Source organism: Amborella trichopoda, chromosome 9, assembly GCF_054954075.1.
Source record: "Amborella trichopoda isolate Santa Cruz 75 chromosome 9, AtrichopodaSantaCruz75HAP2 v2.0, whole genome shotgun sequence".
NCBI classification, from domain to species: domain Eukaryota; kingdom Viridiplantae; phylum Streptophyta; class Magnoliopsida; order Amborellales; family Amborellaceae; genus Amborella; species Amborella trichopoda.
The window spans coordinates 2,784,505-2,856,273 of NC_142344.1; the positions used below are offsets into that span (position 1 = coordinate 2,784,505).

At 35.1% G+C, this 71,769-nt stretch overlaps 5 protein-coding genes across 9 annotated transcripts in view; 4 read left to right on the forward strand and 1 right to left on the reverse strand.

Moving 5' to 3' along the window:
- Nucleotides 1–9,193: 9,193 nt before the first annotated feature.
- On the forward strand, nucleotides 9,194–29,833 carry PEX22 (peroxin 22). Of its 2 annotated transcripts, none has more exons than XM_011626375.3 (8): nucleotides 9,194–9,544; nucleotides 10,620–10,874; nucleotides 10,974–11,021; nucleotides 27,297–27,353; nucleotides 27,433–27,534; nucleotides 28,239–28,304; nucleotides 28,674–28,775; nucleotides 29,331–29,833. In XM_011626375.3, exons 1-8 carry the CDS (start codon nucleotides 9,440–9,442, stop codon nucleotides 29,442–29,444), a joined length of 849 nt encoding a protein of 282 aa, XP_011624677.1. In that variant the 5' UTR covers nucleotides 9,194–9,439; the 3' UTR covers nucleotides 29,445–29,833. The 2 variants fall into 2 exon arrangements, with proteins under 2 accessions (XP_011624677.1, XP_006847943.1); XM_006847880.4 differs by having other exon boundaries at nucleotides 10,638–10,874.
- Nucleotides 29,834–35,877: 6,044 nt separating this feature from the next.
- Nucleotides 35,878–40,734, forward strand: LOC110007601 (transcription elongation factor 1 homolog). Its single transcript, XM_020669621.2, has 5 exons — nucleotides 35,878–36,127; nucleotides 37,904–38,036; nucleotides 38,513–38,583; nucleotides 38,836–38,857; nucleotides 40,267–40,734. Exons 2-5 carry the CDS (start codon nucleotides 37,927–37,929, stop codon nucleotides 40,316–40,318), a joined length of 255 nt encoding a protein of 84 aa, XP_020525280.1. The 5' UTR covers nucleotides 35,878–36,127; nucleotides 37,904–37,926; the 3' UTR covers nucleotides 40,319–40,734.
- An 8,781-nt stretch (nucleotides 40,735–49,515) lies between these two features.
- Nucleotides 49,516–54,361, forward strand: LOC110007603 (transcription elongation factor 1 homolog). Its single transcript, XM_020669692.2, has 5 exons — nucleotides 49,516–50,344; nucleotides 52,145–52,277; nucleotides 52,755–52,825; nucleotides 53,077–53,098; nucleotides 53,955–54,361. The coding sequence occupies exons 2-5, from the start codon at nucleotides 52,168–52,170 to the stop codon at nucleotides 54,004–54,006; spliced, it is 255 nt and encodes an 84-aa protein (XP_020525351.1). The 5' UTR covers nucleotides 49,516–50,344; nucleotides 52,145–52,167; the 3' UTR covers nucleotides 54,007–54,361.
- Nucleotides 54,362–56,005: 1,644 nt separating this feature from the next.
- On the reverse strand, nucleotides 56,006–61,712 carry LOC18437681 (nuclear localized protein). Of its 3 annotated transcripts, none has more exons than XM_011626376.3 (7): nucleotides 60,926–61,712; nucleotides 59,951–60,024; nucleotides 59,750–59,812; nucleotides 59,523–59,624; nucleotides 57,718–57,783; nucleotides 56,599–56,671; nucleotides 56,006–56,440 (listed from the first exon to the last, which is right to left on the reverse strand). In XM_011626376.3, exons 1-7 carry the CDS (start codon nucleotides 61,662–61,664, stop codon nucleotides 56,037–56,039), a joined length of 1,521 nt encoding a protein of 506 aa, XP_011624678.1. In that variant the 5' UTR covers nucleotides 61,665–61,712; the 3' UTR covers nucleotides 56,006–56,036. The 3 variants fall into 3 exon arrangements, with proteins under 3 accessions (XP_011624678.1, XP_006847947.1, XP_088703253.1); XM_006847884.4 differs by having other exon boundaries at nucleotides 56,006–56,449; XM_088847127.1 differs by having other exon boundaries at nucleotides 56,006–56,477.
- Nucleotides 61,713–69,208: 7,496 nt separating this feature from the next.
- LOC18437682 (autophagy-related protein 18f) overlaps nucleotides 69,209–71,769 on the forward strand; it is a 9,339-nt gene continuing 6,778 nt past the window's right edge. The window contains exons 1-2 of one of the 2 annotated variants that reach the window (XM_011626378.3): nucleotides 69,216–69,627; nucleotides 69,910–70,270. In XM_011626378.3, the coding sequence (XP_011624680.2) occupies nucleotides 70,064–70,270 (207 nt within the window). In that variant the 5' untranslated portion in view covers nucleotides 69,216–69,627; nucleotides 69,910–70,063. Of the gene's footprint in view, nucleotides 70,271–71,769 lie in introns of both variants that reach the window. The other variant, XR_016041017.1, reaches the window with a different exon arrangement.

Below are 71,769 nucleotides of genomic sequence, written 5' to 3' on the forward strand. Positions count from 1 at the left end.
AGCAGATCTATAAAACTTTAAAATATTGAAAATTGACGGTCAAAAAATGCGTTACAAGATGCACTATTTTCGAAACTTGAAATCCATTTTTTTTTATATCCATGTATATCGATGTCGAGATGATCAATTTGATGATATCTGGGCATCAAAACAACCTCTTCTAATGAAAGTTTTGATGTAAGCTCTAATTTGATTTTTTAGACTTTAGGGCCTAGGCTATATATAAACTTTTTCCTTTGTTAAAGGATCTATATGGTCCTAGCCACATCTATGCGTGATGAATTTATCACCGTCCACTCAATTGGTTGGATGGAGATGTGGGAGATTGGAGCTTTCCAATTAAGGTGTGGTTTGAATAAAGTTGATGCCGTAAACAATCAACGTATGGCACACCTTCAACTGGTGTCAAAAGATATTGTTTCAATACCGAAAATCTTTATGATGGCTTAAATTTTTTTTTTTCATATCTAATTATAAAATTTAAAGCTTCAAAATAGTGTAGATCAAGTAGATCTATGAACACTTTAAACTTGACATTCTAGATAATGCATTACAAGATGCACTTTTTTCATGACTTAAAGTTCTTTTTTTTTTTTTTGGGGAAAATATCTCTATACACCCGATTTTTAAGTTTCATTTCACAATAGATCCAAGGTTTTAAAATATATCTTGGGGCATAAAATTGTAAATTTTTTTTATTCTAACCCCCTGAACTAATTTAAACTTGTTTTTTTAGACCAAACAAATCTAAAAAGACATGCTTTTTTTAAAAGTCATCATTCCAAACTTCTAAAAAGAGAAGGTTTTCGTGGAGGAGAGAGGTTATCGGGAGGAGAGAGATGTTTAGAGAAATACGGGAGGAGAGAGAGGTGTTTGGATAAACAATGGAGGAGAAAGAGTGAGTGAGACACATGAAGAGAGAGAAAGAGATAAGTTTGGAGTATATGAGTGAAGATTATAAAGGATTGAGTTTAGAAATAGCATATATTTCTCACATTTGTTTAAGTTAAAAAATAGGTTTAAAGTGATCAGGGGGTTAAAAGATATCTTGTAAGTCCTTAGGTTTATCAATAAATGAAACCTTAAAGTAGGAGATATAGAGATTTTTTCTTTTTCTTTTTTTATGTCCATGTATCTCAAGAATGAGAGTATCGTATTCGAGGATTTTTCAACATCAAAACAACTTCTTTTAGTGAACTTTTTAAGTGAGCATTAGTTTAATTGTTTAGGGGGTAAACCTTATGTAAAAAATTTCCTTACAATTAGGGATATATTTGTGGTAGAAAATTAGAATATGGCGATCTAAATCAAGAATCACCAATGTTAATTGATTTTTGGAAGGTAGTTTATATTTTATAAATTTCTCAACCAAAATTTCACCTTTCACCTAATGTAGATTGCTGTTCTGGTGGGTGCAATACATTTCCCGATTTGAAGGTTTAAAACCAATGTTCACAAAATCAAACCGGAACAATTAACCGAACATGGGTCTAGAAGTGGTTTAGCCGGCCTACCCGGTAAACCGGCCGATTCAACTACTCTAACCGGGCAAGTCCTGAGCAGTCAAAAAAGTGTTAAAAAAAAATACAAAAAAATATATACTAAAATATGAAAAACATGTAAATAATGATTAAAACAAAACACATTTAAATGAAGTTGAAAATTAATGAAACAAATGGATTTTAAACCATTTTATATTTTTCAAGTGCTATTTTAATTTTTTCTAAAAAAGATGAAAAAATATAAAAGTGAGTATTAATGACCAAAACAATTTTTAATCTTTAACAATATGTAAAGAATATTTAAAAATACATTACAAGTCAAATTCCTTATTTTTTAGAATTTATATACATTTTTTTTAAAAAAAATACCAGTTGATCACCTTAACCGCCCAAAACCGGAACCGGCTACTGGTCCGTTCCGATCTAACCAAACAGTTAGCAGATCGAGCGATTTTGCGAACAATGTTTAAAACACTGTTTTGTATTTAAAAGCAAAACATTAAAATTATTTAATTTTTCAGCTTGTACGGGAACACTGTTGTAACTTGTTCGTCTTCTCAATTTTATGAACTTCATCAACTTGTCTTCTTAACATCGGGTTACATAATAAATGAGAATATTAAAAACTATCAACTATTCGAACTCACTCAAGTAATGAAGGCTTATGCACAGCCTAAAAAGATTGATTGATTTGGAGGTCAATGGTATAGATGATAAAAACGAAGGTTCGGGCAATCATAAAGGGCTAGAAAAATAATGCAAAATTAAAGTTGGGAAACACAAAGTTCTACATGGCTTAATGTAGCCACCTCATTCTGGCTGATAAAAGTATAGGAAACCAAAGACCCTGGGACTATAAAAACTTTGACACCACTATTTCCCTAAGCCATAAGCGTTAGGACTACCTAGTACCTCATAAGCCAACCCATGTGCAGACCTGACAGCTAAAACCCTAAATACCGACACTCGAAAGTTCAAGTCATGTAGACCCTTATGTTGGGTTTATGTGGTCTTTAAAGGTATTATGAGAGCTTGTATAAGTATTTTAAATAGTGAAATATAAACTCAATAGGAGTGTAGTCATCGTGTAGACCATATTAAGTAAATATAATTTGCCGATCCTGAAACTAGACTCGACGTACTAGGCCATCCGACTTGGAAAAGCCCAAGGTACCTGGGCAGGATAGATGAAATCGAGATGGGTTTAGTGGCTTAGCTCTTGATGAAGTCAAAATATGCCCGGATTAGAGTTGAGGGATTGTGTGACCCTTATTTGATGAATGGTCTTTAGAGACAGGGCTCAAACATTATCGTTATATCATAACATGACATGTACATAAATAGCCATATCGAGATAGTGGTCTACCATTGAAGGTAAAGCATGTACATGTGCGATATATTACTTATATTTACCATTGAGTCGTGGTTGCATCATGGTATGGGGGACCATGATTTTTGTCTCTAAGGGAGAACCCCATAGACTGGGATTGTGTCCCCTAGTATATTGGATGACTTTGGTGGTCCAATCTTGAGCCCCTGTAGTGGACTGTGGGTCATAGGAGCCACTGGGTTAGTTTGATAAAGCTAGGCGAATCGTGGTCCGTAGTTGAAGGTGGAGTGCTTCAATGTATTAATAAATTGTTCTCATCAAAATTAATTAATTTTATATTGTATGTTTTTTAGAATGTTTATTTGAATTTTATTGAATCTGCTGATATTTAATTTTTGTCATTTGAATTTATAAATTAATATAAAATCATTTGCCAATGTTTTAAATAAATTACGATAATTAAAATTTTAAATTCAAAATAAAATATTTTTAAAAATTAAATGGGACCTTCAATAAAATATGGAAGCCCACTTAATACATGTGGTATTTGGATAGGGCCTATGAGAGGCCATCAAATGGTGACATGCCTCACCTATAGGGGATTATTCAAAGTAGCCTGATGTGGTGATGACTATCCCATGCAAGTTGGCTATCTACTTTTAGATGAAACCAACTTGCATAATAAAATCAAAAATTGAAATGTTATAAAGTCATGTGTATCAAGATTGATTGATTCAATAAATAACATGGATATATACTAAATGATAAATAATTTTCTTATTTAAAAATTTAATGGGAATAAGTTTAGGAAGTGGAGGATAATATTTTAGCACTTTTCGTCGAATATTGATGGTAGATCAAATGAATTGAGGACTCACATCTCTCACCACATAAGTCTCATTAGATTGACGATCAATATTTGTTCTTACTAAAAATGTCAAACCCTAAGGTAAAAAAATATATATAAAAAGAGACTTGCCCTCGTTACCCAAATCTCTACACTTCTTATCTCTTCTCTCTATGAGAATTATCTTTTTCTCTCGAGTCTCAAGAAGGGCACGGCCCAACCTAGGAAGCCATCTCTCTCCAAGTCTCTAAGAGGGCCACGCCCAACCAAGGCATCTATCTCTATTCAATTATCTAAAAAGGGAACTACGCCCAAGTCATCCCTCCCATTTGTGAGTTCTATGTGGCACACCCAAATCTAGGGTTGGTGGTTTTGATTGTGAGTAGCAAATGGGATGACCCCTTTGCTAGTAGATATCTCACTCTCTTTGATTTCTATTTCTTATTTATCTAAATATAAAGCTAAGGGGTTTGAGCAAGACTAAGGCATTGATGCCTTAGGTAGTTCGTTCTAAATCGAGATCCACATACCATTGAAAGGGTTTTTGCTACAAGTAAGAGAATCAAGAGACCGATCATATATCCTAAGCACCATCAGTAGGATGAGACTAAGCTTAGGGTGTTTTAAGCCAGGTTGAAGTGATATCCAACAATTTTACTTTTATAATTTCTTTTTTATTAAGCTCTTATATTATCATAAAGCAATGAGTTAAGGTTTTGATTTAATGAATTGTATCAAATAGTTGTAGCAAGTGAGAACCGTATTTATTTTATTTTATTTTATTTATTTGTTTCAATAGTTATTTGTTTGTAATTGGATATTGTGAGTGATATTGTTATTTGTTGGGATCTTACTCCTAGCGCCAAGGGCGTCCTTACCAAGGTATCAACGTCAGCAACAGTGTCCCAAAATCATTGGCTTGAACCACACATGAAGATTTGTTGGAAAACATGCCTCGAAGCCTCAAAAGCTTCAGTACCCAGGGAAGCAACGCCGTAAGCTGCAGTGCCCCAAATTAATTGGCTTGAATCACTGACCCGCAAAAACCATCAAAAAATAGGGACCGAAGCATCATTAGACATATTACGTTTCACGTGGGTGTTGCCAATGCCAACGTCAATGGTCGGTAGCTGGCAGACAAACAACCCCCACACATATAGAACAATGATTTCATTAAAAGAGGATGGGCCAATTATTGGAAAACAGATAATTGGGGCCAGCGTGGGTAGCCCGTGCCAACGTCAATGGTAGCAACGCCGACAAAGAGAGCCCGATATGATTGAGGGCCAAGGGACTGACATCGGTGGTGGTTATGCCAGCGTCAACGCTTGCAATCAGTGACTCTGATCATGTCACTCCTCGAAACAATGTTTTCATTAATAAGAGGAAGCGTGTCATGCACGCTATAATAATTCACCATCAGTATTATACATTATTGATATGACTTTGAAATGATTAAATGGCGCTAAGTTCGGGAATGACCCGTACCAACTTCAACATGGGCACCAGTGTCACTACCAATAGACAGCCCCAATTAAATCGAAACTTCATGACATTGTTGAAGGGATTTTTGCCTATAAATAGAGGCCCTGGCCCCCGATTTTGGTACTGAATTTTTGAACCAGAGCCGAAACTCTGTTGCACCTAGCACTTAACCTGAGCCCTTAAAACCTTAGACCCAAATCCTAAACCTCGTATCCTTGAACCCTTTGCCTAACGTCCTTTAGATCCTAAACTTCTCCTGATACCAATCATATCCTTGCACACGCGGACTTGGAAGGACCAGCAAAATTTGGCGACCCGAGCACGATCCTAAACCAGCCACTAACGCCAAGTGTCGGGCTCCCAGGCATGGCTTGTGGTTAGCCTTCCTGTCTCTAGCTTTTTACCGCTTTCGGTATATTTCTATTACTCCTTTTAAATCTCCCCCTCTTTCAATCGAAAAACCCTCTTTCTATCTTTCCAAATTCTCTAGCAGATTTTCGGTTGATGCTCCTCACAAGTTTAGCACCGTTAGGAATCCATACGAGGCAGTGTAATCCATACGAGAATGAATGGTATGACGGCCAGTCCTTCCTTTGGGTTACCATTCTATCGGACTCTTATTCTCTACCACCGATCAACGGCTTCGTATAGAAAAACAAGGCGGATATTATATTTGCTCAACCAAATTTTTTGCGTATAAACATTTAGTAATTTATCAGCTTATTTTGATTTAATATCAATAGAAATACATTGAAGCGTAAGTTTTTCTCTTGAAAATTTAATACTTTGTTAACATGTTAGGTATTTTAACAAATCTTCTTAAATGGCTTATTTGTGGAACCATTTTATGATATTTACCCAAAAAATTGTACGCTCTCTCTAGAATACCATGATGATGGCTTTGATGCTCTCGACGAATAACCTAACCACGACCGAAATATTAAATCAAAACATGGAACCCAGCCACGACCGAAATATTAAATCAAAATATGGAACCCAGCCACGACCGAAAGATTAAATCAAACAATGGAACATAGGGCTCCGCAATTGACGGCGTGGATCTTCCACAACCACTTAGCAACACGGATATTGGCCGTCCATCTCGGTGTAGCACCATGCCAGTGGGTCTACCCTATGGTGAAATTTTCTGAAATACCCTCGCTCCCACCAAATGATTTGCAATATCCTCCTTGTCCTTGAAGTACCAAATTCCTGTCTTGCCAAAATACTACCAATGCCTATGCACCCCATTATAGGGCTGACCATGGGCCAGTTGGCAGGGCCCCGGCCCAGCTGGCCTGACTTGGTCACCGCGGCCCTAGAAAACCAGGGCATGGACAAAAAATGTGGTCCGAAGGCTAGGATGGAACCCCTTGGGCTAGGCAACCACACCTAAAGGATAGGGTTGGGCCAATGTGGTAAAGTCTACGATCGTTCAACTTGACTGGGCCTAGGCTAGAGCCTCTCTGGCCCATCTAGGGCTGGGTCAGGCTCAGCTATCCCCGTAAGGACTAGGGCCCGGTTAGGATGCAGGCTAGCTCGGTATATTTGCCACCCCTACACCGAGAAGACGGTAGTCATTGGTACATAGGGAAGAAGGTGATTTCTACTTTCTCAATTGTAAAATCTAAATCTAAATGGACAATTGGAACATCTTTACTTCTTTAGTATTAGTGTTACAAGTTAGTATCTGTCTGATACTGACAAGAGTATTTTAGTTTTAATTTTTATTTTAAAAGTGGTTTAACATAAAGTTTGAGCATCCCCACTCACGTGCACCTAATAAATATAAGAAAAAATTTATTTGATAAATAAAATTTAACCAATGGCCCATTCAACAAGTTACGACGATTTATATAAACTATTAATAAAACAAAGGTAAGTGTGACATTGTGATTAAGTTTACCACAAGTGCCTAATCAAAGATGGAAAAGGTTAAAATAAGGCATAGTCCTCATGGAAAAAGAGAAGCTGCGCCTCAAATCTCATTGAAAATCACAGTTCTAATGTTGAAAACCTCTAAAGTTGATCATCTTGACTTTGACTATTATAGATGTGCAAAAAAAAAAGAAAAAAAAAAAAGAGAATTCAAGCCCTAAAAATCGATATATAACATGGTATTTAGACAGTCCATTTTTAAGAATTCACAAATCCGCTAGATCTTACAATTATATTGAGCTACAAAATTCATAACTAGTCGTGGAAATTGGTTTTAGAGCTATCACAAAGATCTCCCATGCCCAAAGTATTTTCTAAACGAGGTTTTAAATGGAGAATTTACTTATTGTCATGAGGCTTACCTTATAAAAATACTTATATTTGAAATGTTAAAGCTATCAACTGTCCATTTAAATCGGGGGCGACTTGTGTTTTTATACACAAGTGGCGCTGCATGTAGAAAATTCCCATGTGTATGAACCAGCGTTTTAAAAAACGCCGAGTCGAACCGGACTCGCCCGGTTCGACTCGGAAATAGTGAAAAAGGAACCGGATCGCCCGAAAATCGGAAATCGTCCGGTTCTAGAGAGAACCGGACGATTCTGTACAGTGAATCGCCGATTCACTGTACGGAATCGGCGAGTCCGAACAGTGAATCGGCGATTCCGTACGGAATTTTTTTTTTTTTTTTTTTTTTTTTTTTTTTTTTTTTTTTTTTGGTAATCCATGATAGATTTTTTTTGTAATCCATGATCGAATTTTTTGGTTTTTTGTAACCCATAATAGAATTTTTTGTAATCCATGATCGAAATGTTTGTTTTCTTTTCTTGTAATCCATGATCGATTTTTTTGTTTTTTTTTTTTTTTTTGTAACCCATGATAGAATTTTTTGTAATCCATGATCGAATGTTTTGTAATATATGATCGAAATGTTTGTTTTTTTTTTGTAATCCATGATTGAAATGTTTGTTTGTTTTTTTTTAATCCATGATTGAATTTTTTGTTTTTTGCTTTTTTTGTAACCCATGATAGAGTTTTTTGTAATCCATGATTGAATTTTTTGTAATCCATGATCGAACTATTTTTTTCTTTTTTTGTAATCCACGATTGAATTTTTTGTTTTTTTTGTTTGTTTTTTTTTGTAATCCATGATCGAATTTTATGTAATCCATGATCGAATTTTATGTAATCCATGATCGAATTTTATGTAATCCATGATTGAATTTTTTGAAAATTTGTGATTTTTTTTGTTTAATCCATGATCGAATTTTTTTTTGTAATCCATGATAGAATTTTTTGAAAATTTGTGATTTTTTTTTTAATCCATGATAGATTTTTTTGAAAATTTGTTTTTTTTTTTTTTTTAATCCATATTATTCAAAGAGAAAACGAGAGAGATGATGATTCTGAGGCCACCCTATCCCAACCATATTATTCACATATCGAGTCCCAACAGCAACAGTGTAGGGATGAGCACGAAATACTGTAAATTAAATGCTGAATGGCGGTTCATGCAGGGAAAGAACATATCAATATTTGCATATTCATTCAAAAACATGAAAATTCTTAATGGAGTACCCTCATTTTTTATTGAATTCCTAAAAACCAATATTTATAATGAATTTTAATAATTTTTTCGGATTTTTTTGAAGCTTTATTCTGACCGATTCACCCGATTTCGATCCGGATCGCCGATTCGCCGATCCGGATCGCCGATTCGCCGATCCGGATCGGCTTTTGAAAAGCCCGATCCGGATCACCGATCCGGTTTTTAAACCATTGGTATGAACAATGATAGAGATAGAGGGGGCCTCACCATTTGCTCCGAGCATTGCACTCTCTCATCATCATTCATCTTTCTTTTGAACGGCGATAGAACTTACATAAGTTTCTAATGGTCAATGGATTCACAGACTGTACTCTCTCGTGACTAGATTATCAGAGGATCTAGCCAAGCATGTAAAATGACCTACATACCCTTGCCAGGAAAATACGGATTCCATGAAATGACTAATATACCCTCTCAACATCATTAAAAGACAACCCCAGTTTCTTCCTTTCCGTGGAAAATCTCCGTCTTCCTCCCCCTTTGAGCCGACCCTCGACAAAATCATCGTCCCCTCTCTCTCTCTCTCTCTCTCTCTAAAATTAGGGTTTTTTCTGTTACTGTCTACGAGAAGAAACCTAGAAAGCATAGGGCTTTTCTCAACATTCTTTAACTAAAGGTAGAGGCGTGAAATTAGGGTTTTTCGCCTCCTCGGTGGGCTTTGACACGTAGATGGTGTGAGTTTACAAGCCTCTCCAAGGAGAAGCTTTCAATTCGGTGGGTTTTCTTTAATGGCGGATTCCTTAACAGCCGAGCTGGTTCTGCTGTTAAAGAGAGTCAGCACGCACTTGACTGTGAAAATCTCGAATCTATTGATGCTTCTAAGCAATCACAAGGTATTTTCTTGTTTTTATTTCCCTTATAGTTGAGGGTTCTCGGCATTTATGTGCTCATGTGAAGCTATTTAGTGGGATCTAAGAGATTGGGTAATAATTTGTTTAAAGGTTTTCTGTGTTTGGAGAAAGATAAATATTGTGATGGATTACTTGTTTGATTGATGTGTTAAAATGCTATCTTGTGAGGATTGTTATTTGTTTCTAGCAAATGGTTTGCTCTGTTTGGGTTTAATCTTTTCAGCCTTAATTGATGGTTTTGTTCTTGCAAGAATTAAAACATATAAAGATTTCAACTCTAATGATGTTTCCTCCAGTGTCTGTATTGTAAGGGGAATGTGTATGTAATGGTATTCACTTTTTTTTAAATAGTTACTGGTTTTTATTTTTGTCCTTTTTCTTGTGATTAGTCACACCTTGTGTTACGCAGAAACCCTCTATCAATATAATGATAGCGCTTTACTTGACCAGCAGCTGAATGACTTGAGGCGGCCCTAAATCAAAACAAAGAGACCGCCCATGTCACAATGCCCTAGAGCTCTTGAAGTAACATCGTGGAGAATGTTTAATAAGAACTGATGATCTGGAAAGGATAAACAGTCACAACGTCTCTCCTTTATTCCATACTCCCATCTCCCCCAAAATTATCCAAAAACTCCTTATCAACATGACGATTAACTTTCTCCATATTTGTGTTGACCACTAGCTTAGGTCATGATTTCATTGCATTTGGAATCTAATAATTGTAAAGCTTTATCCACAATCTGTTGTAAACATCATCAAGAATCCGTATGCTCCTCTGAGAGGCACCCTAAGGATCTCCATTGCCTTGCTTACTAATCAACGTTTGCAGTTTGCACCTTCAAAAATGTCAATTGTGATGCTTTGTTGTATTTCTGGAGAATTTTGTTGGATACTTGAATTGCAATGTGTTGTTGTTTATTTTTATCAGCGTAATATTCATGTGATTTTGCATCAGTTGATGTTTGTGTTTGTGTTTGATATGGACTTCATTGCTATGGAAAGGCTTCATGGAGCAGTTTTTTTTAATGCCTAAGCAATATATTTAAAATGCTAGAGCATGGATAATTTTCAGAATGCCGGTTCGATTGGAGCTCTCGCTGGGTTTGCTATTGCAATAGTGTTTACTTGGAAATTCTTGAGGTCCCCTGGTGGACAACAGAGAAGGCAACCAAAGAGAAGGGGTGCTGCATCTAGCAGTAGTGATGGCACTCAACTAACTCCAAGTGAAGTTGCTTCCCCATATCCTCTCTCCCCTGTAAATGATTCAAAGGGGCAAGATGTAGTTGAGGAGTTACCTGCCCCAGTTAAGGTAGGTGCAGTTGTTAATATAATTGCACCATCCTGATTTCATTATACGAGATGTGCTTATTCTTCATCTTTTTTCTTTCGTTTTTTAATTTTTTTGTAGCTTACTCTAGGACAAATAGTGAGAAAGAAGCTAAATGGTGGCAGGAAGGTAAGCACACATACTTCAATCACCTGTAACTTGTTGGTTACACGCACACACAAACATATGTATTTATGCATGTATTGATGTGTCAAATGACTGGTCTTGCTGATTATATTTAACTTATGCCATCAATCTCTTGTAATGCTTTCTTGGAATGATATTGAAACAAGGTCAGCGTATTGAAATTCATTGGCTCATGTAGTATCTTTCGTGGCATATTAGATTGTAATTCTGAGTGATTGCTAGTTTGGTTTCTCATATATGCCTGACCTAGTCATTTGTGAGAGATGAGATTTAATCGGGGTTCAATGTTTACGAATTGAATAGGTTTAGTGGGAGCAGTACTAATGAGTTTTGTGGAGCTAACATGTGATAGTGGGTGGTGGCAAGGTGGGAGTGATGTCTAAATATCTAATTGAATTGCGATAATTAACTCATGAATTGTTAAGCCCCACTAAATTCACAAGCCCGTCACGTTGGCCATGCCCTTGCCCCTCTCGATTCAAGATTCATTTTTCAAGATACTTCTGCAATAAAAATAGATTTCAGAAGTATCCAAAATTAATTTGTAAGAAACAAATTCTACTTGTTTCAAAATAGTTTGACTCATAGGGCAAATCAAGAAAACTTGTGTACAGTGTCATGAGGAGTAGACCTGCATATTGTTATTTAGATCGTAGAATGTTTACCAAAGGCTTTAGATTTTAGGGTGGATGAAGATTGAACTCATTCATTCTGTAGGTAAGCCTTTCAAGAGAATGCTCAAGTTTCATATTAAGCAGCCACACTTCCAACCCAAATAGGTAGGTCCATTAAGAGTTGCCTTGCAAGTTCAACACCCTAAACCTTGATTGGTATATAAACTCATTAAGAGCAAAGCTCATCCTCTTTCAAATTATAGCACCTGACGAGGAGGGGTACACCAAGTTAGCATATGTAATTTTGTTCAACAATGTGTGGCCTGACAATGACATAGGTAACTTAATAGGAAAGCCCATGCCATTAGTTGTTTTTCTGGGATTGGTACCTTGTAAGGCTTCTTCATAAATGAGTTAGGTAAGTTTTTGGATTTACTTTTACTGTCTCCATCAATTGCTCATTGAACAATTGGCTCACAAAATGTAATTTGGACCTATTGAGTGATTGGCTTTCAAAGCTTATAGCTTATATTTATATCTTGATATCTCTTAATAAATCACTCTTTATACCTTAAAAGCATTTCCGCAATTCGAAATTGCAAATATAGGCTTTTCAATGAACATTACATCTGTCTCTTAGTTTTTTTAGCTATTCAACATAGTTGATGCGAGTATACTTTCTGATGTTGTATAAGTATCCTTTGCCCTAAGGGTCTTCAACCAATGACTCGTGTGTAGATTCACATGAATCTGATGATCGATTTACATTGTTTCTATTTCTCTAATAAAATAGATCCCATGACATGAGTTCTATAACATCAGAATGATACCTCATCATTTAGCATATTACTCCTGGATTTCATGAATTTCATAACTTGGGTCCTGGAAGTTCTTAAGGGTACACCATGTCACATAAATGAGAAATATGAAACTATCAAGAATTGAAACTTACTCAAGCATTGATATTAGTAGGAATGCTTGTACCAACTTAAGTTTTTGAGAATTCGGCTGACAGAACTATATTGGAGATTTATATGTAAGCATTTAATGATAAATAACTATGATTTAAAAAGCGCTTCCCCAATCCAAAAGTGCAAATATAGGCTTTTGAACTAACGGTACATCTATCTCCTAGTTTTTTTAGCCATTCAACATTCCGACATATTCATTGAAGCAAGTATCCTTTGTAACGTTACATTGAGCCGTGGATTTAGATTCATTTGACTCACATGATCAATTTACATTGCCATGTTCTTCTAATTAAATAGATCCGTAACATGTATTCTGTGATATCAAAATGATACCTCAGCATTTAAGATTTCACTTCCTAGATTTCGTTATTTTCATGAATTGGGTTGTTATAATTCTTAAAGGTAACATCTGGTAGCACAATAATGAGAAATATCAACGTATAAGGTATTCTCATTCTCTCGAGCAGTGATATTAGTAACTTTTTTTTTTTTTTTGGATCATTAGTCAAGATGTTGGTTTATTCTTGAAAATGATTTACCACCGTCCTTGTCACAGCAATATGTTTTAATTAACATAAGATTGAATTAGTTTGTCAATCTTTTTTCCTATAAACTCATAAGCATCCAATGTCCTTTATAACAACAATACTTGTGCATGTAACACATTCAAGACCAACTTATCATATTTATTATTTCTTCCGCTTACAGACATGACAATGATATTATCTGGAGTCTTTACTAGTTACATAGCTTAATATGTAACTAGTAAAGGCATGACAATGGTATTATCCAGAGTCTTTACTGCATTTTTCAGGCCACATTCATACAAAGATCTCGAATTGTCATACTTTGTGTCTTCAACCTAGCATAGTTATGATACATCTAGGTCCTCTTTCAAGGATTCTATTAGATCTCCTTTATCTGCATGGCATAGAGTCTTATTCATTATTTACATCTTCCTTTCATTTGCCATGATAGTAGAGCTTAAAGGAACTACATGCCTAGAATGGTGATGCTCACATGCTTATTACGAATGAGGTTGCTTTTTTTTTTTTTTTTTAATAAATGGAGTTTATCATGAATATGCATTATTATATTCATCAGGTTTTCACTTGATTTTCATGATGGATAATATAATTAAACATCTTACGTTCTTTGAGTTCAAATCCCTTCCAGAAACACCATAATTTTAATGTCCCACAGTATGTAGCAGGGCTGTCAAAACTGGACTACTCACCAAACCCATGACGGATTTGGTCAAGTCAGAACTGGTTTGACTGGTTGGAGTTGATTTTTAAAAATAAAGCAAAACAAGGAAAAATAGTCAAAGAAGGAATTATGTCATGAAAGATAAGGAAAACCTTGTTTGGCCAGTCCAACAGGCTAGAATTGATTGTTTTGATCGGTCAAAACTTGTCAAGCATTAGTTTTGACCCTTTTTTTTTTTTTAACGCAATTTGGTTTTTGCTTGGATTGAACTAGTCAAGGCACTATATCAGCCACTCCAATCCAGTCTTGATAACTATGATAAGCGTATTAAAAATATAACACATCTTTAGATCCTAATCTAGTCATTGCAATATTGGTAAACTCCACATCAATTTGGCACATACTGAACCTATGCCATTTGAATTCCAAATTAGTTTTAGGTTTCCAGAAGCTCATACATGGATTCTGCAAATGGAAGTTCTTGGTTTCCCAATGTATCATTAATCTATTTGACGGAACATAATTCATTGCTCAAAATCAACAAGTGCATGATATTTTTTTTAACAGAATTTGTTGTGAAATTTGTGTGTTATGAACTGTTGAATATTTTAAGTCTACCAGCTATTGTACTCAGGGCTTTTTATATCCCAAATCGATGCCGAATTTTGAAACTTGGGTTTGGTGGAAAGTCTAATTAGTCCACTTACCATTGCAACAAACAACACTTGATCTTGAGTCTGATTGTGTTGTAAAATGCTACAAAAGATATATATATATATATATATATATATATAAGGAGTCACTGCTGTACGCCCATACGCGAATGGCCTAGATTGAATCTGGGCCATTCTGTGGCCGACCTGACGCTCACAATGTCCGATAGTTTTTGAATTTTAATTTTTTTTCTACAAATCCAAATCACTTGAAATTTTAGGCATGTGTTCTTCTCATCAAGGCATACCAAATAAAATGTAAAAAAAAAATAATTCGCGAAATTGTTTTGACCAAAATACCCCCCGAAACATTTTGAGGGTATTTTGGTCAATTTATTTCATGTATTTTTTTTTGATATTTTTCGTAGATTCGCCTATATTTGAAGAATACATGCCTAAAATTTCAAATAATTTGGATTTGTAGAAAAAAATTAAAATTCAAACACTATCGAACATCCGTGATCGTCAGATCAGCCCAGATTCAATCTGGGTTGTGGGTGTTTACTGTAGCAGTACGCACTTGGCGCACAAGATCTTTTCCCATATATATATATATATACACACACACACACACACACACAAAATGAGAAATTCTACAAGCCTTTTACATCTGTTAGTGTCAAGTGTACAACTATTTGAATTTTAGATATTGTTATTGTATATTGGCTGCATGGCTATCAATCCTTTGGTACTTTTGGCTTGCAAGGCCATGAGAAGCGAAGTTCCATGACTTGGGAGACACACATTGTGGTGTACGTCATTTTTATGGCCCTTACAAGTGTACAAACATGGTTAGCAAGACTGGACTGAATGGGTTTTGGCTAGTCGAACTGACTGATTTTGAGTTGGTTGACAATCAAAATAGCTTTTGCAATTTTTTTGATGGCATGTTTCATTTATTTGGTCTATTTATTCATCTTTTATTTTCGTTTTTTTTTTAAATCTTGTCCGACACCCATCTGACTGTTGGTCAGACTAGTTTTGACTTGATCGATCATCCAATTTGGCGGCCGGTTAAATTGACATGACTCTGGAAGAATTACTTGCCTTACTTTATATAGTAATGAATATCCTTTGAAGCTAAATTGAGATGCTTTTCCTTTACAAGAGGGAAGAACATACTTTATGATGTCTTCTAGGTACTTTGGAGACATACTATTCCATCTTTGAATGATAGATTTGGAATTATAATGCTATTTAATAGCATAAAATGTACAAGTTCTGTAATATCTTGAAGGAATATGTTGTGAGGATCTCAATCGAGCAATGCTATCTAAACGTTATTACCAGTAATATCGTTGGATAATGTGTATAGTGTCAAGCTCATGTTAGTTGCAATGTAATATACTTTTTATGTATGGATTTTACCATATATATGGTTGGTACTTGATAGTGATCTTGAATTTTTATAAACACAAACTACAATTGTCACATCAATAATACAAAAAAAATAAATTGTTGTCACTTAAATCACGGACATGGGATGCTGATGTGATTCTTGGAATAATCACTATGAGGAACCAACACAACGTTATGTTGATGAAATCTTAATAAAATGTTAAGGTTTTCAAAAGGTTAATCCTTGAGAGGGTTCAAATGTTAAATTGATACTGGATCAATGCTGATTAATCCCTATTTAAATAATGTGAATAATTGATGGATTGATCGTTACTATGATTATATGTTACATGGTGTTACCTCATGTTTGTGGAATTGATTGTTCTTTTGATTACCCAGCTCATGAAACCTTTTTCTACGAGGATATATTTTTCAAGGTCAGAGTAGAATTTGATGGAAGGGGAGAGGGATGAGAACTCATCCACTATGTAGACAAAAGATAATCCTCTCCCCATAGAGGAGAAATATTATTGCACAGAACTATTTTCAGCTGGATTCAATGATTTAATAGGTGGCTACAGCTCCATGTGAAGGAAGACCCTCAGTTCTCGACATTATAGAATGGGCCCTTATAGGGTTTTTCCCTTAGGATGAGATGAGGGAAGAAGAACAACATAGAGAAGAAAGAAACAAGGCAGAAGAAGTAGAGAAGTGAGGAAATGAGGTGCCATATTCTCGTGGTTGGTGGTGGCTGTGGGGCGTTGCTTTCCCCTAGCAAGTCGGCCATCTTGTTAAGGTTGAAAACCTTTCGAGTGTGCCGACCCTCCTCAGGGTATGTGTGGTCACCGGGCACCGGTTTCTGCTTGCAATTGGTCACCTTGTGTCGCATCTTCTTCTTGGAGCTGTTGGATTCACAAGGGTTCGCTTCCGATCGATCTCTAGAGGGCCAATGTCTCTAGCAGTCTTCTCCCTCTACAAGCCTTGCTATGTTAGTTTCCTCTCTTGTGTAGGATTTTTTCACACCTCTTAAGCTTGAACTTAAATGAGGCTAAGATCCCTTTTTGTAGAGGAGGTGGGATGAGGCAATGGGCCTCCATTGGTCGAGCCCATGTGACCTCTTTTAGGTGGAGGGCTCAGTTTGGTTGAGCCCATGTTACTTTGGAAAATGTGGTGTCTTTTCATTGGTTCGTCTATTTTGTTGTTAGAGTATGACTTGCTCATGTCCTTATGACTTTAATTGACCCACAAGAGGAATATCTCTTTTGGATAAGATAATGTGTTTTATTTCTCTCTCTTTACTTTTATTGTCAACGTTGTGAGTATTGGATTTGCCATCGAATCAGTTAGGGGTTTGGTCCAGTCAAAACTGATCCGATCGTTAGTCGGACCGGTTGGTCTGGATCTTAAAAGAATCAAAAAGAAAATAAGAAGGATAATTTAAAAATATGAAAAATATTTCAAAAAAAGTTGCTCAACTTTGTTTAGCCAATCCAACTGGCCAAAACCGGCTTGTTTGATTGGCCAAAACAAATGTGAAGTTGGTTTTGACTAGCTTTTGACCGAACTCAGTTTTTGCCATTGTTATCAAGATTGTATTAGACTGGCCAATCTAACCACTTGGACCGCCCGCTGGTGCGTTGGCTGGTCTGGTCTACAACAAAAGCTGAATTTGTTCAAAAAACAATCAAAGCCAATGTTTGACTTGTTTTGGATAGTCGAATCTGCCGATTTTGACTGGTTGGACTGGCTAAACAAGGCTGGACAATTTTTTTTGTAATATGGTTCATATTGTAAACTGTTCTTCTTATTGTCTTTTATTTTTTTAAAATCTAGTCCAACCGGTTCGACTGACGGTCATACCGGTTTTGATTGGACCAGACCTCTAACCGGTTCGGTGGCTGGTCCAGTTTTGATAACGTGATTTTTACTTTGGACTAGACCAGCCAAGGTTATTCGGTTTGGTCTTGATAATAATATTCATTGGTGTATGGTGTTCATGCCCCCATTCTCTTTCTAAAAGATGTGGCCCTCACCCCACTTTCACTCCCTAGAGATGGTGTCCATGGTCCTCTCTCTTTGTCTAGAAGATGGGGCTTGCACTCCATTTTCTCTCTCCTCAATGGGACGGATTGCGGTCCACATGCCACACTCTCCCTTTCTAGAGAATTGTGGGCCAGTCCCCTAAGAGACAGAGAATCTCTTCCCCCTTGTATGATGCCTTGTAGTGTTTATGCCCCTCCTAGGAAGAGTGCACCTTTTGAGGTCATGTTGGTACCATTTGCATCCTTTTGATTGGCATCCACATGACTATAGAGCATTATCTTCCTATGATCCTCATAAGACTATGTAGAGGGGGGTTGTTCTCTACGACCACAGTCCCCAAATTACCATTGAATATTCTCCTCCCTTGATCTTTATAATACTAAATAAAGGGAAGATATTTCCTAGAAGCGTAGTCATTGTGGGCCTCATCTACCAATAAGAGAATATAGGGGATTTGAGCACATTCCATTATCCCAAAGAGATATTCCTCTCTCACCGGTCAATAAAAAGGGATTGTATGCTATAAGACCATTCATTTTTGATACAAGGAGGTCACAATTACCTCCTAGCCATTGGATACGAAACTCGATGGTTTAGGGCGTGACACAAAGTTCAAGGAATTTTCTTTTGGACTTTATACCTAGTCAATGGCACACCCCTAGTGACCTAATTTCATCCAAGGGTTAACCGTGCTTGTGACCTCCTTGTACTAAAAATAAATTGTGTACTTTTACTAGTAGAAAAACATGATAGTGAGAGCTAATCAAATTCTAAAAATAAGAAAGATAGATAATGGTACGACACCACTTCTCTAAAGGCCACATAGGCTCAGCCAATAGGAGCTTATTACCTCTTCTTGCGCCTCTATAATAGGGGCTTTTAGCCTCATTTGAGGCTGACCTTAAGAGGTGTAGGGATTTTCCATGTGAGAGAAGAAAAGAGGCTCTTAGAGGGAGGGAGGAGTTCTACAGAGAGGAGCTCTAAAATTCCACTAGAGGCGAGACTCGGGCGATGCCCTGTGATTCTATTGAAACCCAAACGAAGAGCCAGCACACTTGAAGGATTTGATCTTGACAAGTTCATTGGCTTGCTAGGAGACAATGGTGCCTTTTGCTCTAACAGTCTCGAGGATGAGGCCCACACACGTGAAGGGATTATGATCTCTACGAGGTGATCGATTGGCTGGGAGAAAGTGGTGTCTTGTGACTCACCATTGACCACAAGGATATGCTGCCACTCTCCTTATCTATGTATTGCCTGCTCCTCTTTCTACTTCTTTCCCAAGTCTTTCTCATCTTAGGGTCTGAACCTAGGGAAGCCTTTCTGCTAGGCCACTGGTTGAGGGTTTCCTCCTTTGCATGGGTATGTAATTAATGATTGGATTTTCATATCTTGCTTGATACGGTCTATGTGCAATAAAATTCTTCAAGGGGAGGGGATTTAAATATACGGGTTTTTATTTATCTACATTTCCTTTGGAATCTATTTGCAGACCCTGGGACAAACCTGCTCTCAAACATATTTGAACATTAGGAATCATATCTATTATGTTCAAATTTATTTTAGATACTGTAGTTAATGTTCTACATGGTGGAGAAACTTGTATTATAAGAATACGACGATGTAAATTGGATATCTTATAAAAATGAATTTAGGACTGGAGTGGTTGGTTGAACACCATGGTGGATGAGTATTTGCCTGGATTTTAGGAAGTGTACTTGCATTGACAATTTAGTTGGATTGCCAATGCAGCTTCTTAGTAGACTTTATCCCTAGTTCAGAGATCTATATCTGCAATTTCAAATTGTAACGCTCTTCTCGAAATAAAAAAATGTGGCATATGTTGATGAATCTGTAATAATATTTGAAGCAGTTGGAGCTAATTACTTGGTGAGTTGTAATTGATGTGGACTGCATAGAGTCAATTCAGACGAGTCTTGAGCATGTTTCTTTGAGCAAATTAGTTGAATGGCATTTGGTGATGATTTTGGAAGTCAAGGTCGATTTAGATGGACATATAAACAAAAGCCTTTACAAAGGTATTAATCTGGAGAAGTCATAGATCGATACGGCGAAGCCCATTAGGATTGCATCACAAGATGATGGGAACTCTACCCGATGGGAACCCTATGTAGTCGATTTGAGGATATCCCAATTTCTAGGTGGTAAGGTGGATTGGAGGAGTACTGTACAATATATAAAGGGAATTAATGGAGCCTAATTCTCACCCCTCCTATGATGGTGCTAATGACACAATGAGGTAGAGTTTAGACTCCAGTGAATGCCATGGTCCACTATAGATTGGAGCATTGTAAGTCACAAGTACATTATTGTTGGACTCACTTATATAACTGTGGAAGTCGGCCACTTCCTATGAGACATGATTAAAGTTTTTAGCGCTAATGAAATAGGGATGCTAGCATGGGTCTAATATGCTAGCATTAATAGAAAATTTGAAGGAAGGTGTGTGCGAGAGAGATGGGAGAAGGATGGACGCTGGGAGCCCAAGGTGTGCATGAGAGAGAGCTGTCACTGAGGGACCAAGGTAGAAGAATGGGCTTGTGAGAGAGCGAGAGAAGCACTGCAAGCCAAAAATTTCAAATCTGAGTAGATATTTTTTAAATGCCGATTTTGGCATGGATTGATATTATTCCTAATGGGAATTTATCATAGTACCTGTAAGAGTTGTACTCTCAAACATTTTGCCCATTTGCAACTATTCAAGCCCAAAATCACACGATTTCATATGGGTATTTGGAAATGAAATCAAAATATACAGGTGAATTGTTAAATTGTTCATCTCTCATGGGTAATTTAACAAATTTCTTTTTTTTTTAATGAAAAAATTATGTACGGACTCTTTTTTTTTTGCTGGGGGGGGGGGGGTGTCAATTACCAAATGGGGTATCTGTTGGCAGTTTGGCTGAAATTAACATCCCCCCTCTTGCGGCATTTTTTTCTTTCTAAGTTCCCCTACTGTTCGGCAATGCAAACACCGGACAGGGGGGGGCTACTCTTAAGTGAGCTGCTTTTTGATGTCCGGTACCTCAAATAACGAATAGCGAATATCTGAGTCCGGGAGTGCCTTGTCGACCATGCTTACGTCGACATCTTGAAACAAAATAAAGAAACAGTAAGTAATGGGGCAAAAAGAAAAGATATAGAGAAGAAGCCAGGACTTGGAAAAGAGAGGAATACGAGTGGGTGAAACCTTCTTGGAATTAGTCCTCCTTGTCATCTTGAATACAAATCCTCAATAAGAAAAACTCGAGAGGGTCTCTAGCTGTACCTCCTCGGAAATAGCACCCCCGGGCACCTGAGACCCATCAAGAAACAAGCAAATGAACCAAATTTATAACAAGATTAAGGAGCAGTCACTAAACCCTGGAAAGAAAAAATGGAACAGGGGAATAGAGTGGCGTGAGACTGTAGATGGGTCCAATCTCCATTTCTTAAAGTTTTCTTCAAGGATGTTTATGAGGCGGTCGCAGTCCTTGCGCCCTTTTTCCATCACACGCAGTCAACCATGGAGTCACGGAATCCCTACATTCGGAAATCAAAACCCGAAACACACTTTCATCAAACTCCACAAAATAAAAAATAGCTCCATCTTTGAAAAGAAGAGGGGTAGAGAGGGGTGAGAGAGAGAGAGGTGAGTGAGAGGCAGCATGAGAGGCTCAAAAGATGGGGAGAGAGAATTTGGATTAGAGAGGCAGCGGGATAGAGAGTTCGATGTAGTTAGCTCTCCGGTATTTGAAGTACCGGCTAGCAAAGAACAATTCACTTAAGAATAGCCCCCTTGTTTGGTGTTTGCATTGCCGGGTAGGGGGGGCAACTTAAGGGGAAAAAAAACGCCGCGGGACCGGGGGGGTTGGGGGTGGGTGGTGCTCATACTTTTGGGCAAGTGACACCCCATTTGGTAATTCACCCGCAACCCAAAAGTGTCTGTATGTAATTTGTTATTTTTTAATTTGTGTGAAAAAATGCTAACATTATCCAAATGCTTCTAAACCTTCATAAATTTTTATCGGCTCACATCCAAAGAAAAGCAGATTTTGGTACATCCAAACGAGTCATTAAGGTTCGCCCATTCATGGTCATACATAATGATTCATATGACATTGCATAAAGGTTCGAGTCCTCATGACAGCTTGACTTATGCACATTGTTTCCTGATTTGCCCTTCTAGGATCAAAAGTATCCTGCAACTGGTTCGGTGTGGTTTGTAGTTGTTGTCTCACAATGATTTTAGCAAATTGTTTTGACATTTTTTTGACATTGAACCTTTGGAAAATCAAACTAGAATTCAACCCACATGTGAGAGAGAGAGAGTGAGAGAGAGAGAGGGGGTGGGGGGGAATCCTCTTGGGTGTGTTTATGCAGTTTATTTTGGGCATGTGCATGCATCTTGTGTGCATGCACTTGATATGGCCATTATGCAAGCGTCCACTGTCTTCGTGTGCCCAACCAATTAGCAGCCATGCATGAGAGAAAGTTCTTAATTGTTATCCAACATTGTTTACATGTGGAGAGCCATCGCCTTCCCATGCTAACTCATAAAGAAGCCCGCTTTGTTAGCCACCTTTTTCACTTCAATGAGATGGGATCTTAAGTACCTTTTGTAGACATGGACTCATCATCTTTTATCTCTGATGAGCTTTCAATCTTTCGCTGCCTTTTATTGCCCCCTTTTGTAGACATGCACTCATCATATTTTATGAGCATGGGTGACATGATGTGTGACCGAAAACTCTATGTAGGTGGTGTAAGAAAACCAAAATGTCTAAAAGAAACGAATGGAGAACACCAAAACAAACTAGCTCTGTAAAAGAGCCAAGTGGAAGAAAGTAGTAGGATAGTTAGATGAGCAGGATCCTGGCTTATAGTAATGCTGGGCATCAGTGTTGCATCAGTGCTCTTGGATCACTACTATGGAATCTGGCCTGCAACGAGAATACCAGCACTTATTATCATCTAATTACCTTATCCTGCGGCCACCCTTCGTTGATAATTTTATGCTCCTAACTGGAACATAGCCACCTCTCTCCCTAAAAAAAACATGCTCTCGATTCTGGACCCAAAAGGACATACCTCAATTCCCATATTTGCTCAATTCCTTCATTGTGCACGCAAATTTTTCTTGTAGTTCGTTGTTACCACAGTTGCTATCAGTGTTGTGTCGTACTCCACTATAGTGCCTGTCCCATTTTTCTTTTAACCTACTATTGGATTGTTGATTTCTCATTTCATTTCCCTGATGTACTCATAACCATGTTTGTTATAAAGGCTCCATCCTATTGCTTGAAGTATAACGAATGTCCTATCTTACCTACTTACTTTCTTATAATTTCTCTCTATTATTTTATATTTTCATGGCAAGGGTTGGATAGTTTTCAACCACGGCTAAACATGATAGTTGACCGATGGTTGCATTGCCTGCATTACCTCACTTGCGTGGTTGATGTTGGCTTGTAATAGCTTTTGAATCTTGTAATGAGATAGTCTGATTTTTATTTTCTATAGACATGCCCTCATCAGTGTTTTAAAAAGCTGAATGCTGCCAAAAGCCGGGGGGGGGGGGGGCCCGATGCAATGCGGATGCGGCTGCATCGGCGACGCGGTCAATAAATATAAAAAAAATCTAAAAAAATAGATTAATATATAGATAAAATATATGAAGGTGATATATGTGATAGTAGGTATTTTAGTTTATTCATTAACTCCAAAAGTATCAGCTGTCGGAGATTCTATGTCCATTATCCTTTGATAGAAACTAGAAACTTGAACCTAGATTCATAAAACATTCAACAATCAACAACCATAAGCACAAATTTGCAACCACAAACTTTAAAGTTACAAAATAGTGATACTACAAACCAAAAGTCCATGTCTCCATGATGATTAAAGAGTTATGAAGTCAAGCTCAAGAAGAGTTAATACAATCTTCAAGTTCTTCTGCTGTGGTAGAAAATTGGAATTAGATAAATAAGATTTTTGATTAGAAAATTGAAAATTGAAATTGAAATTCAAGAAATGAGGATTAAGGAATAAGGACATACATGCTCAAATGCACTCCAATGCGCTCACAACCAGATGAGCTGCATGTGAGATTCAACACTCGAATAGCGAAATATTGTAGATTTGGTGTCCCCTGTCTCGCTTCCATATAATGCCCACCATGCAATTGTATAATATTTTATAATTTAGATTATAGATAAAAATTAAGGGTAAACAATGGAACTATACATAAAGTCATACACAAGCAATGGTACTTTTGGCCTTTACCCGGATTTGTAGTGTCTCTATTTTGAGTAGCGATCTCTCTCCTAAAGTTTCCCAAGCCTAACTTGAACTTAATCAATTCATGGCTCTGGATCTCATCTTGGATACCTTTGTCAGGCACCAACCTCTTAAGCACATATAAGAACCCACTATTTATTACACGATCTGACTCAATGGATGGGTGCTTGTAGTGAAGAGATGTGTGTAGAAAGTAATCGGTTGCATGGAGGTGCTTGTGAAGCTGGGTGTCCCATCTCCTATCAATAATATCAAGTATAGCTTTGTGTTTATTTTCATCATCCTTTAAAATATTTTTATCTTTGCTCTTGCCGTAGTTATTGCCTCATGTATATCGCCTATGTCGGGCTTCACATCACCATCAACCAGTCGAAGCACTCTCATTAAAAGGCGAGCCACCTCCAATGCAAGAATCATTTGAGTCCAAAAAGATGTTTTCAAGATAATTTGTTCAACCTTTCTCCCATCCTTATACTTTGACCATTTACTTTGACTCCATTGCTCTGAAGCAAACATGATCCTCAAGGCACTTTTTGATTGGCTAAGCTTCAAAGAGTGAGAAATGACGTGGCAAATTTGTACAACAGACATAGCTCTTGAAATCACCCTACTAAATAAGATGTACCCAATTCTATAAGTATAATATTAACACAATTAGCTATGCAAGGAGTCCAAAACATGTGTCCTCTTCAAAGTCAAGAGATGCCCAGGTGCAACATAATCGGTACCAATGTTAGTGACAATTAGTACCACATTTTTCTCTCCAACAAACTCTACAATATCATCCATCAAGCCACATAAGTATGTAGCATCATGTGACTTGTCTGATGCCTCAACAGACTTAACAAAAAAAGTATCAGTTGGATAGGTAACCAAAAAATTAATGAATGGCCTCAACTTCCCATTGGACCAACCATCACACATAATAGTGGCCCCATATTTCTCCCACCCTTCTCTTTGAGAAATCCAAAATTTTCCCTAACCTCATGTAGTGAAGGAGGAACAAGTCCTGGGCCATATTGCTCAATTGCCTGCAAAACTATCGAGGGTTATACTATTAAAACGAATGCCGACCATGTAAAACCACTTTGCTATAAACTTACGTACCGACTTCTTCTGTTATTTCTTGTATCTACTTTCAATTGTGATTTGTTTTGTTTTTTTTTTTTCCTCGTTCGAACCACAATTTCGGGGCTAGAAGTGAAAAAAACATCCATTGGCCCCTTAGATAGGTTCCTTTTTTCAACATTACCACCAATATTTATAATCTTCTCTCTTGAGATTGGAGTACCCCTTTGCCTCATGACAACGTCTGATATATCATCATCATCATCATCAATATCATCATTAACTAATTGCATATCATCAAGTAATTATTTTTTTTTTCTTTTTTTTCTTCTCTTTATCTTTTTTCAAGCTATCCATATATTCTCTAATCTCCCTTTTTATCTTGTTGGTAGCTTATGGGCATGCTCTTACATTCCTAGAAATACCGGCTAAGTGTTCTTTTTGTCGAAAAATACTTCCCATATAAGTATTTCCACAAAGCATACACATCACACTAATTCGATCTTTCGGATTTTTAAGTTTAGCTTATTTCCAAGTAGGATCTTTATTACTAGAAGATTGGGAAGAAGACATTGCCCAAAAAAAAAAAAGTATTACTGTAGAAGGAAAAAAAAGTTCCCGCTTATTGAAGCAAGTATCGATTTTTTCCTGGCCTTTGAAATCCTCGATTTGTAGTCACAAGTTCAACTAAACTTCCCCAAATCAACACCCAAAATGTTCAAATCAAAATCCAAGTATCAACAAATCCCCAAATCGAAGATCTCCACCAAAAAAATTTCGGCCTAATTTTTTTTTTTTTGATTGATTGGATCACAAAAAAGCTACGAATGTGACTCAAAAATGTCGATTAAGGGGTTTAATCCCCCCCAATCCTTTCCCCCCAATTTCGAAGGTCAAATGACCTTTTTTCCCATCCCTGAGGGGCATTGTTTTGAAAAAAAACTGTGGAACATGATGCGGCCTGATGTGCCCTATGCGCTATGCAGCTCTGATGTGGCAAGATGCGCTGCATATGCGGGCGCATCCCTCCAAATTGCATATGTGGTGATTTTTTATGCGTTGCTCAGCGCCTACCGCATGATGCGCCTGCATTTGAAAACACTGACCCTCATTATTGATAAATCATCGTTTAAACAATTAATTTGGATAATGAATTATCTGACGTTTGACTGTGTCCATCATAAAATTATCTGAAATAAACTTATAGGCAGTTTTACATATAAGTTTATCTTTTTTAATAGCTGTTTCTTACTTTAATCAGAGTAATTTATTGAGAATCACTTGTTTTTAGCTAGAAGTAGCTAAAAGTCGCTAGAAATGGCCAAAAGAGTTACTCATTTTGAGTTTTACTCTAGTGTACTAAAAATAATTAAATATTGTTATACTTGATACAAAACATTCACCAAACAGCTAACATACTAATTTTATGAAGAGACATTAATTTTAAACAAGATACTGTACTCCTTGTAAAGTTAACTGTCATCCAAACAGGTCCTATATCTAGTCAAGTATTTGTCAATGCATTAGATAGCATTAGTAACTAGTATTTGTTCTTCTGGGCGATCATTATTTGTGCCTAACATGGCAGATGACAAGAGTAGATGTAGCCTTGAGTTTCCCGTTGTGCCTAACATGACAGATGACAAGAGTAGATGTAGCCTTGAGTTTCCCGTTGTGCCTAACATGACAGATGGCAAGAGTAGATGTAGCCTTGAGTTTGCCGTTCATATGGTATTTATTGTACTTTGTGCACTCCATTCAGGAAAAGTGACACTTGTTCTTGAATTGCTTTTCTTGATGTTAAGCACTAAGACAAAGGTATTTAGGTTTTTATATGTTATTTATTTAAACTTTAGTTGTGTATATGCAAACCAAGGTACTGATGTTGTCTTATTTGAAAAAGCTAGCACATTTTTGTTGAGTCACACTGACTTGCCATTTTATAGTGCAAGAAATTCAATATTGTCCTTGCATCTTGATACTTCAGTTGTTGGCATGCAGATGACTTGTCAGTTGCTTGGAGTAATCTTTGAGGAAAAAAGTCCAGAGGAGTTGCAGGTAAACAAAATGGGTGAAACTTCCTTCCATTACCAACTGCAGAACTAGATAAATTGATCCTGTTCTTGTCGTGTGGCAGGAACATGCAACTGTGAGGCCTCTTGCTGCAGAAGTTTTGATGGAAATATCTAAATCTTGTGACCTTTATCTCATGGAACGAATTATTGATGATAAAAGTGGGGTGCGTTTGTAATTTCGGCTCTTTCTTGCTATGATCATATCATATTTTGGTGCCATATTGTGGCCCTGAATGCACTGAATTTCTTCAGTTTGGTCTTCAGCACATGCCTGATCTGCGCACCCAATATTGAAACATGTGTTTTTTGACTGCTCACTTCCTTTTTGCTTCCTGTTCATTCCTAATTCTATCTTGATATGTATCAAGGCACTTTTTTGATACTGATATCAAGGTACTTTTTTCCAATAGAGATAATCAGATAAGGGCAAATTGCATTGTTTTTCTCTAATTTTTGAAAAGAATATAAACTATTCTCTGGTGGCATTTTAAGTTATTACAGTCGTCAATCAACCATAAGGTTATGCTGCATTCTGTTGAATTGCATTTTGATGCGTTCATTCAAGACAATTTGCAAACCACTGGCTGTTTGCATAGCTGTTTTTAACATCCCTGAGCATTCCAAAAAAAAAAAAATCCTTGAGCAAGACAGCTAACATGTTTTTCAGGTTTGCAAACATTAATCCAGGGTTGAAGAGTAGATTTATTTGGAAATATTAGTTCTCCAGTCGGTTGACATTTTTGTCTTCTACATCTATAGCTATGTGGTATATGCACACAATGTTGCTCATAGGTCTCGGGAGTCAGATTTATGAACAGCAAGTTCAGCTGATATTGTTTTAGTTTTGACAAGAACTAGTCTTTTACAGGAAATAGCTCTTTCAGCGTTGGAGGCTGCTGGACTCTTTACAAGTGGTGGCTTGATTAAAGATAAGGTAAACTTGAATTATATTATTTTCTGTCAGGTGATCTTTGAAGTGCTGGACATGTTTTTGATTTGCATAGATGTTAGTTTTTGTTGCTCTATAAGTTTTATTATCTATTGACAGACTATATGATGAATTATTTCTTTTGATTATATCGTTTTTGTCTTTTGGGGTTGATAAAACGATATTTCTCCTCAACTGACATTGTAGGTATCTGCAAGATTTTTCTGCCTATGCTACCTCCTTCAATTTTTGTCGTGAAATGCTTCCAATTGTTTATAGTCTAACTCGTGTTTGCTTTTTTTTTTTGCCAAAGTGTTGTGAACTTGTAAATGTGCTTTCAATTATTGACTGTATTCTGTTGTGTTTTTGCCATAGGTTCTCTTCTGTAGCACAGAGAATGGGAGATCCTCCTTTGTCCGGCAACTTGAGCCAGATTGGCATGTTGACACAAATATTGAGATAATATCTCAATTAGCTGTATGCATCCTTTTTTCGCCTTATATGCAATAAATCCTGCATATTTCACCTCAAAGGCCAAAATCCAACTATGTGTTATGCCTGTACTTTTTTTTTAATTCCATTAATATGACCTGGCTATTTTTCTTTCTTTCTATAAGCTGAAAGTGATTCACTCCAAAATTCACCCATTATTTGACTGAAAGGGCTGGAATTTTAGTTCTTTGCCTAAACGATAACCCCGATCCTTTTTGCCACCACTTGATCTTGTAATGCTGAGGTTTACCATAATCCTGTACTTGGCTGCAAAAAAGCATCCACCACTCATTCCTGCTGATGGGCAGTGGAGATCTACTAGAATGCCCACCAGGACTTCATTTCCACCATCTGTTATTAGGAATGGTGGATGGTGAATGCTTGGTTGTAGTACCATATTTGTTTATTGTATGTTTTCCTAAATGACCTTTTTTTTTGTTTTTTGTTTTTTTTGTACTTAGCATTACCTTCTTTTATTTATTTTCATTGTTTGTTTTGAATTTTCATTTTTTTGTCAATCTGGGGTTTGTGCCGTATCAGCGGTTCATCCGATATCAACTACACATCTCACCAGCTGGACCCCCCCATATTGCCTCTAATGTGTTCGGTTCGACGAGCTTGGAGCATTACTTCTCTCTCTTAGATCAATGCTGACACAAAAAGGTTTGGATCCAATTATTCCATAAAGATATATGTTCAGAATGAATATATATAATGAGTTTGCTTCCCTGGTTTTGGTGAGGGCCTTAATTTACATGAATCAATGCATGCGATGTGGTCTTGAGAATGCCATGAAGTGGCGACTGTACTGGGGTGTACAAAGCTTATGGTGGTTAGGTCTATTGATTTCATTTTTTGTCTTGTGAACACTACATTTCCTGCTGTTTTCTTTCTTCTCTATTTGTTGCTGCACTAATATTTGCTTGCGAGGTTTTTATAGACAGCAGGGTATTGGCTTATTCATGTCACATTGAAAACTACTCAGAATTCAAAGTCATGGTAGTTGTAAATTAATGTATGAGTTGACTATGGTTTGGGTTTTCCTTCCTTGTTTGTTAATAATTTCTTTTGTTCTAAAATGATCTAAAGTGCTTCAAAATGCATTTGGATGAGTTGTATTAGCTTGCAAAACTGACCTTAGTGTGCACTGGTTTTGCAATTTCTTTTTTCTGAGGAGCTTATGAAATCTTGGTATTGGGGTAAATTTCGGAGGGTTCAGGTGGTTTCTTAAACCAGATAGTTCCCTTTGTTGAGTCGATGGATTATTTTCCAAGAAAAAGTGGTTAAAATTCAACCTGAGGACCACCTCCATGGATTTATACCATAATGTGGTTCCCTTTGCTGGGTCAATGAAAGTATTATTTTGAAAAGAAGTGGAGAAACATCGGAAATAGCGAACTTAAACATGCGCCTTTCAAGGAAATTGGGCTAGAGCTTGCACGCCCCAGTGGCCCCGCTCAGAAAATATAGGACATGTGGCATGTGGCCTATACCAGCCGGGACACTGGTTGCAGCCTGGACAAGGCTGGCTTGGGCCCAGCCCAGAGGGGGCCCAGACTGATGGTTGGCGAGGCAGGCTCGGCCCAGGTCCAGTCCATTGCCAGCCATTTTGGTCAATTTTTTGAGTGGCTTTTAGGTGCGCTTGTGATGGACTAGTGTTTTGAAGTATACACGTGTAATCTTTTATGGATCGAAAGATATTTTACACTAATCAAAGGAATCGACTGATGTGCTCACTTAAATGTGAGAAAATGCTGAAGAGGGAAGATTTTAGTGGAGATTTTTTATGGTTCTCTAGTGTATTGTGGCTGAAGCAATAGGTGTAGGTTTAATCCGTTTCAATGGGTCGCTGTTGGCTCTGTCCGATTTTAAAAGTAGTGTTTTAAAACCTAGAATTGAATTTTCGATTGCCCACTCAATTGTATGTCAGCTGAATTGGTCGGTAAAAAAAGTGCAGTATCGTTCACTATTTTTGGGCTGCGACCCTGATTGCCCATCGTTTCCCGATTGTAGGGTTTTAATGTGATAAAACAAAGAGGATAAATGAATTCACCTTAAAAGGTCTGATGTGTCAAATTATCAACAAATTTGTTGTTAACCAGTGATCAAAAAATTGGACCTTAGATATGGTCAAAATTAGTATCTATCCAACAATGAATTTCCACCGTTCATTTGGTGAATTTAAAATCTAAGTCTTAACAAATTTAAAATCACTTTTTCTTTTTTTAGCATTATTAATAACATTAAATTAAAATTTTGGGAATAAAAAAATCTTTTTGAGGCCTATATCTAACCATCTCAATAAAATAGATGGCTTATATTAATTAGGGTAGAACGAAAACTTTCTAGACCATTTTTTCAAAATTTTCTTTTTAATGATTCTTTTTAAGAATGAAAAGAGTGGACATTTAAAAATTTGTGTTAAACAAATATCTCTAATATAGTTTTGAAGATGTTTGCATAATATTACACTACAATAACTGTTGCATGAAATTATTCCCGAGATTAGAGGGTTTCTCAATATTAAAAAACCTTTTTCAATGGATATTTGAGGTGCATCTTTAATTTTACATTTTAAGCTTGCAACTTTATATAAATTTTTTCTTTTTTAAAATATGGGAATTTATCAATTTACTTGAATATCATTTGAACATTTTGCCTTTCATCAATTGATCGAGTCATAGCGTCTTTTAATTTTATTTATTTTCCTTTTTGTCAAATTAAGTTCAAATTTTGGGTATCCATGTTGTGCGGAAATGCACACCAATACTAACTGCAAAATAGAAAATTGAAGGAAATAAAATTGATAAATATAAATGAATCTTGTAGTGGATTATTAGTCATCCATAATTATTGAATGATTTTTTAATTTTCTAATGGTACCGTGAGTAATGTATATGACAAAAAGGAAAAGTTTAAAATAAAGGTATAGAAAGGGTGTGGTTTGTATAGAGTTGAGGCCCTTCAAATAGTGTTGAGAAATGTGGTTTCAATACTGAATCTTTGTGATAGCTTTAAAATATATTTTCATCTTTAATCTTAAAATTTAAAGTTTAAAAAATAATGTAGATGGAGCAAATCTATGAAAATTTGAAAAACTTGAAAATTGACGGTTCAAAATTGCGTAACAAGATGCACTATGTTCAAAACTTGTTATCGATTTTTTTTTCATGTCTATGCATCTTGATGTCGAGATGATGAATTCGAGGATATTTGGACATCAGAACAACCTCTTCTAGTGAAATTTTGAGGTGGGCTCTAAATTGTTTGTTTAGAGCTTCGGCTCTATATAGACCTTTTGGTTAGAGCTTCGGCTCTATATAAACCTTTTCCTCATAGAAATAGGTAAAGGCTCACCTCTGCACCGTACCCAAAACTATCTTTCGAGCATAAGGGAGCCTTCAAATCAATCATTATCATTGTGAAAAAAAATTAAGACTTCAAGCCATAAAGACATTGCATATTGTAATGCATTATCTAGGCAGTTAATTTTTAAGTGTTCACATGTCTGTACCTTTTTTGTCAGCAACAAATTTTATAATTCGGGTGGAAATAGATTTTGGAGCCGTTTTAAGGATTTCTCATGCCCAAAGTGTTTTCCAGGCCAGAATTAGTGGTTAGGATGTACTTTTCTTCATAACTTCCAAGCCTTATAGAAACTGCATCCATAAAATAGAAACATACAATTAGAAGTGGGACTTTGAGCACAAAATACAAAATAGAATTTTATATAAATTTTCCACAAAAAAATAGCACAAACAGCTCCATCTCTTCTTACAGTTTCTGGAAAAGTTCCATGTTCAACACATCTGCGAAAGAAACCTTTTTCCCTATGAACAACTCCAACTCTAATAACTTAACAAGTTACTTTTTTCCTTGCAAATATATTTGCCCATGTGTTACATTTTTATCAAAACTATATGGGGAAAAATTCAGAATTTCCAATCTTTCTAAACTCAAGTTCGCTTTCAATTTATTTCTTTTTGTGTGGTCCTGCATTGAATGGGTTAAGAGTGGTCCTTTAATTAGGTGGCATCCTAATGTGGGGTTAGAGGCCCGGGTATAGTTTTTTATCCTTAGACAATGGATCTAAAAATTTCTTAATCTCGTCCAACATAAATTTAACTTTAAATTATATATCAGATGAACTAAAATAAACCTCCTAAATAACCCCAAAATAAATTTCAAATAATTCATATTTAAAACTCAAAACTTTTTTATTTCTAAGATGGATACTAGGTTGGCTAAGGCGACCCACAAAAACCACCCTAGATGGTAAATTACATTTGTTTTCTTTGTGATTTGGCTATCTAAGCCATAATATGAAGTGACATCCAAACACCACATAAACTATCTAAAATAAACTCCTGCCTCCCCTCCTCTCTCCCACCTTTTCTAAAACGGTGCAATTTCTACAAAGTGTGAACCTTAAAAAAATCGAAGTAATGTACACTAGCAAACACTGTCTGAAGAATGCTGGAAGCTCGAACATTTATTTTCCTCATTTAAAAAAGGGTGAGTTTTGTATAAGGCGCCAACTTATACTATATAAGGAAGGTAGGTATGTCTCTAAATTTTACGGGAAGATGTAGTTTCGGCGTCAGAAACTTTATAATAACTTAAAAGTCTATGTTCAATGCTATTATAAATTAATTATTCTAAAATAGCACACATTAAGTAGATCTATAAACAATTGAAAATATTAAACATAGACGGTCTAGATATTTTATTACTAGATGCATTACTTTTAAAGCTTGAAATTCTTTTTTTTTTTTTTTATATCCATACGTCTCGAGGTTAAGATGATCAATTAGAAAGTTTACTTCATAATACTTTTTATACTAGATTTTTTAGGGGCACCTTACTTCAATAGTATAAGTTTGCAACTTTATATAAAAAATTTTACTATAAAATTTAAAGTCCCAAGGGTGAGATTTACGTAAGATCATATGCAACCTTAAACATTCCAAGTAAGGCGCACCTCAAATAAGATACAGTTTTGTTGTCGAAATTTTATTGGATGTTCCGAGAATCTATTTTCATCTCCAGTAATAAAATTCTAAACTTACTAGAGTTCATATCATGCAAATCTATAAACGCACAAATTTTTTTGAAAATGGACGATCAAGATAATGTGTTGTAAGATGTACTATTTTTGGGATTTTTTTTCTTTTTCTTTTTCCAAATCCATGTATCTAGATATTGAGATGATCAATTAGAAAATTTTCTAATGTCAAAATAGCATTTTCTAAGGAATGGGGTTGAGGTCGTGGTGACAGCACCACTTGAACCTCAACTTCCGGTCTAGGTTTCCATTCCTACTAACGCATTTAAAAACCATTAATTATTTCTAAAAATGGGTTGGGGTCAGTATTCCCCACTGATCTACCCAAAAAAATATCCTTTTCTAACATAGTTTTGATGTGTACCTTATTTGTACAATTTAAGGTGTCAACCTTACATAAGCTTTTTTTAAGTTCCAATTATAGTACAAATCTAATATGTCTATACATATTGAAAAATCTTAAAAATAGACGATCTATCTAGATAATATGTTAAGTGAACTACTTATATAACTTACCCAAAAAAACATAAATTTATATAGTTCAAACTTTTAAGTAAAAAAGTTTATATAAGGGTGAGGCCTTAAACAATCAAATCAAGACGCACTTCAAAAGTTCACTAGAAGAGATTGTTTTGATGTTGAAAAACCCTCAATTTGATTATCTCCACCTCAAGCTATAACTATATGGACATGAGAAAATATAGATTTCAAATATTAGAATAGTGCATCCTATAAATAATATCTAGACCGTCTAATTTCTATACTATTTTTTAATCTTAAATTACTTCGAAATTTTAAATGGGCATATATACCCAAAATTTTCTCTAACATATCCATGACGAGGAGGTCAAATGACAAGATTTTCTAACATCCAAGCGATCTTTGCGTTTTATCCAAAAATGAAGTTTTTATAAGGCCTAGGCTCTATTTAAACAAAATAAAGCCTCATTTCAAATATTCGCACTTTACATGATGAGAAGCTCCAGGATAACTTGAAAATAAAATTTCTAACACTAACAATAAAATTTGAAACTCAAAAAATAGTACAAATCTTGAATAATTAATTTTAAAACGAAACATGTGGTCTAGATAATTGTTTACAATATATACGCTTGAAATCCTAATTTTATTTCACAACCATAAATATTCAAGCAGAGATGATCGACATAAAGGTTTTCTTTTAAATAATATTTGATGAGTTTTACAATATACACAGCTTGAAATCCTAATTTTATTTCACAACCATAAATGTTCAAGCCAAGCCGAGATGAACGACGTAAAGGTTTTCGTTTAATATTATTTGATGAGTTATAAGGTGGAGCTTTACTTATTTTATAGGGCTGCAGGCCTATCAAACCATATTCTTTTATTTTATCCAAAATCTATTAAAACGAACTTTACGCGGCAATAAGATATAGGATTCAAATTGAAAGCATTAGACACCCGATTGAAGCGTATAAATCGTTGGGATTTTCTTGATTCTGATAAACATTAGGACACTATAAAATTTCGGGATTAAGATTCTTTTTAAACTAATCTGCGTATAAATCGTTGGGATTTTCTTGATATATTCTGATATACATTAGGACACTATAAAATTTCGGGATTAAGATTCTTTTTAAACTAATCTCCGCATAAATCGTTGGGATGTTCTTGATTCTGATAAACATTAGGACACTATAAAATTTCGGGATTAAGATTCTTTTTAAACTAATCTGCGTATAAATCGTTGGGATTTTCTTGATATATTCTGATATACATTAGGACACTATAAAATTTCGGGATTAAGATTCTTTTCAAACTAATCTGCGTATAAATCGTTGGGATGTTCTTGATTCTGATAAACATTAGGACACTATAAAATTTCGGGATTAAGATTCTTTTTAAACTAATCTTCGTATAAATCGTTGGGATTTTCTTGATATATTCTGATATACATTAGGACACTATAAAATTTCGGGATTAAGATTCTTTTTAAACTAATCTGCGTATAAATCGTTGGGATGTTCTTGATTCTGATATACATTAGGACACTATAAAGTTTCGGGATTAAGATTCTTTTTAAACTAATCTTTCTACCTCCTCCTCTCTATCGCTCTTTAACTCTGCGTTTTGGAGAATAAGTTTGCTCTGCGTTTTGGAGAATAAGTTTGCTCTGCTATATCGCTCTCTTGCTCTGCGTTTTGGAGAAGACGCGCTCTCAGTGCTCTGAGTTTTGGAGAATAAGTTTGCTCTGCTATATCGCTTTCTTGCTCTGCGTTTTGGAAACCAGGTAACTTTTCTCTTTGTGCGAGAGAGTCTTTGCTCTCTAAAGTTCTGTAAAACCACAACATCAGGTTGGGTTTCTCTACTCAGATGAGCCCTCTTTCTCTCTCTAATCTTTTCAAAACCTGAGAGATTTCCTCCTCTGTTATCTGTACCCTCTGTATGCAATAGTTTGGTTTCTCCATGTATAGTTTTTCTTCTCTCTCTTTGTATTCACAAGATGTGATATGTGGCTTAGATTTCTACGATTAGGAATTAAGATTTGTATATTTCACTCTCTCTTGTTTAGGGTTTGATTTGGACATAATTTGACTGGAATTGTGGTATATGGTAGGCGTTCAAGGCTTTGATTAGAACTTTGTAAGCTTTTCCATGTACTACTATAGGGTTTACAGTTCTGAGGTTTCTAGGGTTTAAGGATATACTTACATGCATCCATTATCTACTCATTAATCTTGATCAGGTTTTAGAAAACTGTTCCCTTGAGTCCCTGTAAGGTATGATATCATTTGCTTGAAAACTTTTGAGAAATCTTACTTGGTCATGCAAGTTTGGGGTCATGAATTGATTCATATGATGGTTAGAACTTAGAAATTGCTTTCTAGGACCCTGAAACATTGCTTCTTCTCTCACTTGCCAACTTGCACATGAAGCTTCCATTTCGTAATTAGCCAGAAAATCAATTTGGACAGTGAAACCTTGTTTTGAGGAATTTAAAGATTTTATATGCATACAGTCAATTAGATTTGATTTGATTTGATTAGTAATGGTGGGAGAGTTACAAGATCATGGATTAGGAGCTTTTTATCTCTTATGATGATCAAGCTTCAGTTCTGAAGTATTAAGCTAAGAGTTACAGATACAACATATACTCTAAGTAATAGCGAACTTCTTAAACAATAAATTTTTTTAACCTGAGTTTATATCTATGATATTCTATATTCTAAGGATGATACAAAAGCTTACTACAGGTTGACCTGAAGAGAACTTCTGTTAAGAAATTGGCTTTAATTATAGCTTCTGAAAAGTTAAAAGTTTGTTTCCTAAATGGTTTTTGAAGTGTTCTTCATCATGGGCAGTTCTCTTGAGGTTAGAAATAGTTCATGCTATGGGGAAGGATGTTGCTTTGAAAATTCTTAAAATGAAAAATTCTTTTAGCCATAGCGAAGGATACACGCACATATATAATATACATATTTTTACATTGTTAGCAAGATCATTAATAAGTATAAAAGATATACAACTATAAATGTTGTTTAAGATATACACCATTTACGTTCTGTAATGGGACATTATTCACACTTTTTACTGTTATCGAATAATTTTTTATTCCTTCTCTTGTCAGGAAGTCCTCGTAACTTGTTTGATTCTCTCCAAATATGTCTAAACCCAACTTCAGAAATTTCACATACTTCAAAATTTCTCCAAGAATCTCTCCAAGCACCTTTGGCATGATTGCGTTCAATGAGTCATCCTTTTACCAAAATTGGACACCAATTAGAATCCATACCTAGCAATATGATTTGTATCAGTCTATGCAGTATTTGCTTCTTCTTCTTCTTTTTTTAAAATACCTTTATGCACTTTGTTGTTATGTAATTAGGGTTAAGTTTAGAATTTGGATGCCCTTGCTATTAGTTCTTCATGATTCCTCTTTATGAATTGGTTTCTTTTCCTTGTTCTTTTTTTTTTCTGTTTTCTTTTGGAATTGGCATTTTCTATCATTGATTGCTTGACATAATTGTTCAATTTATATGATATGTGATTTGATTATTTCAACCAGTGTCTGAGCTGAGTATTTGAAATATGGGGAAGAGGAAGTCCAGGACCGTGCTTCCAAAGAAGAAGCTACCCAAGCTTGATACGACATTTTGCTGCCCGTTCTGTAACCATCCTGATAGTGTTGATTGCATAATGTGAGTAGCTTTTCCTGGTAATAATCTTTATTTTCCCTATAATAATTTTTCTGGGTGTCCATTTGTATCTATCGATGGTGCATTTTAAAGTGCTGAACATGTCACCGCTAAAAGAGATGAGAAGCTTTGTTGGGCAGGCCTTCGCTCTAATCTTAAATTGGCCAACACGCTGCTTTATCGTGTACTGAGTACTGTCTCTTTTGAGACCTTTGCGTTTGTATCTCTGAAATGAGCAAAAGATTATTATGCTTTGTTGCATTTTTTAATTTGAATTCATATTTCAATTGAGTTCTACAGTCTTTCTTTTTCAATCCCAAAAGTTTCATATTACTATTATTCTTTCATTTTCATTAGTTGTGTCTGTCTTTTGTTTTCTTTTTTCTTTTCTAGCCTGCAAATGGACTGATATATGTCTCTGGATGAGTACTCTGACTTACCTATTATGGTGGGTATTAACGGATAATGTTATTCTTCAGAGATCGAAAGCTAAAGATTGGGGAGGCTATTTGCAGGGTTTGCGAAGTGGGATATGCAACCAAGATTCATGGTATATCTAAAAACCTCTCTAATATAGAACTGAATTTAGATTTCTACAAATCTAATATATTTCCTATCTCGCCCTTATCATTCTGCGATATCGTGGCCATCTTCGCGTCTTTTCAATTATTTAACTTTAATTCTAACAAAAGTTGAACTTTTGTATTTGTAGCTGTCCAAAATCAAAATATGGTAAACTGCTATTTGTGCCTTTTCTTTAAGCATTACTCTGACCCAATTCCTTATTTCTCTGTTTTTGCAGCTTTAACGGAACCCATTGACATGTAAGTGGCTTTAACCATCTGTTCATTTCTTTTCTTTTCTTTTGGAACTCCATAGCCATTTGATATGTTTAATGTTAGGCTTCATTACCCTTAAGTTATGCAATCAAGTTGGTTAACTAAATTTTTTTTGTTACAGTTAGTTTCAAAAACAAAATAAGATGTACTGGAATCAAAATAAGAAATGTAAAAATTAGATCTCGAAGAAATGATAAAGCTGCCTAGTGCCCAATGCTATCAGAAAACATAGTAAATGAAACTAAAATACGAATGGATTGCCCAATTCTCTCTAATGTTGCCACACTCCCGGCATTCTTACACAATTTCTGTGTGTGTGATATATATATATATATAGGAAAAAGCTAACAATAGCTGGGCAGCTATAATGAATAGTAATATAGGTGGAATGAGAGCCGTCAGATCTTCATGTGGTTTAGAATGCATATCACTATATGAATTTTAATATTTCTTCTAAAAATCAGATCATAATGAAATTTTTGACGTGTGTCCTATAAAATAGGATGCACAATTAATATATATATATAAAATATTTCTTAAAATATAAAATGATTGAAGTATACCCTTGAAAAATTACGGAGGTAATTTAGATATTTTAAATTGTTTAATTTTTTTTTATATTTTTATATGGTGCGCAATAGTTTTAGGTATATACATCCCAAATCATCTTAATCAGATTTATAGAAAAAACATTAAAATTCATATAGTGATATGCATTTTGAACCACATGATGAAGATCTGAAGGTTAGGATTTCACCTATATTACTATTCATTATAGCAACCCAGCTCTCTCTCTCTCTCTCTCTCTCTCTCTCTCTCTCTCTCTCTATATATATATATATATATATATATATATATATATATATATATATATATATATATATATATATATATATATATATGTGTGTGTGTGTGTGTGTGTGTGCAGTTTTCTTATAGTTGCAACCTTAAACAATCCAATTAAGGCGCACCTTCAAATTTTATGATAACAAATAATTTTGATGTAAAATATTCTTAAGGATTATCTCAAAATCTATTTTCATATCTAATTTTAAAATTTTAAACTTCGAAAATAGTTAAAATCAAGTAGGTCAATAAATATATGAAAATTTTGAAAATGGACAGTCTAGATAATGTGTTGTAAGATGCACTATTTATGGGACTAATTTTTTTTTTTTTTTTCATAGTCATATATCTCGATGTCGAAATGATCAATTAGATGGCTTTTCAACATTAAAACAACATCTTTTGATGGATTTTGAGGTGCATCTGTAGTTCTACATTTTAAGGTCTCAACTTTATATAAACTTGAGAGAGGGGAATAAGAAACACTTGGTATTGTGAGGTTTAATGTCAAATGTAGTGGACTTCTTATCGCCTTACTAATTTTGCAGTTATTGCGAATGGGTGGACGCATGTGAAGCTGCAAACGCTCCAAAGCCTTGAATCTTAATCATTATTAGAAGATGGACGCTCCAAAGCCTTGAATCTTGGATGCAAAAAATGATATGATTTGGAGAGTTGCCCTATTTGTACAAGACTTGATGGATTCTTTTTTTCTCGATTTTTGGTGAAGAAGAGCACACAAGTTATGCATCATGTTCAGTTCTTGGATGCTGTAAATAATTAATTTTTGCTAAGATTTGTTCTTATTTATTTCATTTATTCTTTATAGCGAGTTGGTGTTGTCATTGTTTTGAAGCTATAGAAAATGTAAATGTGAGCAATTTCTCTCATGTGTATATACCACGGCCAAATTTGTGCTTAAATTCATGTATTCAAAATAAATGAATTTTTATGATGTGCAAATATGTATATGGATGGAGTGTGAGTTTATGAAATTTTGATATTTTGATTATTTATAGTCATTTAATAAATTATTTTACTTCCATTACGCGACTCTCTCTCTATCTCTCTCTCAACTATAGTTGATATCCTTGTGAAGGATACTATGCCGATTTCTTTGCACAACATACCATGCACTGTCGCTATATGGTAGATCCCGTCCCATGGGGCATCACGGTCCATTCAATTGATGGACGGATGAGATTAACCATAAGTACATGAATGTCATTTGGAATTATAATTAATCTCTACTGCCATCACTGGGCATGGATGGTGGATGGCCAGAAGTCGATCCCACGAAATTGCTCGAATTTAATCAATATTTAGAAATTTATAAAACTAAATTTTAGATTTGATAAATTTTTAAAACTAAATTTTAGATTTGAATTATATAACATGTTACATATATTTTTTATCTAATTTCACATAGGTCATTTTTCTTGTCAAATTTCTAATAGCATAATAATGGGTTCTGAAATTGCGCCTAAGATAAAAAGTCAAATGGTTCAAATTTGCGGTGTATTTTGATAAATTTCCGTAAACTTTTGCGCATGTATTTGACTTTTACAGTTAGAGGGTAACAACCATTTTACCTGAGGTATAAAATACAAAATAGAACATGTGTAAAGAAGAATACTTTTAATATTAACCCTTATATTTTGTCTAGATTTTTTTATAAATCTCTCTGGTTTTCTCTCATTGAGATTGTATCCCTTAAATCTTGAACAAAAAGTTCATATAGGTTACAACTTTATACTATTAGAAAAGGTTACATAGAAATCTAAAGAACCATACAAATAATATTGAGTAAAATAAAAACAGAAATAAAATTTACTTTGTTGATTAAGTATTTAAAAGTGGGTGTGGTTTGTACAAGGCTGAAGCGCTAAACAATCAAAGTAAGACGCATTCTCAAATAATGTCAAATTATATTATTTTAGTATCAGAAATAGTTTTTATGGCCTGAAAATTCATTTTCATCTCTAATTGTAAAATTTAAAAATTTAAAAATTTAAAAATAGTGAAGATCAAACAGATCTATGAACACTTGAAAATTGACGGTCTAGATAATACATTACAATATGTACTATTTCCAAAACTTGAAATCAATTCTTTCTCATGTCTATACATTTTGAGGTCGAGACGATCAAGTTCAAACTTTTTCAGCATCAAAACAACCTCTTCCAATGAATTTTTGAGGTGCGCCTTAATTGGATGGCTTAGGGCTTCACCCTTAGATTAGCTTTTTAGTATATTTCGAAAAGAGGTCGAGATGATTGAATTGGGGGTTTCTCAACATCAAAACAACTTATTCCAATGAATTTTTATAAGTATGCCGGTTAAGGGGGCCTCACCCTTATATAAACTTTTCGTATATTTCTCAATAGGAGCATTGCGCATGGCATGTGCAATTTGTTAGTAATATTAACATTTTAAAAATTGCATCAGTGTTTTGGTCACTGCTGTACTCTTGAACTCTGAGAGAGCGAGATGATTCCTGTGTGGGCAGGGCAGGGCAGGGCAGGGCAGTGGCCAAATACATGCACCCTGAAACCACATCTACCCCTCTTCACTGGTCGATCAAATCCTCATGAATTAACCTAAATTCCTGAGGAATCAGTGGCTCTTGTGCCAAAAATAACTAAACGCCTTGGAAGCAAATGAGAAGGATTTTTTGAAAGGTTTATCAAGCCATAAAAATGATCAAAGCTATGAAAGGTAATCACTTTGATCAAAATAACATGTCTTCACAATCAGCCAGAAGCTCATCAATCTGCTCATCAGTCCAATTTGCCACTGAAAAGTTTGTTACAGACTTCCCAGTCACTCCATGCTCAGTCCTGGGTGAGATCGTATTATCAAGCCTAGCAAAGGTGCATCTCTGATTAGGGGCTTCGACTGCATTTACATGACTTCTTTGTGGAGACTTGATGGGGTTTGGAGAGTGACATTCAGCTTGATCAGTCTTGTGACCTGCTGTGCATAAATTCTCTCCCCTTACTCTTGAAGTCTCTGTTGCTTCAGTTTCCATGGTTGGACAGTGAAGGTCAGCTCGATTGTTCACTTCACCTTGGTTTGGTGTCCATGATTTGTCTCTCATCTCTCTTGACGTCTCTGCTACTACGGTTTGCACAGCTGGTGCAGCTGGAAATTTATTTAAAGGCAAGAAGAGACTAAACTTTTTTGTGAAGCTAAAAGAAGAACCTTATCCTTTTTATCAGAAATTCTTAATAAATTGTGACAAAATGAGGGGAAGATAGGAAGAGATAGAAGGTCAAGGTTGGGAAGTATTACCTGACGTTGTGCATCTGACTGCTTAGGCAGGAGCTGCTAGTTTGGGAGGTGGCTCACTTTCTTTACTGAAGACCTGTTGAAGCACAAACCCGATTTGCATCGATTGAATTTTAGATATTATCCCAAGTAAAACTTCCCTCTTATTCTGGGAAAAAAAAAAAAAAAAAGATTCAGGACCCTAGGCCTTTTGGAATGGGGCTAGCTTGTCTCAGGGATCAAATCTCACCAGCATTCGAGAATTCGGCCCAGTTATTCGGCCTCACTAGGAGCCGAGGCAAGTTTCACCCCCCGTTTTCATCTCTCTCTCTCTACCCAGCAGAGTCTCTCTTTAAATGATCCCTCCCCCAAATATAGTTCCTGCTTTTTCTGATTTTTTTTGGAATTATTGGGATTTTTATTTTCTTTTTTCTTGCTTTTATTTGAAAGGAATTTTCATGCCAGTACACAATTCAGGTGATTCCACTGGGACTCGCTTGAGTTACTTAGCTCGAGCATGGCCTGAGTCCCAGACCAAGCATAGTATTTAAACCTTGATTATCATGCTTAACTATAAGAGATATTGAACCGAAAAAAACGAAAAATAAAAATGTGCTCTATCAATTATTATCACGAAAACCATTTCAGTTTGTTCTCTGAAAATTCTTGTTAAGAGGAAAGAAAATTAAAAAGGGAGTGCCACTCAGAAGAAAACATTAGTGGGTTTCAGAAAGATAGGCATACAGAATTCATAGGATTGTGTAGCTTGCATTATTTCAGAAATGACAATGGCTCTTATCTTTCAGGTACTTGCATCATAACTAGCTCAGGATGCATTCCTACCACCTTTTTTTTTTTTTTTTGGGTAGTACAGGGGTGGTAATCGGACTTGGTGTTGTAATAGTCAACAACTAACCAATTAAGCCAAAGACTTTTGAAATAGTAACTATCCAAAAAGAAAACATCCAAATGGTTGTACTTTTTCTTTACTCCTTGTAAAACTGGTTTCAAACCCAAGACTAATTGTCCCCAGCCACTAACCAAGAGGCTGAACCCCTTCAATATGGTTTAATGTGTCAAACGTAAAGAAGAAATTCAAATTATAGTAAATTCATGCATCAAGATAACCACAGATGATAAAACACACCTTCTTCACATTGTTCAATGTTATGTTCAAATAATGTGATGCGCGAGCAGGAGAGAAGACCACGACCTGCAAAAATGATCCTTTAGAAAGAAGTGTACAGTACGTTGGCTCATGCTAGAGGTTGGCCAAGTTCAGCAAAAGTTGCCTTGATGCATAAATAATCTCAATCGGTTACGTGGTCTATAACATGTAAATAAAGAACGATCTAGATTTCACACCAAGCATTCATAAGAAGTGTTTTAGGGCAAGGAGGCAGGATGAGACCTAGACGAGTTGTGCCCAGCACAGGTACAAGGTATCAAATTCCTCATGTCAAGAAGAACAAGAGCCAGAAACACCGATATATTATACGAGACGACAAAACCCAGCATAGTTTACTAATTCTCCATATCATGATGAGTAGCCAAAACATAAGTTATGCCTTGTTTGAATTAATGTGGATTTTCAAAGTTCATAAGTCCATATATATATATATATATCAATGAGAAAGAAGAAGAAATCCGAAAAACAGTGTCTATCTGTGCTTCGAAAAAAGTACAGAACCCAAACAGAAGAATCCATGAAACATAGGATAAGCTTTTCATCCATAGGAAAATGTAATAGAAGTTAAGGGGTGGTAAATTGTGCAAGGGTTCAAGGGCATAGAAGGTTAATTCGTGGGTGCATGCAAACAAAACTACTCTTTAGATGTGGATCCAAGAGGGGTTAGGACTCAGGTTGGAGATGGGAACATGATAGGTTTTGGGGAAACTTGAATGATGGGGTAGGTAGTCTCAACTGGAAGTTATCCATGTCCATTCATGTAGTTTTGGACAGTAAGGTCCATATCACACTTTCAAAGGAGGAGAGGAAAAGTTGTGTGGTGCAGACAGAGAAAAATCCATTTTTGAGGTAGCAGGATGAAAAAGAGGAGGTAAAGGTGGCAATCGGTCAAGCAGCCCAAACCCACTAAAAGCCCGAGCGCGGGCTAGGACCAGCAGATCATGGCTTCCCCACCCAAGTCTTAGACCGTCCAATGGGCCTGGCTCAGATTGGGATGAAAGCCTATAGTAATGCTCCTTATAAAAAAATTTAGGGAGGTCTAGTGTATCAATCTGAACAATCGGTCCATATTTGGTGGAACAAAGCAGGCAAACAAAATGGCCTCCAAAGATTCTATCTAGAGCAAACCTTAAGGCCTTTGATGAACACAATATCTTTACATCCTCTTACATTAACCCGTAACTCTTGAGTCTAAAAGGAGTATGTTAATGAAGAAAGTGTCTCTTAGGCTTCGGCTTAGTTGGAGACGTATCATTTTGGGTGAGGGAGGTCAAGGGTTCAAACACTTGCAGTGACCTAGCCTCATATGTGTGTGTGTACTAAAGAATGAAGCAATCTATCACGCGGAGGGGGATAGCATATCTTATACAGCATTTCATAGAATATTACATTATCAAAAAAAAAAAAAAAACGAATTGTAGAACTTTGAACACATCTAAAGCCATAGATATGGATGAAGAGGAACTATCTTTAAGCACTTAGTGGAACCTATTCCACAAATGAAATAAAAGAGCCAAATGCCAATCCTCAACTTGTTTGGCATTGGGAAAGGCAGAAAAAAGTAAGCATTCAAAAGCATTTCACGAGCATCCAGTTTAAGATGGCAAGTATTATTCTTTAGACATGTGATTAATTATTAAAAAGAAAATTAAAAAATAACATTTAAGACAAATAACATAATGACAATATAAAACCTGGTTGAGGATTACAACAGATCCAACTGATATATCCCATGTGGCTTCATCGTTTGTAAGAACTTTGTGATGGAGTTGAGGCCCTTGAAGTAGTGTCGAGAAATGTGGTTTCAATACTGAATCTTTGTGATGGCTTTAAAATATACTTTCTTCTTTAATCTTAAAATTTATAGTTTAAAAAATAATGTAGATGGAGCAAATCAATGAAAACTTGAAAAACTTGAAAATTGACGGTTCAAAATTGGGTAACAAGATGCACTATGTTCAAAACTTGTTATCGATTTTTTTCTCAAGTCTATGCATCTTGATGTGGAGATGACCAATTTGAAGATATTTGGGCATCAAAACAACCACTTCTAGTGAAATTTTTGAGGTGGGCTCTAAATTGTTTGTTTAGAGCTTCGGCTCTATATAAACCCTTTCCTAATAGAAATAGGTAAAGGCTCACCTCTGGACCGTACCCAAAACTATCTTTCGAGCAAAAGGGAGCCTTCAAATCAATCATCTCGACCTTGATCATTATGATTGTAAAAAAATATTAAGACTTCAAGCCCTAAAAACATTGCATATTGTAATGCGTTATCTAGGCAGTCAATTTTTAAGTGTTCACGTATCTGTACCTTTTTTGTCAGCTACAAATTTTATAATTCGGGTGGAAATAGATTTTGGAGCCGTTTTAAGGATTTCTCATGCCCAAAGTGTTTTCCAGGCCAGAATTAGTGGTTAGGATGTACTTTTCTTCATAACTTCTAAGCCTTATAGAAACTGCATCCATAAAATAGAAACATACAATTAGAAGTGGGACTTTGAGCACAAAATACAAAATAGAATTTTATATAAATTTTCCACAAAAAAATAGCACAAACAGCTCCATCTCTCCCTACAGTTTCTGGAAAAGTTCCATGTTCAACACATCTGCGAAAGAAACCTTTTTCCCTATGAACAACTCCAACTCTAACTTGCAAATATATTTGCCCATGTGTTACTTTTTTATCAAAACTATATGGGAAACTTGAACTACAGTTTCGACCATACGGCAATTTACCGAAATTTTCGTAATTCAAAATTTCCAATCTTTCTAAATTCAAGTTCCCTTTCAATTTATTTCTTTTTGTGTGGTCCTGCATTGAATGGATTAAGAGTGCTCCTTGAATTAGGTGGCATCCTAATGTGGGGTTAGAGGACCGGGTATAGTTTTTTACCCTAGACAATGGATCTAAAAATTTCTTAATCTCGTCCATCACAAATTTAACTTTAAATTATATATCAGATGAACTAAAATAAACCTCCTAAATAACCCCAAAATAAATTTCAAATAATTCATATTTAAAACTCAAAACTTTTTTATTTCTAAGATGGATACTAGGTTGGCTAAGGCGACCCACAAAAACCACCCTAGATGGTAAATTATATTTGTTTTCTTTGTGATTTGGCTATCTAAGCCATAATATGAAGTGACATCCAAACACCACATAAACTATCGAAAATAAACCCCTGCCTCCCCTCCTCTCTCCCACCTTTTCTAAAACGGTGCAATTTCTACAAAGTGTGAACCTTAAAAAAATCGAAGTAATGTACACTTGCAAACACTGTCTGAAGAATGCTGGAAGCTCGAACATTTATTTTCCTCATTTAAAAAAGGGTGAGTTTTGTATAAGGCGCCAACTTATACTATATAAGAAAGGTAGGTATGTCTCTAAATTTTACGAGAAGATGTAGTTTCGGTGTCAGAAACTTTATAATAACTTAAAAGTCTATGTTCAATGCTATTATAAAATTAATTATTCTAAAATAGCACACATTAAGTAGATCTATAAACAATTGAAATTATTAAACATAGACGGTCTAGATAATTTATTACTAGATGCATTACTTTTAAAGCTTGAAATTCTTTTGTTTTTTTTTTTATATCCATACGTCTCGATGATCAATTAGAAGGTTTACTTCATAATACTTTTTCTACTAGATTTTTTAGGGGTACCTTACTTCAATAGTATAAGTTTGCAACTTTATATAAAAAATTTTGTTATAAAATTTAAAGTCCCAAGGATGAGATTTACGTAAGAAAAGATGCAACCTTAAACATTCCAAGTAAGGCGCACCTCCTAACTTTGTAATAAGATGCAGTTTTGTTGTCGAAATTTTATTGGATGTTCCGAGAATCTATTTTCATCTCCAGTAATAAAATTCTAAACTTACTAGAGTTCATATCATGCAAATCTATAAACGCACAAATTTTTTTGAAAATGGACGATCAAGATAATGTATTGTAAGATGTACTATTTTTGGGAATTTTTTTCTTTTTCTTTTTCCAAATCCATGTATCTAGATATTGAGATGATCAATTAGATAATTTTCTAATGTCAAAATAGCATTTTTTAAAGAATGGGGTTGAGGTCGTGGTGGCAACACCACTTAAACCTCAACTTCCGGTCTAGGTTTCCATTCCTACTAACGCATTTGAAAACCATTAATTATTTCTAAAAATAGGTAGGGGTCAGTATTCCCCACTGATCTACCCAAAAAAATATCCTTTTCTAACATAGTTTTTGACGTGTACCTTATTTGTACAATTTAAGGTGTCAACCTTACATAAGCTTTTTTGAAGTTCCAATTATAGTACAAATCTAATATGTCTATACACATTGAAAAATCTTAAAAATAGACGTTCTATCTAGATAATATGTTAAGTGAACTACTTATATAACTTACCCAAAAAAACATAAATTTATATAGTTCAAACTTTTAAGTAAAAAAGTTTATATAAGGGTGAGGCCTTAAACAATCAAATCGAGACGCACTTCAAAAGTTCACTAGAAGAGATTGTTTTGATGTTGAAAAACCCTCAATTTGATAATCTCCACCTCAAACTATAACTATATAGACATGAGAAAATATAGATTTCAAATATTAGAATAGTGCATCCTATAAATAATATCTAGACCGTCAAATTTCTATACTATTTTTTAATCTTAAATTACTTCGAAATTTTAAATGGGCATATACCCAAAATTTTCTCTAACATATCCATGACGAGGAGGTCAAATGACAAGATTTTCTAACATCCAAGCGATCTTTGCGTTTTATCCAAAAATGAAGTTTTTATAAGGCCTAGGCTCTATATAAACAAAATAAAGCCTCATTTCAAATATTCGCACTTTACATGATGAAAAGCTCCAGGATAACTTGAAAATAAAATTTCTAACACTAACAATAAAATTTGAAACTCAAAAAATAGTACAAATCTTGAATAATTAATTTTAAAACGAAACATGTGGTCTAGATAATTGTTTACAATATATACGCTTGAAATCCTAATTTTATTTCACAACCATAAATATTCAAGCAGAGATGATCGACATAAAGCTTTTCTTTTAAATAATATTTGATGAGTTTTACAATATACACTAATTATAAAGCTTGAAATCCTAATTTTATTTCACAACCATAAATGTTCAAGCCAAGCCGAGATGTAAGACGTAAAGGTTTTCCTTTAATATTATTTGATGAGTTATAAGGTGGAGCTTTACTTATTTTTATAGGGCTGCAGCCCTATCAAACCATATTCTTTTATTTTATCCAAAATCTATTAAAACGAACTTTACGCGGCAACAAGATATAGGATTCAAATTGAAAGAATTAAACACCCGATTGAAGCGTATAAATCGTTGGGATTTTCTTGATATATTCTGATATACATTAGGACACTATAAAATTTCGGGATTAAGATTCTTTTCAAACTAATCTGCGTATAAATCGTTGGGATTTTCTTGATATATTCTGATAAACATTAGAACACTATAAAATTTCGTGATTAAGATTCTTTTTAAACTAATCTGCGTATAAATCGTTGGGATTTTCTTGATTCTAATAAACATTAGGACACTATAAAATTTCGGGATTAAGATTCTTTTTAAACTAATCTGCGTATAAATCGTTGGGATTTTCTTGATTCTGATAAACATTAGGACACTATAAAATTTCGGGATTAAGATTCTTTTTAAACTAATCTGCGTATAAATCGTTGGGATGTTCTTGATTCTGATAAACATTAGGACTCTATAAAATTTCGGGATTAAGATTCTTTTTAAACTAATCTGCGTATAAATCGTTGGGATTTTCTTGATATATTCTGATAAACATTAGGACACTCTAAAATTTCGGGATTAAGATTCTTTTCAAACTAATCTGCGTATAAATCGTTGGGATGTTCTTGATTCTGATATACATTAGGACACTATAAAGTTTCGGGATTAAGATTCTTTTTAAACTAATCTTTCTACCTCCTCTCTATCGCTCTCTTGCTCTGCGTTTTGGAGAATAAGTTTGCTCTGCGTTTTGGAGAATAAGTTTGCTCTGCTATATCGCTCTCTTGCTTTGCGTTTTGGAGAAGACGCGCTCTCAGTGCTCTGAGTTTTGGAGAATAAGTTTGCTCTGCTATATCGCTTTCTTGCTCTGCGTTTTGGAAACCAGGTAACTTTTCTCTTTGTGCGATAGAGTCTTTGCTCTCTAAAGTTCTGTAAAACCACAACATCAGGTTGGGTTTCTCTACTCAGATGAGCCCTCTTTCTCTCTCTAATCTTTTCAAAACCTGAGAGATTTCCTCCTCTGTTATCTGTATCCTCTGTATGCAATAGTTTGGTTTCTCCATGTATAGTTTTTCTTCTCTCTCTTTGTATTCACAAGATGTGATATGTGGCTTAGATTTCTACGATTAGGAATTAAGATTTGTATATTTCACTCTCTCTTGTTTAGGATTTGATTTGGACATAATTTGACTGGAATTGTGGTATATGGTAGGCGTTCAAGGCTTTGATTATAACTTTGTAAGCTTTTCCATGTACTACTATAGGGTTTACAGTTCTGAGGTTTCTAGGGTTTAAGGATATACTTACATGCATCCATTATCTACGCATTAATCTTGATCAGGTTTTAGAAAACTGTTCCCTTCAGTCCCTGTAAGGTATGATATCATTTGCTTGAAATCTTTTGAGAAATCTTACTTGGTCATGCAAGTTTGGGGTCATGAATTGATTCATATGATGGTTAGAACTTAGAAATTGCTTTCTAGGACCCTGAAACATTGCTTCTTCTCTCACTTGCCAACTTGCACAAGAAGCTTCCATTTTCGTAATTAGCCAGAAAATCAATTTGGACAGTGAAACCTTGTTTTGAGGAATTTAAAGATTTTATATGCATACAGTCAATTAGATTTGATTTGATTTGATTAGTAATGGTGGGAGAGTTACAAGATCATGGATTAGGAGCTTTTTATCTCTTATGATGATCAAGCTTCAGTTCTGAAGTATTAAGCTAAGAGTTACAGATACAACATATACTCTAAGTAATAGCGAACTTCTTAAACAATAAATTTTTTTAACCTGAGTTTATATCTATGATTCTCTATATTCTAAGGATGATACAAAAGGTTACTACAGGTTGACCTGAAGAGAACTTCTGTTAAGAAATTGGCTTTAATTGCAGCTTCTGAAAAGTTAAAAGTTTGTTTCCTAAATGGTTTTTGAAGTGTTCTTCATCATGGGCAGTTCTCTTGAGGTTAGAAATAGTTCATGCTATGGGGAAGGATGTTGCTTTGAAAATTCTTAAAATGAAAATTTCTTTTAGCCACAGCGAAGGATACACGCACATATATAATATACATATTTTTACATTGTCAGCAAGATCATTAATAAGTATAAAAGATATACAACTATAAATGTCGTTTGAGATATACACCATTTACGTCCTGTAATGGGACATTATTCACACTTTTTACTGTTATCGAAGAATTTTTTATTCCTTCTCTTGTCAGGAAGTCCTCGTAACTTGTTTGATTCTCTCCAAATATGTCTAAACCCAACTTCAGAAATTTCACGTACTTCAAAATTTCTCCAAGAATCTCTCCAAGCACCTTTGGCATTTGGATTCATTGGATGCTCCAGAGATTGCGTTCAATGAGTCATCCTTTTACCAAAATTGGGCACCAATTAGAATCCATACCTAGCAATATGATTTGTATCAGTCTATGCAGTATTTGCTTCTTCTTCTTCTTTTTTTAAAATACCTTTATGCACTTTGTTGTTATGTAATTAGGGTTAAGTTTAGAGTTTGGATGCCCTTGCTATTAGTTCTTCATGATTCCTCTTTATGAATTGGTTTCTTTTCCTTGTTCTTTTTTTTTTCTGTTTTCTTTTGGAATTGGCATTTTCTATCATTGATTGCTTGACATAATTGTTCAATTGATATGATATGTGATTTGATTATTTCAACCAGTGTCTGAGCTGAGTATTTGAAATATGGGGAAGAGGAAGTCCAGGACCGTGCTTCCAAAGAAGAAGCTACCCAAGCTTGATACGACATTTTGCTGCCCGTTCTGTAACCATCCTGATAGTGTTGATTGCATAATGTGAGTAGCTTTTCCTGATAATAATCTTTATTTTCCCTATAATATTTTTTCTGGGTGTCCATTTGTATCTATCGATGCTGCATTTTAAAGTGCTGAACATGTCACCGCTAAAAGAGATGATAAGCTTTGTTGGGCAGACCTTCGCTCTAATCTTAAATTGGCCAACACGCTGCTTTATCGTGTACTGAGTACTGTCTCTTTTGAGACCTTTGCATTTGTATCTCTGAAAATGAGCAAAAGAATATTATGCTTTGTCGCATTTTTTAATTTGAATTCTTATTTCAATTGAGTTTAACAGTCTTTCTTTTTCGCTCCCAAAAGTTTCATATTACTATTATTCTTTCATTTTCATTAGTTGTGTCTGTCTTTTGTTTTCTTTTTTCTTTTCTAGCCTGCAAATGGACTGATATATGTCTCTGGATGAGTATTCTGACTTACCTATTATGGTGGGTATTAACGGATAATGTTATTCTTCAGAGATCGAAAGCTAAAGATTGGGGAGGCTATTTGCAGGGTTTGCGAAGTGGGATATGCAACCAAGATTCATGGTATATCTAAAAACCTCTCTAATATAGAACTGAATTTAGATTTCTACAAATCTAATATATTTCCTATCTCGCCCTTATCATTCTGCGATATAGTGGCCATCTTCGCGTCTTTTCAATTATTTCACTTTAATTCTAACAAAAGTTGAACTTTTGTATTTGTAGCTGTCTAAAATCAAAATATGGTAACTGCTATTTGTCCCTTTTCTTTAAGCATTACTCTGACCCAATTCCTTATTTCTCTGTTTTTGCAGCTTTAACGGAACCCATTGACATGTAAGTCGCTTTAACCATCTGTTCATTTCTTTTCTTTTCTTTTGGAACTCCATAGCCATTTGATATGTTTAATGTTAGGCTTCATTACCCTTAAGTTATGCAATCAAGTTGGTTAACTAAATTTTTTTTGTTACAGTTAGTTTCAAAAACAAAATAAGATGTACTGGAATCAAAATAAGAAATGTAAAAATTAGATCTCGAAGAAATGATAAAGCTGCCTAGTGCCCAATGCTATCAGAAAACATAGTAAATGAAACTAAAATACGAATGGATTGCCCAATTCTCTCTAATGTTGCCACACTCCCGGAATTCTTACACAATTTCTCTGCAGTTGATATATATATATATATATATATATGGGTGCGGTTTCCATATAGTTGCAACCTTAAACAATCAAATTAAGGCGCACCTTCAAACTTTATGATAACAAATAATTTTGATGTAAAATATTCTTAAGGATTATCTCAAAATCTATTTTCAAATCTAATTATAAAATTTTAGACTTCGAAAATAGTTAAAATCAAGTAGGTCAATAAATATATGAAAATTTTGAAAATTGACAGTCTAGATAATGTGTTGTAAGATGCACTATTTATAGGACTAAAATAAATTTTTTTTTTTCATAGTCATATATCTCGATGTCGAAATGATCAATTAGATGGCTTTTCAACATTAAAACAACATCTTTTGATGGATTTTGAGGTGCATCTGTAGTTTTACATTTTTAAGGTCTCAACTTTATATAAACTTGAGAGAGGGGAATAAGAAACACTTGGTATTTTGAGGTTTAATGTCAAATGTAGTGGACTTCTTGTCGCCTTACTAATTTTGGTGTGCAAAATGCTTGTGTTTGTAGTTATTGCGAATGGGTGGACGCATGTGAAGCTGCAAACGCTCCAAAGCCTTGAATCTTAATCATTATGAGAAGATGGACGCTCCAAAGCCATGAATCTTGGATGCAAAAAATGATATGATTTGGAGAGTTGCCCTATTTGTACAAGACTTGATGGATTCTTTTTTTCTCGATTTTTGGTGAAGAAGAGCACACAAGTTATGCATCATGTTCAGTTCTTGCGTGCTGTAAATAATTAATTTTTGCTAAGATTTGTTCTTATTTATTTCATTTATTCTTTATACTGAGTTGGTGTTGTCATTGTTTTGAAGCTATAGAAAATGTAAATGTGAGCAATTTCTCTCATGTGTACATACCACGGCCAAATTTGTGCTTAAATTCATGTATTCAAAATAAATGAATTTTTATGATGTGCAAATATGTATATGGATGGAGTGTGAGTTTATGAAATTTTGATATTTTGATTATTTATAGTCATTTAATAAATTATTTTATTTCCATTATGCGACTCTCTCTCTATCTCTGTCACAACATACCATGCACTGTCGCTATATGGTAGATCCCGTCCCGTGGGGCATCACGGTCCGTTCAATTAATGGATGGTAGAGACTAACAAAAAGTACACGAATGTCATTTGGAATTACAGTTAATCTCTACTGCCATCACTGGGCATGGATGGTGGATGGCCAGAAGTCGATCTCACGAAATTGCTAATCAATTTTGAGAAATTTATAAAACTACATTTTAGATTTGAATTATTTAACATGTTACATATATTTTTTATCTAATTTCACATAGGTCATTTTTCTTGTCAAATTTCTAATAGCATAATAATGGGTTCTGAAATTGCGCCTAAGATAAAAAGTCAAATGGTTCAAATTTGCGGTGTATTTTGATAAATTTCCGTAGACTTTTGCGCATGTATTTGACGTTTACAGTTAGAGGGTAACAACCATTTTACCTGAGGTATAAAATACAAAATAGAACATGTGTAAAGAAGAATACTTTTAATATTAACCCTTATATTTTGTCTAGATTTTTTTAAAAATCTCTCTGGTTTTCTCTCATTGAGATTGTATCCCTTAAATCTTGAACAAAAAGTTCATATAGGTTACAACTTTATACTATTAGAAAAGGTTACATAGAAATCTAAAGAACCATACAAATAATATTGAGTAAAATAAAAACAGAAATAAAATTTACTTTGTGGATTAAGTATTTAAAAGTGGGTGTGGTTTGTACAAGGCTGAAGCGCTAAACAATCAAAGTAAGGCGCATTCTCAAATAGTGTCAAATTATATTATTTTAGTATCAGAAATAGTTTTTATGGCCTGAAAATTCATTTTCATCTCTAATTGTAAAATTTAAAAATTTAAAAATAGTAAAGATCAAACAGATCTATGAACACTTGAAAATTAACGGTCTAGATAATACATTACAAGATGTACTATTTACAAAACTTGAAATCAATTCTTTCTCATGTCTATACAATTTGAGGTCGAGACGATCAAGTTCAAACTTTTTCAGCATCAAAACAACCTCATCCAATGAATTTTTGAGGTGCGCCTTAATTGGATGGCTTAGAGCCTCACCCTTAGATAAACTTTTTAGTATATTCGAAAAGAGGTCGAGATGATTGAATTGGGGGTTTCTCAACATCAAAACAACTTATTCCAATGAATTTTTAAAGTATGCCGGTTAAGGGGGCCTCACCCTTATATAAACTTTTCGTATATTTCTCAATAGGAGCATTGCGCATGGCACGTGCAATTTGTTAGTAATATTAACATTTTAAAAATTGCATCAGTGTTTTGGTCACTGCCGTACTCTTGAACTCTGAGAGAGCGAGATGATTCCTGTGTGGGCAGGGCAGTGCAGGGCAGTGGCCAAATACATGCACCCTGAAACCACATCTACCCCTCTTCACTGGTCGATCAAATCCTCATGAATTAACCTAAATTCTTGAGGAATCAGTGGCTCTTGTGCCAAAAATAACTAAACGCCTTGGAAGCAAATGAGAAGGATTTTTTGAAAGGTTTATCAAGCCATAAAAATGATCAAAGCTATGAAAGGTAATCACATTGATCAAAATAACATGTCTTCACAATCAGCCAGAAGCTCATCAATCTGCTCATCAGTCCAATTTGCCACTGAAAAGTTTGTTACAGACTTCCCAGTCACTCCATGCTCAGTCCTGGCTGATATCGTATTATCAAGCCTAGCAAAGGTGCATCTCTGATTAGGGGCTTCGACTGCATTTACATGACTTCTTTGTGGAGACTTGATGGGGTTTGGAGAGTGACATTCAGCTTGATCAGTCTTGTGACCTGCTGTGCATAAATTCTCTCCCCTTACTCTTGAAGTCTCTGTTGCTTCAGTTTCCATGGTTGGACAGTGAAGGTCAGCTCGATTGTTCACTTGACCTTGGTTTGGTGTCCATGATTTGTCTCTCATCTCTCTTGACGTCTCTGCTACTACGGTTTGCACAGCTGGTGCAGCTGGAAATTATTTAAAGCCAAGAACAGACTAAACTTTTTTGTGAAGCTAAAAGAAGAACCTTATCCTTTTTATCAGAAATTCTTAATAAATTGTGACAAAATGAGGGGAAGATAGGAAGAGATAGAAGGTCAAGGTTGGGAAGTATTACCTGAGGTTGTGCATCTGACTGCATAGGCAGGAGCTGCTTGTTTGGGAGGTGGCTCACTTTCTTTACTGAAGACCTGTTGAAGCACAAACCCGATTTGCATCGATTGAATTTTAGATATTATCCCAAGTAAAACTTCCCTCTTATTCTGAGAAAAAAAAAAAAAAAAATATTCAGGACCCTAGGCCTTTTGGAATGGGGATAGCTTATCTCAGGGATCAAATCTCACCAGCATTCGAGAATTCGGCCCAGTTATTCGGCCTCACTAGGAGCCGAGGCAAGTTTCACCCCCCGTTTTCATCTCTCTCTCTCTACCCAGCAGAGTCTCTCTTTAAATGATCCCTCCCCCAAATATAGTTCCTGCTTTTTCTGATTTTTTTTGGAATTATTGGGATTTTTATTTTCTTTTTTCTTGCTTTTATTTTAAAGGAATTTTCATGCCAGTACACAATTCAGGTGAGTCCACTTGGACTCGCTTGAGTTACTTAGCTCGAGCATGGCCTGAGTCCCAGACCAAGCATAGTATTTAAACCTTGATTATCATGCTTAACTATAAGAGATATTGAACAGAAAAAAACGAAAAACAAAAATGTGCTCTATCAGTTATTATCACGAAAACCATATCAGTTTGTTCTCTGAAAATTCTTGTTAAGAGGAAAGAAAATTAGAAAGGGTGCGCCACTCAGAAGAAAACATTAGTGGGTTTCAGAAAGATAGGCATACTGAATTCGCAGGATTGTGTAGCTTGCATTATTTCAGAAATGACAATAATGGCTCTTATCTTTCAGGTACTTGCATCATAACTATGCTCAGGATGCATTCCTGCCACTTTTTTTTTTGGGTAGTTCAGGGGTGGTAATTGGACTTGGTGTTGTTATAATCAACAACTAACCAATTAAGCCAAAGACTTTTGAAATAGTAACTATCCAAAAAGAAAACATCCAAATGGTTGTACTTTTTCTTTACTCCTTGTAAAACTGGTTTCAAACCCAAACTAATTGTCCCCAACCACTAACCAAGAGGCTGAACCCCTTCAATATGGTTTAATGTGTCAAACGTAAAGAAGAAATTCAAATTATAGTAAATTCATGCATCAAGATAACAACAGATGATAAAACACACCTTCTTCACATTGTTCAATGTTATGTTCAAATAATGTGTGGCTCGAGCAGGAGAGAAGACCACGACCTGCAAAAATGATCCTTTAGAAAGAAGTGTACAGTATGTTGGCTCATGCTAGAGGTTGGCCAGGTTCAGCAAAAGTTGCCTTGATGCATAAATAATCGGTTACGTAGTCTATAACATGTAAATAAAGAACAATCTAGATTTCACACCAAGCATTCATAAGAAGTGTTTTAGGGCAAGGAGGCAGGATGAGACCTAGACGAGCTGTGCCCAGCACAGGTACAAGGTATCAAATTCCTCATGTCAAGAAGAACAAGATTCAGAAACACTGATATATTATAAGAGACAACAAAACCCAGCATAGTTTACTAATATTCCATATCATGATGAGTAGCCAAAACATAAGTTATGCCTTGTTTGAATTAATGTGGATTTTCAAAGTTCATAAGTCCATATATATATATCAATGAGAAAGAAGAAGAAATCCGAAAAAAAGTGCCTATCTGTGCTTCGAAAAAAGTACAGAACCCAAACAGAAGAATCCATGAAACATAGGATAAGCTTTTCATCCATAGGTAAATGTAATAGAAGTTGAGGGGTGGTAAATTGTGCAAGGGTTGAAGGGCATAGAAGGTTAATTCGTGGGTGCATGCAAACAAAACTACTTTTTAGATATGGATCCAAGAGGGGTTAGGACTCAGGTTGGAGATGGAACATAATAGGTTTTGGGGAAACTTGAATGATGGGGAAGGTAGTCTCATGTGGAAGTTATCCATGTCGGTTCATGTAGTTTTGGACAGTAAGGTCCATATCATACTTTCGGAGGAGAAGAGGAAAAGTTGTGTGGTGCAGACAGAGAAAAATCCATTTTTGAGGTAGCAGGATGAAAAAGAGGAGAGTAAAGGTGGCAATGGGCCAAGCAGCCCAAACCCACTAAAAGCCCAGGCCCGGGCTAGGACCAGCAGATCATGGCTTCCCCACCCAAATCTTAGACCTTCCAATGGGCCTGGCTCTGATTGGGATGAAAGCCTATAGTAATGATCCTTATAAAAAAATTTAGGGAGGTCTAGTGTATCAATCTGAACAATAGGTCCATATTTGGTGGAACAAAGCAGGCAGGTTAAGATCGCTTTTACTGAACCAAATGGCCTCCAAAGATTCTATTTAGGGCAAACCTTAAGGCCTTTGATGAACACAAGATCTTTACAACCTCTTACATTAACCCGTAACTCTTGAGTCTAAAAGGAGTATGTTAATGAAGAAAGTGTCTCTTAGGCTTCGGCTTAGTTGGAGACGTATCATTTTGGGTGAGGGAGGTCATGGGTTCAAACACTCGCAGTCTGTCGCAAAAAGCCCAAACAAGCTGACCTAGCCCATATGTGTGTGTGTACTAGAGAATGAAGCAATCTATCACGCGGAGGGGGATAGCATATCTTATAATGTATATCATAGAAGATTACATTATCAAAAAAAAAAAAACGAATTGTAGAACTTTGAACACATCTAAAACCATAGATATGGATGAAGAGGAACTATCTTTAAGCACTTAGTGGAACCTATTCCACAAATGAAATAAAAGAGCCAAATGCCAATCCTCAACTTGTTTGACATTGGGAAAGGCAGAAAAAAGTAAGCATGCAAAAGCATTTCACAAGCGTCCAGTTTAAGATGGCAAGTATGGCTAGGTCTGGGAACATTGCAAAAAAATTATTCTTTAGACATGTGATTAATTATTAAAAAGAAAAATAAAAAATAACATTTAAGACAAATAACATAATGCAAGATTCATGACAATATAAAACCTGGTTGAGGATTACAACAGATCCAACTGATATATCCCATCTGGCTTCATCGTTTGTAAGAACTTTGTGATGGATGCAACCAACTATTGTCCCCGTTGGATCCTGAAATGGAGTTTCTGATATAAAATCAGTTCTTCTGAAATTATCTTTTCAACATTGATGCGTCAGTCAAACCATAGAAATTTTGAGTTTCCAGGTTGTATTGTCTGAAATATGTGAACTCTTACCTTTAGAGTAACAATCATATCCCCAAAGCCATTCGATTTGCAAGATTTGATGATACCCACAACCTAAACACCAATCACAAAGTTGAAACGGTAAAAATCAAGATTTCAAAGAATAAAGATGCTCTACTACATGGATAGCTCCTCCATCCACCCATAAGAAAGAAAAGGATGACTGCAAAATATAGTTTTGGGCTCAATTACCTGGGGCACACGATCGATGTTCCGTCGCATCTCGATGGAGCTTATAGTTGACCTCAAATCAAATCCATCCATCCCTAAAGGAATTCATGAAAAGGAATAGTATAAATTACTAAATTACAATTATCATCACGTTAACTATCAAAAATAAAGCAAATGGAAAACAGTATCCCAAAAATTACTGATCTCAATAATTTGATATTTAGAATTAACCAAAAAGAAAACCTGAAACAATTCCTTAGTTTTTGTATAGCAACACTGTGTAATCTTCCCACCCCAAATCCTAATGGTATGGGGCCATTGATCATGACCTCATAGTAGTGAATATGAATCCCTTATCATCTCTCCTATCGTCCAATTGCAATCATCATAGACAGTTAGGCAAAGGGAAATGTAAAATGAGAAGAGAAAAAAAGAAGCTATGTTTCAAACTTGCAACCCTGTCAACCAGGCAAAGAAAACACGAATTTCCTATCATTTCTAAGCTCTCTTGTGGTAACCCAATGGAATCCCTTCTCTCCATACCTGAGGATCTACATTTTCAATGACAATATCATGTATCAGCAAATAATCATTATAAAAATTTCAGAGGTAAAGTGACAATAGAAAGCTATTCAATCTCAAATAAGAATCCACTGCTTCTTCTCTATTTTTTAGCCAAAAGAACTACAGAGCAAATTAGTAACCAAAACACAACCCCTGAAAATCCCAAATACGTTCCACATTATCAAAGATAAGAACCAGATAGCACGTAATAAATAATATTGTATAAAACTATAAGAATAAGAAACCCACAATCCAAATTTCCAACACACTAACAAAGGAAAAAGACTAAAACATATGGAACTACAATTCACATACGAATGGATGAATCCAATTAAAGGAGAACATTAGAAAAAGAAAAGAAAAAGACAACAACATAAGAATACTAGCAGAAGTGAAATTTTCCACCAAAACACCAAGAATAAATGTTCGTACCTGTGCACCCATTTTCTCTTCTGATAAAATCCATAGCACATAGCCAAGAATTCCTCTGGAAATCAATATCATCTCCAACAGAAATACCTAAAGATCTCCCATTTCCACATTGAGAACCAGTAAAAGAAACATTATCACTTCTAAAATTGTTGTCATGCATAGCCGATTGAATAGCCCCAGCTGGTCCGGGAATTGGACGAGAAAGCCTATTTGAACCTCGAAAAACCCTAATTTCTTCAACAGGGTCATCGAAATTGTCCTGTGAATTACTCTGATATTGGTCATTTTGGGACAAAGAAGCAGCAATCCTGTAACTTCCATGAATCGGCCCAGAAACCCCACTTGAACTCAGAGGAGCCCTAATTTCTTTGACTGAAACATTTAAATTGCTTTGTGAATTTCTATCACACTGCTCATTTTCAAATAAAGAAGCAACTTGAAAGGAGGGTCCAGGAGTTGCACTCGAAACCCTGACTGAACTCTGCGAGACCCTAGTTTTCTCAGAAAAAACATCTAACTCTTCATTTCTTGTGATTTGGGAATTCTCAGATAATGGAATCCTGGACTGGTTTGAATTAGAGCAGGGTACGAGAGGTGGCATGGAACTTGAAAGAGAGAAAATTGGATCTCTTTGAGAAGTGAAGTTGGGTATCTGAGAAGAGTCCATGACTTGATTTTTGGGTCGAAATAAGGTTTGAAGGTCTGAATCATCCACGTCCAGAGCTTCCCAAGTCGCCATTTTCGTAGGCCTCGAAGCTCGAATAACTCACATGGCCCGATCTCTCTCGATTTCAATATGAGAACGAAATTTCAGCGCGCAATGATATGCAGATCGAAATTTCGGACGTTATCCGGAATTTTGAGTGAAGTTTTCGCCTGCGAAAAGCAAAAGCGAAAAGATACTCTGCTCCTGCAGGAGTATACGTTCCATTTGATCCCGTGGGTAACTAATTATTAACCGAAAACTAGTTTTTTCTTGACAATGTTACATAGGAATCCAACTTGAGAAGTTGGACCATTAAAACCTAGCTTCTACCGACTTGATCCAAGCCTGTCTCCTAAATTTTGGAGGTGTAACCTCTTGGGATCTCAAAAAATTGTTATTTTTGGGTGTCGTTTGAATAGAGCTAAAGCTCTAAGCAATCAAAGTAAAGCATACCTTCCAATAGTATCAAGAAATGTAGTTTTAATGTTAAAACTCTTTGTGATAGCCTTAAAATATATTTTTATTTTTAATTATAAAATTTAAAATTTAAAAAACAGTGTAGATCGAGCATATCTATGGAAACTTGAAAATCTTGAAAAAAATTGAAAAGACGCACTATTTACAATACTTGAAATCTTTTTTTTTTCTTCTGTCCACACATCTTGATATCGAGATGATCAATTTGAGGATATTTGGGTTCAAAACAACCTCTCGTAGCAAAAATTTTGATGTGGGTTCTAATTTGATTGTTTAGAGCCTTGGCTTTGTATAAACTTTTTCCATGTTTTTTTTTTTGTTGCTTGAAATAATGTGAAAGAAAGTCCAGATTTCAGAGGACGATATGGAGGCGTTGAAAACTCAACATCCATATGTTTTGTTAGAAAATAATTATTCTTAGTGGAAGTTAAAACCTCAAATAAAAAAGGAGCTAGTGTACAGTGTACTCCCATGGGAGCATGCTGTTGATGCTCGAAAAGTTCACGAGTTAACATTATCAAAAGTTCGGGAAATTTTCAAAAAAAATACGTACTGCGTTGATCTATTGACCATGAAGACTCTATGGTTATGGGTGTCTCAACCGTCCATTAGCCGATTGGACGTGATGGATGGAGAGATTGGCCTGAAGTGCCGCTTGCCTCGGGTTATGTCCATATTAGTCCAAGTCTTGCGGGTGTTAATGGGCCAGTGCTAGTTCCTCGGACTATCAGGCCAGACTCCGTTGGGGTAGGTCTGGGCCACATGCTAATGCCCACAGGCCAAGCTAGGACCGTATGGCCGAACCAGCTTCAAAGCTTTTTAAAGTATATAATACATTCTTTTTCATATTTATATAGGTTCCAATGGGCCTTGCCCGTGTTTTTGGGCCATGGTGGGGCTGAAGCATAACTATCATGAAATTGGATTGGGCTGGAAACCGAATTTTCGGGCCTGGGTTGAACTAGGACTGCAAGACACTAGTCCAAGAGAGGCTCATACCAGGGCTGCTCTGCCCAAACCTGGGCTGTTAAACAGCCATGACCATGATTCTCTAGGTTCACGTGGATACTGCATACCTTCCCAAACCAAAAATTCAACCCTCGATGAATTTCAATAATTTTGAACCCGAGATTGAGATTATCTTTTACAAATAGATTGTATGTTATGAAGCTATTTGTATTTGGTATAAGTAGGTCACGAACATCTCTAACATTTAGATGTAAAATTCAAAATTGTGAAACGCTTCGCAAAGTTTTTTAAAAAAATCTAAAACTTTTAGAGAAAATGTACAAAGTCGTATTGTATACTCTCACGCGGCAAGGGTATATATCAATATAGCGTATTCCCCTTGGGTTTTTATACGAAATTGAGAAATCCAATTAGAATCACAGGATGAGTATTTTGGAATGAAAAAAATTGATTTTATTTTATTGTACATTTAGATCATCTCCTAGTGAAGCAAATTCAAAACTTAGGATATTATTTTTGTTTTGAACGCTTAGCTCTGTTTGATAGGCCCACAATATTAAGATATTTTAAGATATTGCAAGATCTTGAAGTTCCCAAATGTTTGATAACACAAAATAAATTACATAATATTTGAATATAACCCAAAAAACATAATCCAAAAAAAAAACAGTTTTGACTTGAATTTGGAAAATTTAGAAAAGCACTAACTTGCACGTTTGCCTTTCTCCGTCAAAATATTGGTGCCCGAATGTTACCACTCTCATGTCAAAAATTTAGCCTCCCTCCTCTTTATAAGGTGGAAAGTGGGACACCTTCATGGTGGAAGTGGATGCGTCTTTATCTCCAATTCAACGATGCGTCTCTCCCAAATTCAACAGGATTTTTTCTCTCTATCTCAAAACCTTTTTCTCTCAGGTTTATTGGTTTTAAAAAAATCTTTTTTTTTTTTAAAACGCATACCGTCATTATAAAGAGCAAGAGACAGAGAGTGAGATTCAATGATACTAAATATTGAGGTAGCTACGAATTCAATACGAAATACGCAGTTTGTTGTCTTTTTTTATGCACAGAGAAGTTCAATTAATTTCATATTTTATTGGCATATACAACAAAGTATTTTGGGTGGACTACTATTTTATATATTTGGGTCTTTGTGTTTTCTTTTAATTAACTGGAATCCTCTAATGAAGGCATTTTTTTGTTTATTTTTCTTTGAAAAATAATGATATACATTGATTCACAGTTCTTGTTATTTATTAATTAATTATTACGTTTATTATTGTTGTTGTTGTTTCATTTTATGCTCCCAATAAATCTATAATATGTTTTGTGTTGTGACAACACAATAAGCATTGTTGTTAAATTTATTAAAAGTTTCAACAAAAAAGTATTACTCTAGTGACAGTAGCAAGGCTATAAAATTATTCTTTAATGGCTCTAATATATCTATACAATAGCCGCAAATCATAATCCTATATTGTATCATTTTTATTTTTTGACAATCTTGATTTTTTACCTGATTTTTTTCTTTCGAACTTTTGAAATAAAATCGATTTATGTATCAATATTTTATTATTCTCCGACTTGCTAACTAGGGACCATAATACCCAGAGCATTGACCATCCGACAAGTCCCAAGGACAATTCCGTGGGTCTTGATAACCATGGCCCTCACGTCTCTTTAACTATATTTATGTTTTGGAGTATTTGTTGCTCCATGTGAATAAATTAATTACAGTGCACCCACATGCAACGTGTTCCGCTTCACAAAAAACGTCCTTTACCATCTTACCTAGGAAGACATAAGATCGAACAATTAATATAAACACTTAAAACATTTCTTCCAAGTAATAAATAACCTTTGTTCATTCAATGTTTGCGGTGCTCCTTGAGCTGGTCTCCTTGACTTTGACAACTACATTTTGCTTTATCAGCAGGGAAAAATATTAAATGGGTTCTATTAAAATGCTCTCCCTTTACAAAATTCTAGCTCAATTAGGAATTTAAGATTTTAAACACATTTGAAATCACTCTAGATGCATTTTTACTTTAGATCCATCAATTTGCAACTCATAAAGTAGTGCGGAATTGATGATCTACTAGCAATTTAAATGAATTATTAAAATATAATTTTAATATAGTCTATATTTATGATTTTTTTTTTACAAAAAATCACTTATCCAAATTGAGAATCGTCAAATTAGACCAAATTTGGAAGCTAGCTAAGCAGATTTCCGCCTAGAATTGGGAATCATTCCTAATCTCTCCATTTAACCAAAATGCCTATGTTTAATTTGTTATTTAAATTCTAAATTATCAAACAAAGACGCTCTTCTTTCCTCATCTTTTCTCTATGTCTTATTTCCAAATCCTCTTGCTATATCATTGAATCGGCCTATCCAAATATTTGACTGTCTCATGTCGTTCTATTTGCTTTTAGCAAGTAAATTGAAAGTATATATATCTTCTCTACGGCAGGAGAAACATATAAACCTTTCCCAATTGAAAATGAGAATATCATATGCACCTCTTTTGGCCTCAACTCTAACTTTGGCATCACCATTGCTTCTCTAACTTTGGCATCACCATTGCTTTTTTAGTCTCAATAAAGGTTGTGTGCGGTTTTTTTACAAGAGATTTTGGATCAAATATATTGTTAGCATGCGTAACTTGCCGACCCCAATTAGTTGAAAAAAGCCTTTGAGGATGACGATGATGTTGCTATCTAACTTTTCTAGCATATACATCATGGTACAATTGCGTTATCGTCTTTATCAATACGTTATATTACTCTTCTCTGAGTTTAGCTTGTCTTGAGAACAAGTTCTAGGCAGAAATGGTTGGAGTGGTTGGTGTCGCACCATAACGTTTAGAATTTCATCATCATCAAATTCCGAGTCATTATAAATAAAAATAAAATTTATTTGGTTTGTAAAACACATGTTTCGTTCCGTCAAACTTTTACTGTGTTACTGCGACGTAATTAATCCAACTTTTTTGTTTTTTGAAACTGGCAACGTTAGATGAACGTGTATGCTACTTGGTATGCCCTTCAGACATGTTTTTGTGTGATATAATTAGCCAACTTATTCATAACTTAATGGGTAGGATTTTGGTGCTCCACCAAATTTGGGGATAGATTTTAGATCTAAAAGTTCACAGTCATGTCAACTCGATCACTGCGGTTGTGAATATATGGGAAAACAAAATTTATTACGAGCCTTAAATAGGTGTATTTTGTAGTTTTAATTAGACCGTTTAATTTAGTTGTTTAAAGATCATAATGAGATCTACAGTATTTTTAGAGCTCCAAATTTATAAATTTGAGGCGAAAATAGTATTCCACCAATCTGAAATGTGTTTCGAATCCTAAATCCCTAAAAAACAAGCAGATGAGTGAACCAACTCAAACGAATACTCCTCCAAAATTGAATATTTTCATTTTATTGAAGAGGTCGACGGTTTCCCTCCAAAAATCATATTTTAGTTTGTGGGTTTTGCTATTGAATGGGGCTGGCCAAAAACACAACTTAGTAGAGAGCTCGTTATTAACAATACCTTAATGTTTAATCAATACATTGGCATCATCCCCCTCTCAGTTAGTTAGGCTCTTATCATGATTTTCAATATTAAAAATGTCTTGTCTGGATTGGAATCGCCCAATTCAAATTGGTTATTGGTAGAATTGATCTGGTTTTCACCATATGTTAAGAATCGCTAGGGTCTTGACATAACCCATGGTCCAGCTCCACTTTTCTTTTTTATTGTTTTTCAAAATTTTAGATCATTTTTTATTTTTATTTTATTTTTACTGGCTCATGCACTTAGCTGCGATTTGCCTATGTGGACCGGATTTCCACGTGGGCGATCCTATCCATTTCTTTCACATTGATCACTTAAATTGGAGCAATAAATGCATGCAAAGGCTCCCAATGGCCTCGAGGTCACCAAAAACCAAAAAGCCTTGCTTTTTGTTATTTCTATCAGCGAGATCAATAACTCCACCACCTAAAAATAGCTATACAACAACCAATAACAAATGTTCATCCAAAAATCTTTAAGAAACTCTCATCTAAAAATATAGTTTTTCAAAAATCAAATTGGTCATGAAAATCGACATTATAAAATATGTTCCGGGTCGATTCTTTGGTGTGATAGTTTGTCCAAAAAATAAATAAATATTTTTTTATAATAAAAATGACAAATAGTAAAAAATAAAAATGGGAGGAAATAGGATGTTTCATAGATCCGGATTGCTCAGTTTCCATAGTCTAGCCTAGTTCCAACAAAATCAGAAGACTTTCTAGTTTCGACTAGGAACGGATTTGTACGGATCCCTATCTAGATCAACAAATTTTGAATCACGGTTGAAACAATGAGATTGGGAATCTTGAGAAAAAAAAAAGAGAAAAAAAAAAAGAATTGAAAAGTATTTTCTTTACAATTTATTCACCTTTAAATTTAAATTTTGGTAGGCTCCCCTTTCTTTTGCATCCATGCATGGGGTGGACTTCTGATGCTCACCACACCAAATACTTCTCCAAAATAAATTTTCAAACAATTAAAGGTCTCATCATCTCATGTACCAAAACAGCATATTCGGTAGGTTTTGCAGGTGCTCTTCTCACTTTTATAAGGCCGCCGGGTTCACATACAGTTATAATAAACTTATAGGAGGAAGGTGCACCTAAAAAACCTCCTAGACAAGGTTGTGCTCATTCTCAAAGACTCTCGAATCAAGAATCGACCGCAAGATTCATAAACATAAAAAAAAAAGATTTCTAGTACTGAAAATAGTTATTCTAACACATTATATCGACCATCATTTACAATATTGTTTAGCGTTGGTAGATCTATCGTCACCATTTTTTAAACTTTAAGTTTCATAATTGGAAGCAACAATAAATATTCATATCAATACATTTTCAGCATAGTTTTGATATACAGCTTACTTCAATAGTATAAGGTTGACACCTTATACAAACCTCACCTTGTAGATTTTAGAGAGAAAAATTGGTACGTGGAATATACGCAAGTATGGAACTAGAACGATACGTAAGCATTCGAAAAATAAAAAACGTTATCATTCGTTTTTCGTAAAATTCGGGGAACATGGCATTGTGGTAACGGCGGCAAGGGCGACCCCTCGTAAAATTCACGTGTTTTTCCAAGTTTATCGCTCTCGATTTGGGCAAAATTTTTGTTATTCTCCAAAAAGGGATAAAGAGGTTTTCTTTGGTAGGCTACATCATTTGGTATACCTTTTAAAGTTCTTAATATTTTTAGATACTTAAATATTATTGAATTGTAATACAATATTTTCAAAGTAGGGGCATTTTTGTTGAGTTAAAAAAGTAGAATGGATTTTTTATAAAAATAATATCATTCTATTAGTAATTAAAAAACAATTAAAGCATTTTGAAAGTGGTTTCACACATTATGTCGGTAATGCCATTGTTCACTATTGTTAAAGAAATGCTTTTGTTTTTGTGAAGAATTTATATTTTACCTTTGTGTAATTACTTAAAATAACCTTAGACAAAAAGTTACCGCACTATAAGATATAGGTATTTAAATGTCAAAAAATGTCGAAGATTTCAAAGGCATACACCCTAACAAAACCAAAAAAAAAAAGGTGTAATTTCTATAAGATTGCAATCTTAAAAAATCCAATTAAGGTGTACTTTCAAATTTTATCATAACATGTAATTTTAATGTAAAAAATTATTAAGACTATTTAAAATTTTATTTTCATATCTAATCATAAAATTTCAAACTAAAAAAATAGTTAAAATCAAGTAGATCTATAAACATATGAAAATTTTGAAAATGAACGATTTAGAGATAAATTATTTATAGGACTCGAAATATTTTTTTTTCACATTTATACATCTCGATGTCGAAATGATTAGTTAGAAGATTTTTTAATATTAAAATAATATTTTCTGATGGATTTTTATGATACATTTATAATTCTACATTTTAAAATTGGGACCTTATATATATTCTTTTTTTTTTTAAAGAAAAAAAAGAAAAGAAAAAAAGCGCTATTACTCATATTTTGGGTGGAAAAATCAGTAATGAGGGTTCAATTAAGAATTTCTGTTGATAAATGGGATTAGCTATAAAGAGTGGGATTTGTTAGTTGTACATGTACGTGCACAGATAAGTTCCTTTCTCTCTCTAGGTTCCATTCTCTCTCTAAGATAACATATATTTGCGGGATTTCTCTTTTGGGTCTAATCCCTTTCCCTACCCGAAAGCTTTCCATTAATTTTATGATTATCGCAGCTGAAAGTTGCAGAGAGCTCGAAATCTAGGGTAGATAGGTTTTGATGGCTGGATGAAAGTCAAAAAGCCCTAATTTTTATGATTACAGGACCACTTGCAGGACTCCTTTTGCTTGTAGGCTTGTAAGGCCTTGGCTTGTTTAAGCGTTGGAAAAGGTTCATAGTTGAGCTTTATGGCGGACTAGTAGAGAAAAAAAACCCTAATTCTGATCGTTTGCTCTGGTTCCTGGTTGTCTAACGTCGACTTATCTGACTTGATTGGTAATTGTGTACATATTTGGTTCTTGACTTTGATCATATCAGAGTTTTGAATTGAGGAGTTTTGACTTATATCAGGAGGTTATGTCCATTAAAATGGCTGTATTTCATCGTTTGGGAATGAATTGATATTTACGATTCATTCATGGACTCTAATGTAGCATGATAATGGTTTAAAACATTTTCCTTTAAAAGTTCAGTTTGTGGTGGTATTTACAGAGGAGAGGATTTCCTCTTTGTGGATTCCCATTAAAAAATATATCATAACTTGTCGTTTCATTTTAGGGTTTCCTGGTCATATTTTGGAGTCATGGAGGAAATGAAGATGGAAAACCCCATCTCATAATACAATACTCCAGGGCTGTTTCTGGGGCTGAAAGAAACAGCCTGGTTATGGTGAAGAACATAAAAATTTTAGGGATTCCTGGTTGCAATTGGGATGAAGAACAGCAGACTGAAGTTAAATCGAGGTGCTTCAAAAATACCCCTGGCTAATGGCTTTTTACCTGGTTCTCTAGGATCGATCAAAGGGTATTGGAGATATGTCTCTTCAGGGGCTTCTTGTGTTGCTTCTACTGTTAAGTCAGCAGGGGCATCGGTTACTTCTTCGTTGCCTCGATGGGAGAACACTAGCCTTCGCGATCAGGTGAAATTTCTATGTCCCCGTTTGTTATATTCCCTTATGTACACTGTGTGTCAGTTTGAATGCGAGGATGCAGCGAAGTTTGTATGAGTTGTTGTAATATATATTTGGGTTTTTTGGATATATCTATGTGATTGGAACTAAGTGTGATGCCTGTTTTTCTTGTGCCTGAGTAACAGGGCTTTATTTGTATCCATGCTAGATGATTACAAGTTTGTACTTTCCAATGTATATTTAGTTTTGTCAATGACTTCATATATGATCCCTTATATTGGTTCATTTAATTGGGAGTTAATTAGACTACATATTTTAAGTTGCTACCTCTGTCCTACCTTCCCATAATGCTGATGCTTAGAAAGGTATAAGCTTGAGGTGTTTCCCAGATTTCAGTCTTTTTCCTTAGTTTTGGCATGCACATGAGCGGCAATGTCTGTTGACAATGCTCAACTTCCATTGAAGATTTTGGAATTTCTGCCTATGAGTTCCAGTATCGTCTTTGAGCGGAAATATTTGTCCATATCATCATCTACAAAAGAAAAAATATGTCTCTGTTAATGTCTTACTTAATAATATGTAGAAAACCATTTCTTTGTATTGGTTGTGCATATGAGCATAGATGTGTGTGTTTATGTCTATGTATTTCTCTTTGTGTCCATTTATTCATTTTTCTAAGAACAACCCACTACCAGACTCCAGCTCCTTCAAAATGAAAAAGAAATCCTAACTGTTTATTATGTACTTTTTTGGAGGCAACTTCATCATTTTAAGGGGTCATGAAAAATTACGATTGCAGAGTTGGGAAATGGATCCAATGATGATGACGATGAAAAATCATGCTAGATACCCATTTATTGGGTGATACTATGTCAACATTAACCGACATGGTTCATTGCTGACATGAAACAAATTTAAGTTTGTATTGTATTCATACATGAGATTGTCCTAACAAAGTTCATCTCGCTTGCTGTGAATTCTTTAATCACTTCCATAAATAACTTTAGCTTGATTGTATGTCCTCTGGAAAAAAGTTTGTTTCATATAAGGAGTATTTATTTGAATTTTTGAGAGAGCTTAACTTACTTGAGCTTGTAAATTTCAATCCAAGGAGTTTTGGGTTTGTTAAATGTTAGATGATCCCCCATATATATTTCTGTGTGTTTAATACGTTGGATGCTTTGAAGTCCAAAAATAGTGGTATGCATGTTTCTCTAATTACATAAAGGAGTCTTTCTAGTTGTTGTTGCTTCCTCTCCTTGTCAATTTCCCATACGGATTGATTTTTTGTGGGAGCTACCGTTCTGTGGTTATTTGGTCTTTTTGAGGTCTTAGGCAAGGTTTGAGTATTTCTGGTGGAAAGGTGCATTTATTGTCTTAAAAATGTAGTAATTGAGAAATTCATACCTATAAAAAAAATTGTTGTATTTGAAAGTGCTAAATTTGTATAATTATTTCAGAAAAGATGTTTGATATTTGCTATGATGATACTATTTCTAATGCTTTTA

Excerpts from the sequence above, each read along its gene's own strand:
- PEX22 (XM_011626375.3), top strand. The coding sequence starts at position 9,440 with ATGGCGGATTCCTTAACAGCCGAGCTGGTTCTGCTGTTAAAGAGAGTC. Across the intron at positions 9,545-10,619 it reads TGCTTCTAAGCAATCACAAG|AGCATGGATAATTTTCAGAA; the intron begins GTATTTTCTTGT and ends TTAAAATGCTAG. Across the intron at positions 28,305-28,673 it reads GTGGCTTGATTAAAGATAAG|GTTCTCTTCTGTAGCACAGA; the intron begins GTAAACTTGAAT and ends TTTTTGCCATAG.
- LOC110007601 (XM_020669621.2), top strand. The coding sequence starts at position 37,927 with ATGGGGAAGAGGAAGTCCAGGACCGTGCTTCCAAAGAAGAAGCTACCC. Across the intron at positions 38,037-38,512 it reads GATAGTGTTGATTGCATAAT|AGATCGAAAGCTAAAGATTG; the intron begins GTGAGTAGCTTT and ends GTTATTCTTCAG. Across the intron at positions 38,584-38,835 it reads ATATGCAACCAAGATTCATG|CTTTAACGGAACCCATTGAC; the intron begins GTATATCTAAAA and ends CTGTTTTTGCAG.
- LOC110007603 (XM_020669692.2), top strand. The coding sequence starts at position 52,168 with ATGGGGAAGAGGAAGTCCAGGACCGTGCTTCCAAAGAAGAAGCTACCC. Across the intron at positions 52,826-53,076 it reads ATATGCAACCAAGATTCATG|CTTTAACGGAACCCATTGAC; the intron begins GTATATCTAAAA and ends CTGTTTTTGCAG. Across the intron at positions 53,099-53,954 it reads TTAACGGAACCCATTGACAT|TTATTGCGAATGGGTGGACG; the intron begins GTAAGTCGCTTT and ends TTGTGTTTGTAG.
- LOC18437681 (XM_006847884.4), bottom strand. The coding sequence starts at position 61,664 with ATGGCGACTTGGGAAGCTCTGGACGTGGATGATTCAGACCTTCAAACC. Across the intron at positions 59,625-59,749 it reads ATATGATTGTTACTCTAAAG|GATCCAACGGGGACAATAGT; the intron begins GTAAGAGTTCAC and ends ACTCCATTTCAG. Across the intron at positions 57,784-59,522 it reads CTGTTGTAATCCTCAACCAG|GTCGTGGTCTTCTCTCCTGC; the intron begins GTTTTATATTGT and ends TCATTTTTGCAG.